This window comes from Myotis nattereri (assembly GCF_964212035.1).
Source record: "Myotis nattereri genome assembly, chromosome: 10".
Taxonomy (NCBI): domain Eukaryota; kingdom Metazoa; phylum Chordata; class Mammalia; order Chiroptera; family Vespertilionidae; genus Myotis; species Myotis nattereri.
Window position 1 is genome coordinate 58,682,297 of NC_138085.1, and position 66,234 is coordinate 58,748,530.

The window sequence follows — 66,234 nt, forward strand, 5'->3', positions numbered from 1 at the left end:
GAATTTTGTTAAGTCTCACAATAGGAGTAGCCTGATGGATGAAAGTAGTAGCTCATGCATATCTCTGAAGGTCACGAAATATAAACCTGATGTAAAATCTCTGTCATCAGTGATGCAGCAGCAAAAGTCCCACTGATAATATCAAACGGAGTCATAAAGTTTACTGTTGGACTATCAGTGTACATGTATACATTAAAAAATAAATGTATTTTTCATCATCATATACTGTGTTTTTGTCGCTCGAATGAATTTTATTATTTCTTCAAGGTTCTTCACATATGTACACCTTAAGAGATATCAAGTAGCCGTAACATGTTCTCAAAAAATTAGGGTTGGCACGCAGAAGAATTTTGAGTCAGAGATTTTGCTGGCTTTGGCACGCACTCACAAAAAGGTTGCCCACCCCTGACATAGGCTATGTCTAAACTTTATAATAAAAGAAGGTTACTAATGCATGATTTTGCTTTTTCACGGTCATACTTAATTCTAAGAATTTCCTGGGTTAAAAACTCTAACTCACTAAAGGAACAATGATTTTACCATTCCATGCAAACTGGGATGGCTTTCTTGCTAGGCTGAGGTTACCCCTAGACCACATTTGGGGCTGGAACATGAGATCTGGAGCTTTAGACTCCTAAGGAGATTTTTCTCATGACAATAGGGACAATTTGAGCCCAATTATACAGTAGCTTTGCTTAAACTGCGATTCCCAGTTCACACCCTCCTAACAGGGTGGTCTCAGCTTGTGGGCCCTGGATTACACCTTCCCTAATTACCAAGTTTGGTTTGAGCCCCCACCCCTATTTCTTCCTCAATTCCGCCGAAACTCCTATAATGCTATTTTGAATTCTTTTCATGCTCTTCCAAACTGGCAGGGCTACACCTCTCGAATATATTTAAATTCAGTTGGATTCTGAACATCCCTCCTGTCTTTGTCTGGCTTCACTGAGGCCATTTCAAAGACAGACAGCATGCACAAAGATGACCCTTGCTGCATCATTCATAATAATAGTGTAAGAATTGGAAACAAATGAAACGCCCAGTAAAGACACTTGACTCTCAGGTCACACTCAGGGCGAGGCAGCAGGGAGGACGCATGCCAGTCGCTCTTCCAGGCTGGGAGACCTCAAGCCAAATGCAGCACTTGGCATCTATCCCCCACATAGCTCCTTAAGCCAGTGCCAGATGCACGATGCAAAGTCTACCAGCTGCCCGAGAGGGGTGAACAGCGGCGGCCTGCGGCTGTTCATTGCACACCTGCTCCCAGGTACACAAAAGCTCAGGACATAGGTGATGAACTTAACATCACCTCTGTGCCCAGAGCCTGAGATGCAGAAACCCAGCAACTAGAACAGGCCTGCAACCTGTCTCCCACCCGGGGAAAGGCCAGATAAACTCATGTACACTGAGGTTTGGAGGTGGCTCAGGGATATCTACATAGAAGGGCTTGAAGAGCCATCTGGTTGAAGAGGAAGCTGGTGGACTTGGGCGGAGCTGTGTTAGTGTTTTTATTTGTAAATGGAGATTATAACTCACCACCCTCACAGCTACCAGTAGGCACTTAGACCAGGAGCATAGAGAGGGCAGTGCCTTACTCTACCAAAAAGACCCGCTGCCCTCTCGTTGGTGGGGTTCAGGTGACAGTTATTGGACTTGATGTGGGAGGCCCTTTGAGAGCAGAAAATCATGCTCAAATCCCTCATAACAAGATATGTTCTCTGGCTTAGTGAGTGAATAGGTTGGCAAGAATGGCTGGGGATTGCTTTCCAGGTAGGAAAGCTGAAAGAGGGGCTCACACCTGGGCGGGCAGTGCTCTCCAGAAGATCCAAGGCTGTCACCTGCTCCTCCTGGTGTCGAGTCGGCAGAGGACCGCAGCACTCATTTAATCCAGTATCATCTAGCCAGCCCCAGACTTAATCAGCCTTCGCACCTATGGCTGACACTTTTCGCATGGACGTTCAGGAATCAAAAGAGAGTAGGAGGAAAATTCAAGCAGCTTCTTGCAGCTTCACACTCAGAGAAAATCCCAGTCCAGGCAGTACAACCTTGGAGAGGGTGCAAGCCCAACCCCCGCAGAGCCTGCATATGGGAAGCTACACATGCTCAAATGCTGATGGCTTGACCTGCAGAAGGCTGAGCAGGGTCTGCGGCTGGGGCGATAGAGTCAGCCCAAGCCCTGTCTACTGATCTTTAAGGAAAGATGAGATTTGGGCAGTTGAGTGTAGGGACAAGGCAGGACAGGCACACATGAGCAAAGGCTTAGAGGTGGGAGCATGCCGGGGCCAGTGAGAACACTGGTCTAGCTAGAACAGAGTATTTGGGGCACATGGGGAAGGACCAGATGTTGAGCTTCCTTGACTACCAGGCCAAGAAGTTTGGACCTTACCCTGAGGGACCTTACCAAGTCACAGATGGTTCTTGAGCAGAAGATCAATTTCATGCACATAAGAAGTATAAGGATAAAACTAGCCCACTCCATGCAGAAATTATTTTCAGTTGAGAGTCTAGAGGCAAGGAGGCCAGCCTGGCATCTATGGCTTTGACCCAGCATGAGCTGATGGGGCCTGGGTGAGGGGAACTAATTCATCTTAGAAACATCCGGTGGAAGAATCCCCAGAAGTTCTTCTGGGCTCCAGACTCGCTCTGACACCACTACTTCTTGGCTTTTGGCATCAACGGCACTGATCTGGCTATTCCTCATCTGTGGGTGTTTTCCTGGAAAAACTTAGAGTCGTCTCCAAGAAAATGACTCAGTGGACACATGCAGATCTGAGGTGACGAGCCCGTGTCAGGAAAGATGTGCACAAAGCTGACTGTGAGGAAGGCGCAGGCTTTCTGCAAGGCAGGCTCAGCCCTGCTTCTGGGGATCAGAGCACCAGGCTTGGGTTGGGTATGAAGCTCCAAGGAATTTAGGCTGATCTTGCAGTTCTGCAGGATGGCAGCCAGAAAGGCTCATCAATCCCCAAGCGGCAGCCCCAGAGTGCTCTCTGGCAAGGAAAATGGGCAGTTGCTGATATCACATGTTTATTCCTAGCAAGTGGCCCCAGAGGTGTTCTGCTCTATCAGTCAGCCAGAATAACTATTGCTACATACCTGGAGCTTACCTAGTTGGCGACCATCCCATGTTAAGATATGTGAGAGCACAGATACCCTGCAGAGACCTGCACATTGAAAACTACAAAACATGGTTGAGAGCAATCAAAGATCCAAACGAATGGAGGGATATACTGTGTTCATGGCTCATAGGACTCAGTGTTGTTAAGATGTCAATTCTCTCAAATCTTTCTATGGAGTCAATGAAATTCCAATCAAAATCCTGGGAGGTTCTTTTGTAGAAATAGACAAGCTAATTCTCAAATTTACATGGAATAACCAAAACAACTTTGAGAAAGTTGGAGGAAAGCTGCCTGACTTCAAGTTCACTATAAAGTTTATCTGGACAGGGTGGTATTGGCATAAAGATAGACAAATAGATCAATGGCACAGAATAGGAAGTCTGGAAATAAACCTAAATGTATAAGGACAAGCAATTTTTAACAAAAGTGCAAAGGTAATGCAGAGGAGAAAGAACAGTCTTTTCAACAAATGGCGCAAAAGAATGAACTTTACTCCATACCTCTCACCATATAAAACACACACCAACTAACTCAAAGTTGACCATACACTTAAATGTACATCAAAAACTAGAAACTTTGTAGGAGAAAATCTCGTGCCTTGGGTTAGGCAAAGTTTTCTCTAACACCAAAAACATGACGCAAAAAAGAAAGAAACAAAAGAATTAGATTTCATCAAAATAAAAATTTTCCTCTGTTTGAAAGACACATAAAAGAATGAAAAGATAAGCCACAGGTTGGGAGAAAATATTTATATATATCTGATAAAAGCCTTATATCTGGTATATAAAATGAACTTTCAAAACTCAATAGTAGGAAAACAAGCGACACATTTTCTTTAAAAATTGGCAAAAGATTTGAACAGCCCTGGCCGGTTTGGCTCAGTGGATAGAGCTTCGGCCTGTGGACTGAAGGGTCCTTGGTTCAGTTCTGCTCAAGGGCCCATACCCAGTTGAAGGCTCAATCCCCCGCCCTCTCCCTCCCTGTCACTCTCTGTAAAAATCATGGAAAAATATCCTCAGGTGAGGAATAAAAAAAAATTAAAAAAAAAAAAAAGATTTGAACTGACACTTCTCCAAAGAAGACACAGATGGCAAATAAACACACAAAAAGATGCTCAACATCACTAGCCTTTGAGAAATTCAAATTAAAACCACTATGAGCTATCATTACATCCCTACTAGAATGGGTAAAAGAGACTGACCATCCCAAGTGTTGGAAAGGATGTGAAGTGATTGGACCGCTCATACGCTGCTGGTGGGGGTGTAGGGAATGGTACAATCACTTTAGAAAACTGCTTGTTAGTTTCTGGTAAGTTAAACTATAAGATCCAGTCCACTCCTAGGTGTTTACTCTAGAGAAACCAAAGCATATGTCCATTCAAAGACTTGTGCGCTCACACACACACACACAAATATTCATATATTCATAGCAGCCTTATTTTGTGCACATATGTTCATAGCAGCCTTATTTATAATAGCTCCAAACTGGAAATACCCCAAATGTCCATCAACTGGGGATGGATAAACAAATTGTCATACATCCTTTCAATGGACAAGCCATATATATCCAGCAATAAAAAAGCATAAACTGTTAGTACAAGCAACAATATTAATTAACCTCAAAATAATTATGCTAAGTGAAAGAAGCCACACTAAAGAGCACACTGTTTCATTCTAGAAAATGTGTCTAATTTGTAGTTTGACCAGTGGTTGCCTGGGGATGGGTGGAGAGGAAGGGAAAGGAGGGAGGAAGTACAAAGGGGCACAGGGAAACTGGGAGATGACGCTCACTATCTGTGGTGATCATGTCATGGGCACATACACATGTTAGATGTCGTGACGTTGTACACTTTATATGTGTACAGATCGTTGTTTGTAAATTACACCTCGATATAACTTTTTGGGGGGAAACCTCCAAGTTCTCTATATTCCATTCAGAGTAATAGCCAAAGTCCTTACAGTGGCAAAGCTCCCACTGACCTCTGCTCCGTGCTGTTTCCCCGGCTTCCAGAACAGTGCTCGGAACAGAGAGAAAGCCAAATAAGTATTTCTTGAATGATTGCTTAGCAGGCCCTCGTTTAACTATGGACAACAATTGTTAAGAACATGGTGGGGTTCCCCAAACAACTGAACATAAAGTTGCCGCCTGACCCAGTAATTCCACACCTGGATATATTGCCAAGAAAAATAAAAACACATGTCCACGCACAAAAAGAATTGATCATAATAGCCAAAAGGTAGAGACAACCTAATTGTCCATCAAGTGACAAATTAAGCAAAATGTAGTGTATCTGGCAATGGAATATTATTTGGCCGTAGGAAGGAATGAAGCACTGACACATGCTACCACATAGATGAACCTTGAAAACTTATTGCAGGTGAAGGAAGCCAGGCAGAAAGACCACACATTATACAATTCCATTCACACAAAATGCCCATATTAGACAAATCTATAGAGAGAGTGCTTGCGGAGATGGGGGGTGGGGGTGGGTGGCAGGTAAAAGCTAAAAGGTACAATGTTTCTTTTTGGGGTGATAAAATGTTTTAAAATTGTGGTGATGGTTGCATGTATCTGTGAATATACTAAAAAACGTTGAATCATAAACTTAAATGGGTGAGTTGCATGGTTTGTAGATTATATGTCAATAAAGCTATTTAAAATCTAGAACATGGCCCTAGCTGGTTTGTCTCAGGGGCTAGAGCATTGGCCTGGGGACTGAAGGGTCCCGGGTTTGATTCCAGTCAAGGGCACATGTCCAGGTTGTGGGCTTGATCCCCAGCAAGGGGCGTTCAGGAGGCAGCCGATCAATGATTCTCTCTCATCACTGATGTTTCTCTCTCTCTCCCCCTCTCCCTTCCTCTCTGAAATCAGTAAATATATATTAAAACTAACTAAATAAATAAATATAGAACACGGTGGCGTGTCAGGGGAGGCACTCTTGTTCAGGGTTTGAGTGGAGAGTGCTAATCTCTGATTCCTGTCAGTTCACGGGCAGGGATAGAACCCTATCAAGTGCCCCCTGAGAATGCAGAGAAGGGGCTAAGGGCCCAGAGAGGGTGCTGGGCTTGCTTGGGCCCCTGGTGGTGAGCCCTGAATGGAGGAAGGGCTCTTCCTCTTGGGACAAGCAAGTGAAAGCAGTAACTGGCAGCCCTGCAGCCCACGGCTGGGCTCCAGACTGCCTTGAGCTCTGCTGAGTGACAGGACGTCCCCCCACTGCCTGGCAGAGACAATACCTTCTATTTATAACAAACACCTCTCCTCCCAGGAGAGCACTGTGTTTCCCCAACATTGATTCAATAAGCCAACTAAACGGAATCGAATTAAAATTCACAGCAGCCACTCACAACAAGCCTAGCGCTTTCCCCTGCCTCTCTGCTCCTCATGCACTGCGGTGCCACTCACAGCAAAATAAGTTAGTCTCCTACAGACCAGCCCCAATCGATCGAGGGGCCTCCACGCCCCCCTGCTCCAGGCCTGGGGAGGGGAGATGTGTGCCTCTTAGGGCCTTTCTGCCCTAGGAGAAACACAATGCCGAAGACAGGGGTCTTCAAGTGTTACACTCTCCTCTTCCCATAAACATTTAAACCATTAAACCCAAAGGTGAGAGCTGCTACTGATGGGATATCAGGAACAAAAGAGGCATAGACTGAGGGTGGCACAGACCCTTTCCTACGCCTTAATCATACCCCATAGGCAGTCACCTGCTTTGCCTCTGCAGAAGGGCAACACAGACTCCTGGTCGGCATGATCGGAGGGTCCTCCACTGGCCAGAGACCCCTGACTCTGTGGAGAGTGGGAAGGAAGGTTCTGATGGACTCTGCTCTCTCTTTCCCTTTGGAAAAACTGGCCCTCATCTGTCCATACCCCAGGCCCGAGGGACAGAGAGCAGTGAGGGGCCAGAGAGGAGGCTGCGCGGGTCTGACTGGGTTGATGAATGGATGTCCCCAGCCCCTCTCCCCTAACAAACACACACACGGAATTCCATCTTCTCTGGGTCTTTATCCTGCCCTGCACCTGGCAGAGTGTTTGGAGGCCAGAGGGATAAGGGTAATGATGGGACAGGGGTCTCCTGCACACCTGCCCATGCCTGACACTGACACACACAATCAATGAACCAATCAAAAGGGAGTCCTCTTTGTAGGCACTGTGTGCCTGCTGTGGCCCACCTTCTGTAGGGAAGGGCACCTCTGTGGGGAGATACAGACGGCTTTAGAGATGAGAGCCTGAGTGTCTCCAGGGCAGGGGAAGCCACATGGCACAAAACCCTCGGGGCCTGCCGTCCTAAAGAGCCTTTCTTTTTCTTCTGTTTTGTTGTGTGTGTTTTTCTAAACATATTTTTATTGATTTCAGAAAGGGAGACAGAGGTAGAAACATCATTGATGCAAGAGAATCATTGATCGGCCACCTTCTGCACGCCCCCTCCTGGGGATCAAGCCTGCAACCTGGGCATGTGCCCTGACTGGGAATCAAACTGTGACCTCCTGGCTCATAAGTCGAAGCTCAACCACTGAGCCACATCGCTGGGCCTAAAGAGCTTTTCAGATCAACCAAAGGACTTGTATGCATGCATATGAGCATAACCAATGGACACAAATGGGGGGTGGGGATGAGGGCATGTGCTGGGGGTGGGGGCGGCCAGGGTGAGGTCAATGGGGGAAAAAGGAGACTTATGTAATACTTTAAACAATAAAGAAGTTAAATTAAGAAAAAAAGAAAGAAAAAAAAAAAGAGCTTTTCTCACAGAGCTCAGGATCTTGGGGTGGGGAACTGCCTGGGGGTCGGGTAGTTGTCCCCCTGCCCCCATCCCAGCCCTCAGCCCCTGGCCAACATCAACAGTATGTAAAGGGCAGGAGTTCCAGTGCCCTTCTTCTGAGCATCTGAGGAAGTAAGGATGTGGGAATGGGGCTGGGGCAAGGAGAATGTGGGTACCAGGCCTTTGACTGGTTCCAAGCCAGGCAAGCATCCAACTTACTTGCTGAGTCTCTACAATGCTCTTTTTAAATAATTAGTGCTGACACCTCGCCCCCCCGCCCCCCCCCCCCCAAAATCAGGAACCAAGGAAGCCACTGTCTACTTACTTGAAAATTTAATTAACCATCACTGTCTAGCTCTTTGCCTAAGAAACAGGGCAGTTCTCTCTAGAGGACAAGGGAGGTGATTTGCAGTCTTTCTGTCATGGGGGAGGAGTCTGTCTAGCATGCTGGTGGAAAGGGCAGGAGGCAGATGAAGACTATGGTTGTATGGGGGCTGGGGTGGGAGTTGAACAGTGAAAACACTAGAAGGTACAGGCATTGAAGACATCACTGTGGCCATTTCAGCAGAGAACAACGAAGACAAGCCCCAGTTAGTGACGTTGCTTATGTTGACTCCAGTTGCAATGTCCTCAATGCCTGTACCTTCACTCTGCCCAGCCCACTAAGCTTCACTCCATTCCCCACCAGCTCCCAACCCTTACCCTGGCCCACTGGTCAGTTCACAAAGGTATGAAAATAGTCCATGCAGACTATCTCCTCTCTGAGGGAAAACACGCAACTGCACAACAGAAAACCTTTTACAATCACAAATTAACTTCCTGTGAGATCCTGTTCAATGCAGATTTTCCTCTGTGTGCTGTGTCCCCCACTGGGAATGTTTCAGCCAAAACTGCACGTTCCCATTGATTGCCTGTCCACTAACCACAGCCCCGTGGGCCCCATTTGTTGGATGGACTCGAGCCAAGCTACGTAGGTTCAAGTTCTAGCTCAGCCATTTGCTGGTTGTGTAACGTTGGACAAATTGCCTCACCTCTCTGTGCCTTAATTTCCTCATCTATAAAATCTGGGCAACAGGAATATCCACCTTTTTGGGTTGTTATAAGGACTAAATGCATTAATCTACATAAAGCATTTAGAATAGTGCCAGCAATATAGTATGTTCTAAGAGAATGTTAGCTTACACCAAATTATTCACATAATTTGTCTGCGATGCGGTTGAAATTCTCTTTTGTAATATGAGTGAGTGGGGATTTCCTTATTCATCCAGGGGAAATATTTACAGAACTTTTCATAGACTAACTGGTTCCCCAATCCATTTTTGCAAAGCACATCTTAAGTTTCTCAGCTGAGAATTCTCTCATTACAAGGATGTTTGTCACATCTTGGGGTGAAGGAGGTTGCTGCAATTTCCACATAACAGTGTGTCTCACAGGTCTCTTGGGGCTGAAGATGAGAGTTTGAGTCAGTTGTTTGAAGTGCAGTCAACATAAGCAACTCCATTAATTGGGGCTTGTCTTGTTATTCTCTGCTGAAATGGCCACAGTGATGTCTTCAATGGCTCTACCTTCTAGTGTTTCCTGATGTTTCCAGGGACGGGGCACTCTACTCAAGAGTAACAAGTATAATCCAAGTAACAAGAGTAATAAATACAACCCACACATTAAAAAAAAATGTCCAGCACATTCCCTCTCCCTCACCAGCAGAAATGATCAACAGCTCAGTCCCCTAGGCCACTCACCAGCCGGGCAGGGCACATTCCACCAAAAGGAAGCCCCTCTCCAGGAGGTTTTTATGATGAACCAATGAGCCCGTGTGCATGACAGGGTTTGAAAATTTATTTTAGTCATAGTCTAACTATAAACAAACCTAATGATGACTTTTATTTTTTAAAAATAGATGTATTTTTAATGATTTCAGAGAGGAAGGGAGAGGGAAAGAGAGAGAGAAATATTAATGATGAGAGAATCATTGATCGGCTGCCTCCTACACAACCCCCACTGGGGATTGAGCCCACAACCCAAGCATGTATCCTTGACCAGAATTGAACCCGAGACCCCTCAGTCCGCAGGCTGATGCTCTATCCACTGAGCCAAACCAGCTAGGACATGATGACTTTTTTTTACTGCTATCAGTTCAAATTTGGTCTTTAGCAAGGCAGATGATGGCTGTATTACAGATGACACACCAGGGCTAGATAGCTTCTCTCTGGCACTCACACACCCCACTCCTGGTCAGAGCCTGTACATCTTGGCCCTGCCCAGCTCCCCTATCTGCATTTTCACAGAACCATGCAGTTCTCCCTCATAGCTATTGTCACATGTTTGTTTTCCTTTTATACTTGTGTGATTTTTATTATTCCCCAAAGGCCCAAAGCTCTGTGAAGGCAGGAACAATTTGGTTCTTATAGCCAGCACCCAGCAGCATACCTGGCACGTGATTGGTGCCCCATAATACTTGTTGGGAAAAGAAATGAGCAAATGAGCCCCTTGAAATATAGTTTCTGTGCAGGGCAGGGAGAAGAGGAGAGAGTCACAGGAATCTTGGCATTTTCATGGGGCCTCCCCAGCCCCCACCTGGGCTTTACTCCTGATAAAATCTGCTCAGAAGAAATGTCAAGGGCAGCCACAGTTCCCCAGGTGAATCCAGCCAGTGCTTCGCTGGCCTTTTACTCTCAGGCTATAGTATATTATGCTTTTTACATATAACATAATGAGGACTCATATAATGAGAAAACACCTCCCAGATTGTAAACAACCTGCAAGAGGGCATTTATTCAGCACATTCCTCCCTGTTCAACAAGCAGGGAAGAGACTGGAACTTTATATATATATATATTCCAGTCTTTATATATATAATTGATTTTTACAGAGAGGAAGGGAGAGGGATAGAGAGTTAGAAACATGGATGAGATTTCTGCTCCTCACACTCCCTACTGGGTATGTGCCCGCAACCAAGGAACATGCTTTTGACCGGAATAAAACCTGGGACCCTTGAGTCCGCAGGCTGACGCTCTGTCCACTGAGCCAAACCGGTTAGGGCGAGACTGGAAGTTTCTGGCAAACTTTTCCAGAGCTGGTCCCTCCCTTTCCCTTTTTCGTTCTCACTTTTCTCTCACATCTCAATTGTTCTATTACAAGGCAGTGAGCTAAATGCTGAGCAGAAGGGTCTGGAAACTACCACTCCCTGGGGCTGCAGGCCGCCCTCCTCAGGGGCCCTAGAGCTGATGCAGATGCACACTCATGGCTGTAATCCTGGGAGAGCCAAAATCCCAGGTTCCGGGGCCTCCAGGAACCCCCCTGACAACAGGGGAGGAGAGTCTGGGATAAAAAAGATGTTTTCTTCAAACTCTGAAGAGGTGTCTCATTGAGTCAATCATAAGAAAGGTTTTAATGACATCCCCCCGTTGCCCCTGAGCTGAGCATCCAGGTTACTTGGTCATAATTATGATTCTGCAGCAAAGAAGGTGGTATTTATTGGTACATCTGGCTCAAGCAATAACCCATAGGTGGCATGAAGGAAGGGAGGGGGGAGGGAGGCTAGCCAAGGTCACATAGCAAGTGAGAGGTAAACCGGTCCCTGGACCTCGCTTTGCATTTCATTTACCTTCCTCACAGCACAGGAAAGTGGCCAAGTATTTTTTCAGACTCTAACCCTGTAAGGCCCATTTCAATTGATCCAAGGGCCCAAGCCCACAAATGCCATGGTGCAGGAGACTCACCTGAGAAGTCTGGTGAGCCTGCAAGTTCCCAGGCCCAGTGCCCAGATATTGGGTGGAGAAGGCCTAGGGCCACATGGAGGTAGAATACAGTCTACTTCAAGCCCAGCCAGTCCAGTGGGCATTTGGGTTGGTGAAAATTGCAAATGCAAGTGCAAAAGAAAGAAAAAAAAGATTGCAAATGCACTGAGGATGTGAGCAGCTCTGACTGCCTGGCTGAGGGGCCTAAGCTTCCTTATCGGAGATTCTGACGGCCCTCAATGCACTCCCGCCCTCCTTCCTGCCCCATCCTAAAATAAAGGCAATTCGAAATGAGTCAGGATCCTTAATAGCATATTGCCTGGCACCAAGTAAATGTTTAGAAATATTTGTTGCATAGATGAAATGAAGGAAGGAAGGAAGGAAAGAAAGAAGGAAGGAAGGAAGGAGGAAAGGGAAGGAGGGAGAGAGGGGGAAATCCAAGTGGGCTGACCACACTCTCATGTTTATCTGCAGAGAAGAATTTATCTCCACAAGGAACACCGTTTCCCCAGAACCCCATTTACCGATGTAACACCTGGAAGGGGTCCCGAAGAGTCTTCTCCCCACCCCATCCCTACACCTGTCTCTATTAATCCTATTTCTCTGGACACCACCCTCACTCCCCCCCCACCCTCTAATATCCCTACTGACCAAGGCTCATCTCTGGGCCACAGCAAGGGAAAGAGTTAACACATTTTCCTGTCAGTGCTTTAAGCTCAGTGTGATCTGTACTGTGACCCATCTTCAGCCCAGGGGTTTAATTGATGTCTAATGAACAAATCTCTTGTCTTTGCCTGTGTTTTGCAACCTGCAGACAAGTTAATAATACGAAGCATGGTTTGGTTATGAGAACAATTGCTTCCAAATACTGCCTGGTTTCCAGTGCCGCCTTCCATTCCTCTCCTCTTGGGCTTAGTCCTCTTCCTTAGAGTGGCCTCGCTGCAACAAATGCTCTCATCTCGAAAGTTCAGTTCAATATTCTTAGACCGCTGACTCACGGGAACAATGGGACATTAGCTGGGGCAACCCCAGAGCATTTTTCTCCTCGTGCCCTCCTTCTCTGCTTTGTTTTCGCTTTTATTTCTGATAACCTAGTGTTTTTGAATTAGAATAGTTGCTGACATTTTAGTTCTCTCAATTGCAAGAACGTGGAAGCCAATCAATGAGTCTTTCATCATTGATGTTTCTATCTCTCCCTTCCTCTCTGAAATCAATAAAAATATGTTTAAAAAATATATATATATTATATATATTAATCATATATATATAATATATATATTATATATTAATCAATATAATAATATATTATATATTAATCATATATATATATTAATCAACACTGAGAGATTTGAAGGGAGATATAGACAGTTTTACAATAATAATTGGAGACTTGCATACCCACTTTTAATAATGTGTAGAACATCTAGATAGAAGATAAGGAAATAGAGTTGTATTCAGTCCAAAGGAACCACCTCCTCTAAATGTCAAAAGGAGAGAGAAGGAGCAAGGCCACCCTGTTATAGGAACCGCCTCTGCACTGTTTGTGTCATCGCTTATCTACGGCTGTTCAGATGCACTTTTCCATGAAGGGCAACCTTAGGCACCAAGGCTGCTCTGCTCTCAGGTCATAAGTCTAGGGGTTCAGCTCTTGTTTTCAAATCCCACACAGTGCCAGGGAGATGGACCTATGGGCCACCCAGCATGAGTTACATCCTGTGCCACCAAAGCAGGTAGACACTTGTCTGAGCCTTGCTTCAAGTCAGATTCCTCTTCTTCAATAATTTCTTTCCAAGGGACCTTTCTTCCAGCTCTGGGGCTGAGTTAGACACTGCCCATATCTTTCCTCAGCTAAGTGCTCTGACCTCAAAAAAAACATATGCACCAATTTGAATTCAAGGAAGACAGATCAGACATCTTTTCCTTCTGTCCCAGAAGGCCCCAGGAAAAGCTGGTTCACTCCTCCTCAGCCACCAGCTCTCAGCTCTGTAAAACATGGTGTGAGGAAATTTTTGCCAAATCACAGAAGACATAAAAGGTCTTATGAAATCCTGATTTCAGGAGAATGGAAAAAGGAGGATTTCTGCATTTGCACAACTAAGAAGGCAACTCAAGTGACCCTTCACAGGATAGAAATAATCAACTTCTCCAGATAGATAGATAGATCTATCTATCTATCTACACACACACACACACACACACACACACACACACACACACACTAGAGGCCCAGTGCATGAAATTTGTGTACCGGAGGGGGATCCCTCAGCCCAGTCTGCACCCTCTTGCAACCTGGGACCCCTTGGGGGATGTCCGACTGCCGGTCCAACCGGCAGTTGGACATCCCTCTCTCAATCTGGGACGGCTGGTTCCTAACTGCTCACTTGCCTGCCTGCCTGATCACCCCTAACTGCCTCTGTCTTGGCCCCCACTGCTGAGGCTTTGTCGGGAAGGACGTCTGAAATGTCCAGTGTAATTAGCATATCATGCTTTTATTATTATATACATAATATATATGACATTTATATAAATTATTATATCTTGTTACACAACTAATTGCTAATGAGTAATGCAGACAATGAATATTAGTGAAGTTCTGACATATGGAAGATCAAAGAGTTTAGAAGCACTCAGGACATCTGCTACCTGGAATGCATAATTTTCCATCAAAATTTTACCAACACAGATTAATTTTTGAGAGAAAGTAGTTTCTGGAACCAAGTCCTTTAGTTTCATTATCAATGTTTTCTTTAGCACAATTAAATTGTTTCTATATTTCTATTTTTAAAAAATCATTTTTGGGGGGATAAATTATTTTCTATTTTCTTTTTTTCCCCAAAAAAGATTTGCTCACATTTGTATTTGTTTTTTTTTTAACAGCTTCCTTAACATATCATTCACAAACCATACAATTCATCCATTTAGCAATACAATTTGATGCTTTTTAACATATTCACAGAGCTGTGCGATCATCACCACAATCAATTTTAGAATATTTTTATCACCCTCAAAAGAAAACTCATAACTATTAGTAGTCACTCCCATTCCTCCTCAACTCTCCAGCCCTTAGCAATTAATAAGTTACTTCTGTTTTTATGGATTTTCTTATTCTTGACATCGCATACAAAGGAAATCATATAATATGTCATCTTTTGTGACTGGCTTATTTCACTTAGTATAATGCTTTCAAGAGTCACTCATGTTGTAGCATGTATCAGTAAGTACTTCATTCCTTTTTATTGCTGAATATTTTATTATATGATTATATCAGAGCAATTTTTAACTTTTTCATCTCATGGCACACATAAACTAATTACTAAAATTCTGTGGCACACCAAAAAATATATGACATTTTTTGCCCTGGCCAGTGTGGCTCAATTGTTTGAACATCATCCCATGTACTGAGAGGTTGCCCATTCAATTCCCTGTCAGGACACATGCCCAGGCTGTGGGCTAGATCCCCACTGGGGGGCATGCAGGAGGCAGCCAATTGATGTTTCTCTCTTGATCATGGATATTTCTCTCCCTTAAAAAAAAGTAAATAAAAAACATTAAAAATAAATAAATAAACATACACACATACAAACACACACATATATGTTATATTTTTTGCTGATCTGACCAAAAAAATAGGTATAATTTTGATTCATTCACACCAGATGGCGATTGTTGTGTTGGCTGTTTTAATTTTTTTATTTGACAGTCTAACAGAAAAAGAGGTCAGTGCCCCTGACTAATAGTTGCAAGTTTTAAAAATTCTTGTGGCACACTGGTTGAAAATCATTGTTATATCACATTGTACTTATCCATTCATCAATTGATGGACATATGGTTGTTTCCACTTTGGGGCAATCTACACTAATAAAAGAGAAAAATGGTAATTGGCGTACGACGCTACCCTTTTCATTGGCTAATCACGGCTATATGCAAATTAAGTGCCAACTAAGATGGCAGTTAACTGCCAACAAAGATGACGGTTAATTTGCATATGTAGGCACAATGCAGGGAGGCGAAAGGGAAAGCAAGAAGAAGCCCCCTGCCACTGACAGTGATCTGAAACCCAGGGGGGAGCTAAGAGCTGGGGGGCAGGGCAAAGGCGGCCCTGGGGCCGCCTTAGCCCTGCCCCCGAGCTATGATCAGAGAATCAGGCGCCTTTGCCGCCCTGGCCAGTGATAGCAGGAAGTAGGGGTGGAGCCAGCAATGGGAGCTGGGCACGGTCAAAGCTGGCAGTCCCAGGAGCTAGGGGTCCCTTGCCTGGGCCTAAAGCGAAGCCCACGATCGCGGGGCTGCTGCAGCTGCAGGTCCCGCTGCCCGGGCCAGACGCCTAGGCCAGAGGCGTTAGGCCTGGGCAGGGGCAGAGCGGGAGATTGCGGCGCTGCTGCCGCTGCGGGTCCCTGCTGCCCAGGTCGGATGCCTCGGCCAGAGGCGTTAGGCCTGGGCACGGGCAGAGCGGGAGATCGCGGGGAGCTGGGAGTCCCCTGCCCAGGCCTAATGTCTTGGCCAGAGGCGTTAGGCCTGGGCAGGGGCAGAGCCTGCAACCGCGGGGAGCTGGGAGTTCCCTGCCCAGGCCTAATGCCTCGGCCAGAGGCGTTAGGCCTGGGCAGGGGCGGAGCCTGCAACCGCGGGGAGCTGGGGGTCCCCTGCCCAGGCCTGACGCCTCTGCCAGAGGCCTCAGGCCTGGTCAAGGGGCTGATCTGGTGATTGGTGATGGGAGGGTGATGAGGGTCAACTCCTCTGGCCGAGGCATCAGGCCTGGGCGGGGGGCCCCCTGCCCAGGCCTGATGCCTGGGCCAGAGGCATCAGGCCTGGGTGGGGGGCGGAGCCGGGGATTGGGGGGATATGATGGTCCCCTTGCCCAGGCCTGAAGCCTGGGTCAGAGGCATCAGGCTTGGGCGGGGAGTGGAGCAAGCGATCAGAGGGAGATGGGGGTCCCCTGCCCAGGCATGATTCCTGGGCCAGAGGCCTCAGGCCTGGGCGGGGTCAGAGCCAGTGATCGGGGGGAGATGGGAGTCCCCTGTCCAAGCCTGACACCTCTGGCGGAGGCGTCAGGCCTTGGCAAGGGGCCGATCAGGCGATCGGAGGGTGATGGGGGTCTACGCCTCTGGCCGAGGCATCAGGCCTGGGCAAGGGGCAGAGCCAGCAATCGGAGGGGTCTGGGGGTCCCCTGCCCAGGCCTGACGCCTGGGCCAGAGGCATCAGGCCTGGGCTGGGGGCAGAACCAGTGATGGGGGGAAATGAGGGTCCCCTGCCCAGGGCTGACACCTCTGTCAGAGGCGTCAGGCCTGGGCAAGGGGCCAATCCTGCGATTGGAGGGTGATGGGGGTCAACGCCTGAGGGCTCCCAGTATGTGAGAGAGGGCCGGCTGGGCTGAGCCCCCCCCCCCCCTACACACACACACCCAGTGCACGAATTTCGTGCACCGGGCCCCTAGTCCTATATAATAAAAGCCTAATATGCTAAGTGTCCAACTGTTCGACTGGTTGCTATGACACACACCGATCATCAGGGGGCAGATGCTCTGACCTATAGTTTAGCTTGCTGCTGGGTTCCAGCCAATCAGGACTGGGCAAGATGGGCTGGACACAGCCTGGAGCCCTCGCATGGTCCCTCCCCAGCCCCGATCATGCACCCATGCGAGGGACCCCACCGGTGCACCAATCTGTGCACTGGGCCTCTAGTTATGAATAATGTTGCAATGAACATACATGTATAAATTTTTGTGTGATGTATATTTTGATTTATGTTGTGTATATATCTAGGAGTAAAATTGCCAGTTGAATGCATTTTACCTTACTGTTTTCCTGGTTAAGACTTCTGCCATTATATTTTCTTTTATGAGAGAGAGAGAGGGAGGCTATAATTTAGGTGTCTTGTCTGAAGTTATTTTTTCTTGGCGGGGGGGTGAGGGGCGGTATATGTTTATTAAAGCTGAAGACAATGAAACAAGGAAGGGCCTAGGAGAGAAGAAGCAACAGGAAAGAGAGACTAGGCAGGGCTGCTGTGGCTCTAGAAATGTTATGGGAAAGAAGTGAGTCAAGGTGGGGCTGCTGTTGGTTCACTGGAGAGTCAGAGAAAAGGGGGCCTTGGGACAGGTTCAGGGGGTTAGCCTGGAAAGAGCTGCCGCTGCCCATTGCTCCCGATTGCAAGTCTCAAGAGGTCCCTTAGAGTTTAGGAGATGTGTGCCTGTCGGGGAAGCAGAGGGGGAAGAGAAAGGCATGGGCATGCTCCCCGAGGGAGAACGCACATCTTGCCTAAAGTTCTCGAAGGCATGGCAGAATTAAATGGTCTTAGGGTTGCAGTGATGGTATCAAAGTGATTGGGTCAAGATATCCCACAAAGAAAAAGCTTACTGGCAAAAAGGTCTAGCCTAAGTTGAGCTGCATAATTGAAGAGGAGGAGAAAGAAGATGGCATTCTATCAAGGGCAATAAGAGAAGCAAATGGCCGGTGATTGGGCTGAGTATGGAGTACCTGGGGGATAAGTAAGAGGTAGAAGGTGAAGCTGGAATAATTTGTTGGGAATCACAACCTCAAGTGTTACAGGACTAAATTTTTTATAGCTTTGGGGGAGCCATTAGAGACTGTGGTCTAGGTCCATGGTCGGCAAACTGCGGCTCGTGAGCCACATGCGGCTCTTTGGCCCCTTGAGTGTGGCTCTTCCACAAAATACCACGTGTGGGCGTGCACGTACAGTGCGATTGAAACTTCGTGGCCCATGCACAGAAGTCAGTATTTTGTGGAAGAGCCACACTCAAGGGGCCAAAGAGCCGCATGTGGCTCGCGAGCCGCAGTTTGCTGACCACTGGTCTAGGGACATTAGTCACTTAATCAGATCAAATGGGCATAATCACAGCAAAGACTGGAAGGTGCAGGCAAGATGGACCTATGTGGGGAGAGGCCTGAGGTAGCAAGGCCCTATCCTTAGGAAGCTATAGTAGCAATGCAGGGCTGAAGCAAAGGCATTAGGATAGCCGGCTGGAATCCAGTGACTTAAATGTTGCTTCAGTGGGCAAAAGTGTCATTCATCATGGGGCTGGTTCCCCAAAGGACCTATGCGTATGTGCAGGGAACTCATCATTTTGCTATTATAAAAATTGATTAGGTCATTCAGAGTGGAAATTGATGCCAGAGGTTTGACGCTAATCAGGCTAGAATAACAAGCTGGGGAATGAGACAGGTCCCTGCCAACTGGGCAAGGAGCTGGTCTAGAGGCACAGAGCACTGCAGGGAAGCACTCTGTCCCTGCCCTGGGAGTCTGGGAGGTCTGACAGTGTCCTTCAGCCGCATCAGAGACTCCAGGGCTAGCTCCTAGAATGACATTTCTCAGGGCTTCTGTCAGAGGTTGGCCAGTCAAGTGGAATCTGGCCTCAGAGGCCCATGTCTGGGCCATCCTCCCTGCTGAAGGAGCTTGTAGAGATGGGGGTAGGCATGGATGGGGGAACTGGCTGGGATGATACCAGTGAGAGCCTAGGGGAGCCAAAGTCTTGGGGTGGGGGAGAGATAGATAAGATAGATAGATAGATAGATAGATAGATAGATAGATGATAGATAGATAGATAGACAGATAGAAGATTGAAGTACATTTTGCCAATAGTAACAATAGTCTGCTGCAGTGGAAATAACTTGTGCTTGTATAAGATGAGATGTTCTCCTCCTCACACAAAGGTTCCTCTGCCCCTTTCTAAGAAAAATCATTGCAAAACTAGCCACATGCCACCCGGTGCCAAGACGCCTGGTTCTGACTATAGTGATGGTGGAATCTCTCCCCATCGGTCCCCTCCCTGACACAGGAGCAGTTGGCTCCATCTACACACTGGACACACTTCTAGGATGATCCAAGACTCCAGTGTGTCCTGGTTTGAGAAAATCAGTGTTCCAAGTGAGAGGCCGTTCAGCTTTCAGACAGCTCCTCCTCCCTCTACCCCCGTGTCTGCACTTGGGGCATGGGGTCAGAGGGCCCAGTGAGTGGCGGGAGCACTGTGAGCACCCTGATCCTTAGGGGACTGACACTGTTGCCAGTCTGGCTCGACCTTAGCTTGAGTGTTTTTTAGGGTGGAGCCCAGACAGCCAGGTACTTGGAGTGGCAGGCCAGGCTTGCATTTTGCCGAAGTTCACCCACCTAGGGTATCTAAGCAGTCACCATTATCATCTTTTTGTTTTGTTTTTGTTAAGCCTCACCCAAGAATTTCCATTGATTTTTAGAGAGAGTGGAAGGGAGGGGGAGAGACAGACAGAGAGAGAAACATCAATGTGAGAGAGACACATCCATTAGTTGCCTTCCACATGAGCCCCAACCAGAGCCAGGGATTGAGCCTGCAACTGAGGTCCGTGACCTTGACCAGAATTGAACCCGGGGCCCTTCAGTCTGCGGAGAGCGCTGTCTCTGAGACAAACCAGCTAGGGCACCATTATTATCTTTTATCTTCTGGCATCTGTGTAGTCTCATCATCATCAGGGCCTCCCTCTCTTGTGGAAGGAGAACGGACAGAAAAGGGGTGTTCCTCACCACAGAACTTTGTGACCCAGCGTGCAACCCACCCGCAGAGAAGCTCTTGCAATAATACACAGAGCACCCTCGTTTCTCCAGTAGCCGCAGTGCATAGGGAGCGATGATGTCCCCCCCCCCCCCAAGAGCACATCCCTCACCTGTAGGCACAGGGTGAGGGGGGTGGGGGCAGTTAATGAGTTCTCTGTACACCTCCTCTAACACCCTGCCGCAGCCAGGTTCTTATCCAGGCTCCCGACCCCGGGCTGTTGGGTCCTGGGAGCTGGGGTGGGAGAGGAGGTCCAAGCAGCAGGGTGGGGCCTGGGCGCTTCCTCCTCCGTGGCACCTGGGTCCCCTGTTCGTGCTTGACTCCTACCCTGTCTCTATTCCTCAGCATCCCCGCCCTGTCAGCACGCTGCTTCAGTGACTGCACGTGCCCCCGACTGGGGGGAGATAAAAGGCAGAAAGGAAGAGAGAGCGTTTGGGGAACACAGCGCAGCAGGGTGACTGGCCTCTCCCGGCACCGTGGGTCGCCGCAGCCTTGGAGCCGCCGCCCCGCGGCTGCGGCGCCGATGCGCTGTCCGCGGTGCTGACGCCGGCGGCCCCGCTCGGTGGAGAGAGGGAGGAGATGCCCTCATTCCTTGGTCGCCCGACTCCTTCCCAAACGGGATCATTTCCCCTAAAGGGACCCTCCGAGACCTGACACTGCGGACGGATCCAGGAAGGAGAAGCGAGCGGGAGGAAACTTAAACTTCGGACTGGAGCCCGAGAGACGCGGTATGAGGAGACCCCCCCAGCCCCTGAGACCGCAGGGCATCATCAAATTGAGCAAAGTTTGGCAGCAGCTTGGAGATAAGGGAGGAATTCTGGAGACGAGGCGCCCTCGGAGGGGTGGTAGCAAGCACCGCAGTCGCGACACCTGCTTTGATGCCCCGCATTAGTGCCTCCAGAGCGACAGGGAGGCGGGAGGCATCGCAGCAGCGCAACTCCCCACCCCTTTCCTCTCTTCCTTACTCCCCCCACCCCCACCCAACACCCCGCCCCAGGCGCTGGTGACTCCGCCTCTCCGTGCCGGGCGGTTCTCTGGCTGGAGCTGGAAAGGGAGCGCTTCCCAGGACACAGCTCGGTGCTGAGGCTGAGAAGCCGACGCCGCTAGCTCAGGCCCGGGGGCGGGAGCTGGACTGTCCGCGCAGCCCGCGCCTGGGAGCTGCGGACCCGGGAACGCCTGATGGGACGCCCCCAGGGGTTCTGTTCGCACCCTGCTGCCAAGTCCCAGTCCTAGGCGCCCGGGCGCACAGCCCGCCCCGCCGCAGCCCGCGGCCTGACTGGAGGGGAGTATGCGGCCCCGGGCCCCGCGGCCACCGGCCACAGGGCGGCGGGGACCTAGCTGCAGAGTCCTGCGCCCGAGGGCGGCGGGCGAGGAACCGCGGGGGCCAGCGAGTCGTCGGGGCAAGAAGACGAGCGCCCCAGCCCGGGCTCCGGAAGGGCCGCGGGACCTGTGTGCGGCCTGAGCGCCGAGGGGGAGGCGGAGGCGCCCGCCGTCCAGGCTCTGGAGAGACCGTGAGGGGCTCCGCAGCAGCCCCGGACCCCCGGCCACCATCCTCACGTTTCTGCTCCCACGGGGGGGATGCCGCGGCCCGGGCCCCGAGCACCGCCCCGGCCCCGGGGCTGAGCTCCGGACCATGTCCTCCCGCAGCCCCCGGCCCCCGCCCCGCCGCTGCCGCCGCCGCCTGCCGCGTCCCTCCTGCTGCTGCTGCTGTTGCCGCCGCTCGCACCTCAACGAGGACACGGGGCGCTTCGTGCTGCTGGCGGCGCTCATCGGCCTCTACCTGGTGGCGGGCGCCACAGTCTTCTCGGCGCTGGAGAGCCCGGGCGAGGCGGAGGCGCGGGCGCGCTGGGGCGCCACCCTGCGCAACTTCAGCGCGGCGCACGGAGTGGCGGAGCCGGAGCTGCGCGCCTTCCTTCGGCACTACGAGGCCGCGCTGGCCGCCGGCGTCCGAGCCGACGCGCTGCGCCCGCGCTGGGACTTCCCCGGCGCTTTCTACTTCGTGGGCACCGTGGTATCCACCATAGGTGAGCAGCACGCCCGCACGCGTCCCCTCTCCGCGCCTTCCACCTGCTGCCCCTTCCCATGCTGGGCGGCTGAGTCCGCGTCCAGCAGCTACCCCGTCTCTCCGAATGCCCCATTGCCTACTTTCTTCTCGCCCTCTCTTCTTCGCCCGGGCCCCTCCTTCGGCCTCTTCTCTCTCTTAACTGGCTTCTGGTGCGGGAGGCCCCTCCCTGGAGCCTACCCAGCGAAGACTCTCCTGGCAGCGTGGCCGGATGGGGTGGAATCCTCACCCCGGCACTGGCAGACCCGGGGCGCCTGCGCTCCAGCACCTGCCAGCTCCATGCCTGAACCTCTGTGCGACTCGTTTTTCCTCTATAAAGGCCCTGTGAGCACCTGGGCCTTCTGCTTCCTTTCTATTTCTCACCGCCCCCCGCCCCTCCCGCCGCCTCAGTTTCTTCATATAAGTAATTCGGAAAGCCCCTTCTCTCCATTCAGCGATTTACTCTCCTCTTCTCTCTCCCTTTTTCCACGCGTTCTCCCCTCAGCATCCTCTAGCCCAGCGGTTCTCAACCTGTGGGTCGCCAACCTGTGGGTCGCGACCCCTTTGGGGGTCGCACGACCCTTTCACAGGGGTCGCCTAAGACCATCGGAAAACACATATATAATTACATATTGCTTTTGTGATTAATCACTGTGCTTTAATTGTGTTCAATTTGTAACAATGAAAATACATCCTGCATATCAGATATTTACATTGCGATTCATAACAGTAACAAAATTACAGTTATGAAGTAGCAACGAAAATAAATTTATGGTTGGGGGTCACCACAACATGAGGAACTGTATGAAAGGGTCGTGGCATTAGGAAGGTTGAGAACCACTGCTCTAGCCCTTTTATCCGAGCAATGCGACCTCTCTCCCCAGAATCTCTTTCCTAGATCCCCTTCCCACCTGCTTTTCCTGAGTCCACACTGCCCCCTCCTCACAGAAAAGCTGGGCGACTTGGAGGCCAGACTTCAGCTCCTCTTGTTCCCGGCCACCCTTGGTTTTCTCTCCCTCCTCTGCACGCCCTCCTCCCACCCCCAACTTTCCCTCCAATTTATCGACTTCTCGTCTTTGCTACCTTGACACTTTTTCCAGCCAATAGCAGCACCAAGGGGTAACTTGGGCAGGGTGTGGGGGTGGGGGGGTAGTATCTCTATACTTGCCATCATCCCTTCTCTCTCTCTTTTTTTACAAAAAATATTTTTATTGATTTCAGAGAGGGAGAGAGAGATAGAAACATCAATGATGAGAGAGAATCATTGATTGGCTGTCTCCTGCATGCCCCACACTGGGGATCAAGCCCGCAACCCTGGCATGTGCCCTGACCGGGAATCAAACTGAGACTTCCTGGTTCATAGGTTGATGCTCAACCACTGAGCCATGCTGGCCAAGCTCCTTCTTTCTTTTTGGTATAAACAGCTCATGGTTTCACCACCTCACAAAAAATGTTTTGTAAGTACTCCTTGAGGCCCCCTACTTTTCCCACTCCCCGCTCCTCTGAGCTTCTTCTGTAGAGATCTGGGAGCCACCACTGCTCCCCATTCCACCCCACCGTCTCTTCTCCTTTCACCCACTGTCCCCATTTCCCCCATCTCCCTGGCCCCTGGGTGTCACATGAAACAGACCTCCTTCCCAGTTACTGTACAGGGTGCAGAGTAAACACAAGCTTTCATTTTGGCAAAATTGTGTGTGTGTGTCCAATCCTGCTTGGAGTCCCAGAGTGGAAGAAGGCACTGGGCTGTTTGGACCTCTAGTAGTTTTGGAGGAGGGGGCTGGATTCACTGGGCTGAGACGTGAGGGATTTCATAGATACGCCTTCCATGGGTGGGTTCTGGTCTGGCTTGGTATGCCAGCCTAGGCTGGGGAGCACGGACTAACTGACCAGCGTAAGCCATCACTGATGGCTGCTGGGAGGCAGAAAGACGGCATCCATGCGCAGGATGTGAGCAGCTGGAGATGTCGCGCTCAGTGTGTATGTATCGTTTACTAAAGGGCTTCCTTTCCTTCAATGATTTTTCATGTGTCATGCTTGATCTGATTATTTTAAACTAAAAAAGGCAAATATGGCCCAATTCCAACGCACAAATTGGATAAAAATACCCTTTAAAAGCCATATCATGTTGTTATGGAGATTGAAGATATAAAATGACCCCCTCAAAAAAATCCCCTTTAAAGAGCTGCATCAAGTTGCTATAGCAACTAGAGTGTTTTTTTAAGTGCTTTAAAAGTACTGAGGATGCTTCGTCCTGAAGGATGACATCATGTGTTCATAGCTCATTATTGATTTGTGCTCCTCCTTTTGTAAACACACCTTTTGCTCTCCTCCACCTAGACACACACCTGTGCACATATTGGGAGGCCACAGCCTTTCTCTCCCAGTGACAAAGGAAAAGGTTAGCAGGATCCTCTTTCCCTATGGGCTGTGAGTTCATACAGACCGGGCCCCATTCCTGGGACCTGCTGTCTCGGCTTCTTTGATAAGCTCCCATCAATTTCTTCATTCACTGCCCAGCCATAGCTTCAAAAGCTTCTCTCAAGCTTTCTGCACAAAAAATCAAGTCAGTGTTTTGGCAAATTGTTCCAAGCCCCAGCCTTTAATCTACTGGCAGGAATGGCTGTTCTTTAGGCAAGTGGAAAAGAACTATGTTCTCTTTCTCGATTTGTGTCTTTTGGACGTAGGCAAGCAGTGTAGGAGGGCTACACAGAAGCATGTGGCTGTGCTACGAATGACCCAACATTGTTTCCCAAAATCTGCTACAGGAAAACATTCATCTCTGAGAGGAGCTGCACTCAGGGACCAGAACCTGCTTGTGGACAGCTCAGCACTGCATGAGCCCCTTGCAGGGATTGCCAAGATAGCAGCACGAGTAGCATGATCTGGGGCAGTGGTTCATATTGGTCAGATAGGTTCTGCTGAATCCCAAAGTAGCATGATTGTCATTTCAGCCTTCTCTTGCAAAATATACTTGGATGCGATTTAAGTAAAGACCTACTTATGTCACTTTCTTTTCTGCTCACATCGTTCCTTCCCCTTAAATGCCCTGAGTCTTCAGAGACAATGATTACTATTACTGGTGCTTTTATGGATTCAGCGGCTCTGGGAGCCAAAACTCAGTCCAAAATGGGCACAGGATCCTCTATCTGCTATCTTGCCCAGTGAAGAGAGAAATTAATATGCACTCAGTTTTATTTGATTAGTGACTATAACAGCATGAATGGTCCATGCAGCCGTGTGAACATTTTGAGTGTGTGTTGTGCAGACCCAGCTAAATGATTCATCTAGACCAGTGATGGCAAACTCATTTTCTTTGTTAAATAGCATTTAAATATATAAAATAAATATCAAAAATATAAGTCTTTGTTTTACTATGGTTGCAAATATCAAAAAATTTCTATATGTGACACGGCACCAAAGTTAAGTTAGGGTTTTTCAAAATGCTGACACGCCGAGCTCAAAAGGTTCGCCATCACTGATCTAGACTTTAGTATAGAAAAACCCTTCCTTCCTTCATTACATAAACATAATGTATTGTGTATGTTAGACCTGGTGCTATGTTTTGAATAATTAAAGCTTATTCTACCAGGCAAAGGTGAAAGCATATTCCAACATGGGCCATTAAATCGATGATTAGAACAAGGAGGGGACCTTTGGTCCAGTCCCATGTAGCCCAGAATGTGAGGGCACTTGTCTCAGATCACAGTTAATTGTGTGTTCAGCTGGGTCCAGAATCCAAGTTAAGTAGTGTTTGTTCTACCAATTTCATGCATATCATTGGGTTGCACATTCTTGTTTAAGACTGAAGTATTTAATAATGGATGTGTGGCCCTGGCCAGTGTGCTCCATGGTTAGAGTGTTGACCCTGGGCACTGAAGGGTCACAGGTTTGATTTCCGATCAAGGGCATGTACCTGGATTGCAGGTTCGAACCCCAGCCCCAGTTGGGGCATGTGCAGGAGGCAACCAATCTCTCACATCGATCTCTCTCTCTCTCTCTCTCTCTCTCTCTCTCTCTCCTCTCTCTCTCTCTCTCTCCTTGTCCCTCCCTCCCTTCACTTTCTCTAAAATCAATGGAGAAAATATCCTCAGGTGAGGATTAGCAACAACAATAAAAATAATGGATGTGTGGGTGTGGGTGTGCCCTTTCTCGAGCCATCAGGGCAGGGCTGGGCAGGAGGACGCTCTGTTGATCAGGCTGCCAACTAATTAAGTCCAGAGAAAACTTGAAGGAACAGGCTTATCTTAAAGGTCAGTCTGACTAGAAGCATCTGGCAGGTCTTAGACAGCTGGGAAGGCAAGATCCCACCGAAAAGGTCATCAGAGACTGGAATGCTAACAAGTGGGAAACATTCTAGTACACTCTGATCCAAGGACAGAAGCCACTTGCTCTCAGTGTGTGTGTGTGTGTGTGTGTGTGTGTGTTTGGGGGCAGAATTGGGCCTTCAGCTAGAGGGAGACATAGAGGAAAGGTTCAGGTGTGGCTGTATGTACCGAGGGTTAAATGGAACATCATGATGGGATAGAATGTTTGTCCTGACATTCGGCGTGAACAGGGTCCCATATCCAGAGCTAGGCAGTTTGCAACCGTGTAGACACAAACGTGTGTCCATACAACACAGACCCTGTGAGAAAATTTGCCTGTGATTGTTCAATAGTCGCTGAGGCTGTATAGCTCAATCTGAATAGAGGAAAATAAAACCAATTTTGTGGTCTAAATTACTCATATTGATTGCTTACACTGAACTGAAACCCTAGGTAATTATTATTTATCCCACTTATGCTACGCCACATATTCCGAAGGGGTTGAAATCAAGTTTGTTTTAATGTGAATGTATCCATTTATTCACCCCTCCATTTAACAAAGTAACTTGTCATAGATGCATGTGTGGCCATTGGCATGTCGTTAGCTGTGTGCCTTGTGACTACATGAACTCCTGAAGATAAAGATGGTGGCTTGTATCTTCTTAGTAGTAAGCAATATTCTTGGAGGCAGTGCTCTAGCTCAAAGATATTTAAACAATTCAAAGAGTATTAATCCATCACTTGACATCCTAAAGGATGTTTTATTGGTTTACTTTGAAAAGATTAAAAAGAAACTCCCCACTGGGGTTTTAATTATGCAACTGCTGTCAGATTTACACATAGGGAGGAACATATTTAAAAGTCTTTCTCAAATGGCAGCTTGATATAAACAGAAATCTTTTTACTTCTTTTTATTAGGATTTCTGGCAGCATATTTCAGCTATAAAGCTAAAACTATGGCTCTATAGACGAGATGGTATAGGTATGAGACTTGTCACTTTCAGCACTGCATAATTTAGCTTGCAGCTTTCAAAATTAGGCACACTTAATTATTCAATTGTGAGATTAGTAACAAGTCCTAACTTTTTTCCTCTTTTTTTAACATGGATTAAAAAAAATTTTTTTTGGCTTCAAAGGAAACATTATAAGACCGGAATATCATTACCACATTTGCATTAGACTTTCTTCTAACATGAATGTAATCCAGACAGAAGTGGTTCTGATACCAGGAATGAAATACATTGCCCAGAAGGAGAGCAACACCTTTCCTCCCTTATATTAATCTCATCAACTATTTTTTATTAAAAGACTAGAGGCCCGATGCACGAAATTTGTGTAAGAGTAGGCCTGCCTTCCCTCTAGCTGCTGGGAGGTGCCCGGGACCTGGGCTTCCCTTGCAGCCCCAGCTTCATCCAGAAGGTCGTCCGCAGATAGCAGGCCCGGATGGCAGCAGGGCAGGCAGGATGGCGCTGTCCCGCCCCACCGCCCCGGGTCACAAATAGCAGGCCCAGATGGCAGCGGGGCAGGTGGAATGGTGCTGTCCCACCCTGCCTGCAGTATGAAAATTAGCCACCATCTTTGTTGGCGGTTAATTTGCATATCGTGCTGATTAGCCCATGGGAGGTGTAGTGAAGGTACGGTCGATTACCATGTTTGTCTATTATTAGATAGGATGATGCTATGAGAACTTTTAAGGACACTTAGGGGAAAAGTGGTAGCGTTAGATTTGAAGCTCTAGATGGAGAGCAGGAAATGCATTCTCATTCATTGCTCCATCCTCAGCTCCCATGGACCCAGCCCATGGTAAACACTTGATAATTATTTATTCAAAGAATAAGACAGCAAGCCACTCGTGATTCAACTGCCCTAACCCAACTCTTCATCTTTGCAGGTTCCTCTGCAGTTCTTTGTCACACCTTTTGTGGAGAGAAGGAAGGGAACTAACTGATCTGTTCCAAGGTGTTATCATCAGTGTTTCCCTGTTTCCACATAGCCTTCACATACCAATGTTAGTGGGTGCGTGATATGTGTTCCATTTGGCTGATGTTCTATCATTTACTACCCCTGTTGCTGAGGGGCTGGGTGGTTCCCTGTTTGGGGCTATTTTTAGTAACGCCACAGTGATCATCTTTATGCAGATGGCCTTTTCTTTTTGCAGTATCTCCTTGGGCTGAATTTCCAGCAGTGAAATTGCTGAGTCAATGGAACTGCTTGGTCTCTCTCCCGAGCTGAGCCTATACCTTTACAAAGCCTAGCAGAGACTGGACAGTTATGCAGCTAAATGTTTCATGGGTTCTCCATTTTCTTTTTAAGTATGTTTTTTATTGATTTGAGAGAGAAAGGAAGGGAGAGGGATAGAGAGATAGAAACATCAGTGATGAGCTGAAACCGGTTTGGCTCAGTGGACAGAGCATCGGCCTGTGGACTGAAAGGTCCCAGGTTCGATTCCGGTCAAGGGCATGTACCTGGGTTGCGGGCATATCTCCAGTAGGAGATGTGCAGGAGGCAGCTGATCGATGTTTCTCTCTCATCGATGTTTCTAACTCTCTATCTCTCTCCCTTCCTCTCTGTAAAAAATTAATAAAATAAAAAAAAATTTAAATAAAAAAGAAACATCAGTGATGAGAGAGAAACATCAATCAGCTGCCTCCTGCATACCCACTACTGGGGACTGAGCCCACAACCTAGGTATGTGCCCTGACTGGGAGTCAAACCCACAATCGTTTGGTGTATAGAACAACACTCCAGTCAACTGAGCCACCCGGCCAGGGCCTTAGGTCTGTTCAAGGGTGAAGGTCAGTGCCCCCACCCCCCCAACAATTATAGTGGGACTCCTTGCCATAGTATGGCTGCCTCAGACTTAGAGGAGCTGGGACACAGAGCTGTGGTCACCCCCTGCCCAGGGTCTCCCTGAGACTTCTGGCCCTCCCTTTGCCTCTACCCAGCTCCAGTGACTTTCTCAGGATCCAGGGTTGGGACAGGGGCTGCCAGTCAGCAAACCGGAAGGGGTGGGTGGGTGGGCACTGAGGTGAGCACCCTGAACAATCTTGACCTCTGACCTCACCCGAGGCAGTGGCAGGATTTTTATGCAAGAAAGGTTGGGAAGGAGAGGGTCTTGAGACTATGAGGTCATAAGACTTTCCACGGGATGGAGAAAACCTTTGCACGGTACAGGGGAGGTGCTGGGAGAGAGGGGAGAGAGAACTGAAGTCCATTGGCCCACACCTCCAGCCAGCTCTTGGCTGCCACCCTTCCTTTCTGGCTCTGGCCCCAGACGTTCTATCCTAAACCCTGCCATTCCCTAGCCAGCCACCAGGTCTAGCTCTTCCTTAGGGGAATCTAGGCCTCCTCTGCCAGCCACCTGTGACTTTGGTGGAGGATGCTCTGGACCCTGTCTGTGAGTGTCACCTCCTCCCTGGGCTTGGGTTCCAGTCCCAACTCGGCCACTTACATGTGCTCCTGTCGAGCGGATGCACCTGTAACGTGGGTTTCCTCTGTAAAGTGAGGATAACAGTGTTTCCGGCCCCATGGGGTAACTTTAAGTATGAATGAGCTAATCTGTGCACAGTGCTTGGCAAGCCCTCGGTAAGCGTTAGCTGCTCAGAGCTGGGCTGGACCCGCTGGTGAACGCTGAGCTGCCTCGCTGCACAGGAGGGACCGGGGCACAGCTCATCCCCTGCGGCTCCCCAGCCACTGCACTCTGTGCCCAGCCCTCTGGGTCTCAGCCACCCCTGCAGTGTGGCATCTGCCTCATTCTGATCGGCCACTGTCTCTGGGGCATGTTGTGTCCTACTCTGTTACATAACTGGACTGGGAGGGTGCTTTGGAAAATGCATTTTCTTTGGTTCCTCAACTAGAATCTTTTAATAATTTCTCACATGTGTCTCTTTAATCTTTTTAAAGAACATATTTGGCAAATATTGAATGAGTGATGGAGTGGTGGGTTAAACCCCCAGTGCTTCTCTTGCCCCCCACTCCCAGAACAGCGCCCTGTCTTGGTTTCTGGGTGGGCTGGGGCCTCTTGGCTGTGCTTGGACATAGGGGGAGGTTGTGGAGCTGAGACCAGCAGAGAAGCCAGAGGTGGCTGGGGCCAGGCCCCGCCACACACCTCGGAGGTGGATCTGGTGTCAGGACTGCAGTGGAGGTTGTTGGAGGATGGCACTGCGGCAAGCAGCCACATTGTGGTGGGAGCCACGGTGCTGCTCCAGGCCCCCAGGCCCAGGCCTCACCCTGCATGCTTCGTTCTGGGCTAACACAGCTCCCCTGATGGGTGCAGAAAGCATTCCCAGTCACAGGTCTCTGGGGGTAGATCAGGTGCCAGCATCTTCCTGCTCCATACTCCACCATGCCAGTGGCAAGGCCTTTGTTTTAGGGTTCAGGAGGGGTGACCGAAGCATCAGTGACCTCACTGATCATCTCCCCACACGTGTGGGACCTGCTTGCCAGTTTACTGTACTGTGTTTTCACCCATGTTTACCAGGAACCTCCCCAAAACTAATGAGGATGCTATTATTCCATTTCACAGATGAAGAGAGAGACTCAGAGAGGTTAAGTGACTTGCCTGGGGTCACACAGCAAGTGAGTCGATGCCAGGATAGAGGATTCAGGATGCTCAGCATCCTTTCTGCTGCCCCTGAGCATTACCACAAAGGGAGCAGAATCACATCCCAGTCAGATCTGCTGGGAGAAAGGGCAGGGAACCCGAGGGTGTGAAACAAGGGCTCAAGCACAGCTTAGAAACTTGGATTTGGCTGTGCTGTGCCCCTTGCAGCCCCAGTGGCTAGACTGAACTGGAGGCTGCCTTCTTTCTATCCTTCACACCCTCACCTCTCCGTGAGGGAGGCCGCCAGGCAGAAGGAGAGGGAGGAAAGGCATGTGCTCTGTGCAGCGCCCTGGAGCTCTGGAGCCCGTGTTGGAGCGAGTTTTGGAGGCCCCTTGCACCAAGCTGCTGCCCAGAGAGGGGGCCCCGTGACTGGAGGGCTCTTAGCCTTGTATCTGGGATAGCAGCAGTGGGCAAGGAGAGGCAGAAACAGAAACCCAAATAAGCCAGGAAAGTCTGGGGACACGCCCGCTCAGACCCGGGCCTCCCAACAGCCAGCTGGTTTATGAGAGACTCTGCCCAAGGTCATGTCCTGGAGACACAACTGCCCGGATGTTAGGGGAATGCAGGACACCAAGCACCTGCCAGTGCACTACCCTCTCTAGTCACTTACCTGCTGGCCATCCCCCCTCACCCCCTGCTCCACTTCACCCCAACCCCTCCCAGGCACCACCTCAGTCCCCACCTAAACTCCTGGCATGTTAAGCCTCCAGGCCATTGCTCATGCTGTTCTCTCCACCTGGAATGCCCTTCCCCGTCTCTCCATCTTCTACTGAGTGAACTTGATCTTCAAGGCCCAGCTCAAATGGGGCCACTAGAATGAGACCATCTGTGAAGTCCCCCTTACTGCCCCCAGACTTAATGCTACGTGTTTGCTTCTGTGCCATTTTCCCTGGCCATTATATAAGCCTCTGTTCAGTGGGGTGAGATATGTCAAAAGCTGGCCCAGGACCCCGCACATAGTAAGTGTCAGAAATTCCTTTCCTTTCTTCCTCTTCCAGATCAGGAGCTATGTCTCAGCAGTGTTTATCACTGCCACGATTAATAACAGTAATAGCCATAATGGCAGCAGCTGTGCACTGAATGACTGCTTATGAAGAGGGCCCTGTGTCTGGAGATGCAGATCATGAAAGCAAAGAGGTAGTTTCTGTAAATCATGGGGCATAGTGCTTGGCACGAAGTGGTGATTGATCAACGTATGTTGAATGGATGGAATAAATAAATGAGTGTGACTGCTGGGGGGTGGGGGTGGGGGTGGGGGATGGAAAACCTCCCAGCTCCTTGCTCTCCCTCCAGGCCCCTGGAGCCAGAGGGGCTGGCTGTGCACCGGCCCCTCCGCTGGACCTGGTTTAATGATCTCTCAACGGCTGGCAGGTGCACAGCAGGCAGCCAGCTCATTCTGGCTGGGGCTCCCCTGGCGGACACTGCTGTCTCCGTGGCTCTCTGAGTCAGCTTGGTCTTTTTCCCACCCTGCCGGGCCCGGCAGGATCCTGGCAGTGAAACCAAAGCAGAGGATTCTGAGCCTCAGCCCCTATCACCCAGGAGTGCTGGGGAAAGTCCTGGAAAAGGCCAGGCTTCTGGTCCCAGCTCTCCCACCAACTCAGATTCCCCATCTGGGCCTGGCCTTGGCGGCAGCCCCCACCCCTAAAGAGCCTGCTGAGGTCTACCCCTTAGCCCAGTAGTTCCGCCTTGTCCCTCACTTGTCCATGGCCCACCCTTTAGAAAACAGATGTTGGCTCACAAATTGGACCAAAGTTTTATCAGTAACTAAACACAGTTCCACAAACCAGGAAAAACCACCACCTCCTCCCACACAACCCAGCACCATCACAATGCCTCCGAAAATACTCGGGGAGGCTTTTATTGGAACTGGGTGTCCCAGCTTTCTGGAAAGTTACAGTTAGAGATAAACACAAACCCTGAATCTCACTCTGTGTGACTTCTCCCTAGCCCTTTCCAAATGGCCACGCTCTCATTCCTGGCTGCCAAGTGTTCTGAATTCTGAGCTGCTAACACCAGGACCTGCCAGAAATGCTGCAGGGGCAGCCCAGGCCCAGAGGGAACGGAAAACACAAACTGCTGCCCATGCTGAGTTGGTTGGCATTTCCTATGGGGGCGGGGCGCATTTTGGAGACCATGCAGGTTTTGATTATTGGACTCTATTTTTAAATGAAGAGGGAGGAAGGAAAGCTGAGATGGCACATGAGCCCGCTCCGAGGGAGGCCTGGAAACCCGGGCAAGCAGGCAGGAAAGAGGACCCTCCTTTGTGGGCCCTGGAGTGGGACTGCGGAACCTGGCCCTCCCTCCCTGCATCTGGGAGCCTGGCTCTGCTCTTTTCTGACGTATCTCCCAGTGCCTGGCACATGGCTTGGCACAGCCAGGGGGCTCCAGGAATTTTTGTGGAATGAATGTTTGTCTCCCAGATTCCCAATTCTCCCTAGGCTCCAGTTTAAGAAAATCCCCATTTGCAAATGATTCACTTTGTAAAAAAAAGCTTCAATTTGCGAAAGAATTCACCCCAGGCTTCTGTAAGTAACCCAGCATCCCAGTGCATTCAAAGTGAGCTGCAACATGCAACGTGTGTCAGAAAGCCAGCAGCTGCCTGAAGTCCCCTGACTGGCATTGCCAGCCTCACACAAACCCCAAATCCCTAAGGCAGCACAGTCCCTAATGACAGGGGCTGGTGGTCAAATTAGTAAGCACTACCCCTAACCCAGTGGGCAATTTAGAATCGAGTATGACAGAAGCTCAAGTCGGTAGAGTGCCCTGTACTGGCTGGAGCTGGTAGGGCAGCTGGACTGTGTGCCTAATGTAAAGCGCCTTACAAAGCCCTTTGAATCACATTGTTCAGCCAGGCAGGTGGGTATTGTTCATATCTCCACTTTAAGAATAAATACAGCCCTGGCCGGGTAGCTCAGCTGGTTAGAGGATCGCCCTGACACACTGAAGTTGCAGGTTCGATCTCCAGTCAGGTCCATAAAAGAAGTCAAACAATGAATGCATGAATAAATGGAACAACACATCAAGGTTTCTCTCCCTGCCTCTCTCTAAAATTAATCAATAAATAATTGTTTAAAATTAAAATAAATACATCTGCATCATGGAGACAAATTGCCATGTGATGTAGGGGTTGGAAAGAGGTGCTGAGGGCCTGGTCCTGGGTTTGAATTTCAGCTCTGTCATTGATGAGCGGGATTGCCAGGTATGTCTGCTGCTCATTCTGAAGAAGTCGGGCTCCTTGCCTTCCCCTCCACCGCTCTCCAGCCTCCCAAGCATGGCCCACCCAAGACCCCAAGCTCACATTCCTTGACCATCTCATCCACAATGTGATTCTTGGTGCCACTCCAGGAGGTACTTGGTTCTACCTATGCCCTTGCTATGACCAGTAACTGCACTGCCTTCAAAGTCTTTGACTCCAAACGCCTCTCCTTCTGACCGCCCACCTCTCATCCCTCCAGCTCTCCAATGTAGAAGCCTTGGGCCACAAGACCTGCCTTTTCCTACTGCTGTTTCCAGCATCTCTGGGTCCTTACTTCTTTTCCAACCCAGCAGAGATTTACTGTATTTCCTCTGCAAGGACCCTTACCTTCCTGTGCGATACCTCTCTCCCCACTCTGCCACCATCAGAATGCCAGCTTTCCACCGTTTCCTCCCCTGCACTCAAGCTACTGAATGTGGCTGTAGAAAAACCACGCAAAGATGCTGACTGGTCCGAATTTAAATCAGTGACCGCTCCAGCTGTCAGGCCCGCCTTTTACATTTCTTACGGTGTGTCCCCTCTTCCCACTTCCAGCCTCCCATACCCCTCATTCTCTAATCATACTTCACTGAGAAAATAAAGGTAATCAGACAGGGACTCTTATCTTCACCCCCCCAAATCCACTCATCATGTGGAGTGGTTTCTCTCATGATGGCAGATGAATTATCCACTCTCAAATGCCTGCTGCACTGGGTCGCATCCCCTCTAACTTTCTCAAGGACTTTGTTCTTGTCATTGCCCACTCCCATTCGTTGTTAATTTGCTCTCCATTAGTATGCAAACATACTGTATTTTCTTTCTTCTTCATGGCGCCTTCTCTTGACCTCTGCATCATCCTCCACTACCTCTCCATTTCTCTGCTCTCTTTTACAGAAAATCTTCTCATAGGAGTAGTCAACTTCTCCCTTCCTCCCCTCCCTTCTCTCCTGGATCCGCGTCAATCAAGAGCCAACCCCACCTTTCCACTGAGCCTGCTCCTGTAAGGCCCCTAATGGCCTCCTTCCTGCAAATTCAGGGGTGACTTCCTGATCTTACCTTCCCAGCAGCTCAGTAACATTGGATACAACTGACCATTCCTCCTTCTTAAAATCCACTTTCCTCTTGGCTTCTGGGACGTCACACTCTGCTTTATCCTCCCCAGCTGGTGGCCTCAGTATCCCTTGCTGGATCCCCTCCTCTGTGTGACCTCATTGTGAAGGGCCCCATGTTTATTCCTCAGACTCTTTCCTTGGGTAGGAGAGGGAAAACTTTTTTCTCTACCCTCTTAGGTTCTGTTTCTGGGGTCCTGCAAATTAAATTGACAAAAGCCAGAGTAACAGGAAAAGGGCTTATTATGTATGTATATTGGAAGGATGGGCCTTTATAGAAAAGAATTGAATACCCAAAGAAGCAATTAGGCCAGGGGCTTATACACCAGCTTAACGAAGAGCAATAAATTGTGCAGAAGTTATAAGACAAAGGAAAAGGGGGTTGGGCTTTTAGGAGTGGTGAATTGTGGAAGATAGATATATAGGGAAGCTAACGGAAGATAAAGGTTATTTTAGTAACATTTGTTTCGCAGACTTAATCTCATGCAGTTTCAGGTGATAGGAGTGTCTCTGGTGATTAAGAGTTTCTGGTACAGTTGAAGGGAGGGGGACATCTTCACAAAGGGAAATGTATGCCCTACATTTAGGCTGATAGGGGAAGAGTAGGGGCAGATAGGGGAAGAGTGCCTGGTGTTTCTCCACTGCCTTCAGTTCAAAATAATCCTTATGCCAAAGCTGTATATATTAGGTGTATACAGCTGATCCCTTCACCCCCTGACTCTGATCCCTTCACCCCGTGACTTTAAATCCATCTGTCTGCTGATGACTTCCAGGTGAAAAAACTCCGATCCTCCACCACACTAAGCCTCAAGACCACAGGTCCAACTGCCTCCTTGACATCTTCATGTAGATGTCTAATACCTGTCAAAACTTAAAAGATCAGAATAGAACTCTTGACTCTATCCTATCACAGTCTTCCTCACCTCAATAAATAGCACTTGAGGAACTGCCTTGATACCTCTTCCTCCCTAATCTCCCATATCCACCATCAAATTCTCTCAGTTCAATCTTCAAAATACATTCTAATTCCATCCACTTGTGCCCATGCCTATGGCAACTGGTCTACTCCAGCCACCACCATCGTCTGTTGCTGGGGCAACTGGGTCAGTCTCTTAATCAACCCCCAGCTTCCTCTCTGCGTCTTGATGACCTCTTCTCCATACAGCAGCCTAAACGATCTTTCAAGGTGTCAATCAGATCAAGTCCTTCCTTAACTTGAAACCCTTCCATGACTTCCCATTGCAGGAAATCTGGCTCCTCACCACAGCCTCACTGGCACTGCTCTGTTTCGCTCAGCTCACTTCAGCTAAACTGGACTTATTAGACCCCAGGGCGTTTGTACTTGCTGTTCTTACTCCTTGGAGCACGGCTCCCTGACTCTTAGACTGACTTCTTAACTGCATTCAAGCTTCAATGTCTATGGCTAAAATGCCACATCTTGAGGAGCCTTCCCTGACCACCATGACTATAGCAATGTCCCCCACTCACCTCCAGCCACTGTCCATCTCACTTACATGAACCATCTAGCTCATGTATTTGTTTATTTGTTTGTTGTCTGATTGGCCACTTCCTGCTCTACCAAAGCAGGGTTCTTGTCTCTCTCAGTCACTGTTATATTCCCACGGCCTAGCCCAGCACCTGATGTTTACTGAACAAATGAATGAACTTCCAAAGCTTCCATTTTAACACCTATAAAGTGGGAATAATAAGAGTGCCTATCTCACATGGTCGTTGGGAGAATTATGAGACAATGAATGTAGGTGCTTAGTCTGGCCCTGGCATTTCATAAGCACTCTAAAGCTTTTTTTATTATTATTATTAATTAGTAATTTGGCCCAGGCCACAAAGTGAATGGCAAAGCTGGACCCTGAACTAAAGACACATAAAACTGCTTTGGTAGGTTTCGGTCAGATCAGAGGGCCTTGGAAGCCAGACAGAAACGTTTGGACTTGGCCATTAGGAGCAATAAGCTTAGCTATTATATGTTCTTGAGCAGAAGTGTAATGTGATGATGAGTGCTTTAGAAGAGCATTCTGGCTGATTAGTCACTATTTAGTTACACCATTAAATTAGGCATCTAGTTAGTCTAAATTGTTGGTCTCTAGACTGCCTGGAAACATCCAGATAATTGTGAAATCCCTTGTTTTGGCTGTTCACCTCGAACATTTAAATCAGCCCACTACCAGCTGTCCCTCCACTTTGTGGGGAGCTTACGTGTCTCTCTGGGTAGAAATCCTTGAGGAGTGTGTACTTAGTTTGTATATTCAGCTCTGAACTGCAGTGTGATTCCAAACTCATTCAAAAGGATTGCCAGTGTGTATTATTTCTTCATGAGCTCTAAGTGGCTCAAGAGCTATGATATTTATCATTGTGTTTTATAGCTACTGGCATACACACTTTGAACAAAGAGCAGAATTTGGCATGTTAGCAGCTATATATAACTCTGACAATAACGTCTGCCTCACAGGGTCATGGGGAGGACCCTCATATAATAGGCGGAGGGTCAGTAAATGTTTGTTCATTTGTTTATATGGGAACTCAGGATGTTGAATGTTTATAATGAAGAGTGATTGGGCAGAGGGGGCAAGGGATAGGGGCCAGAGATTTCTTCCCCCTGGCTTGCATAGTTCCTGACAAAAAGTCTATGATTTTTGTCTTTGTATATAAGTAATGTGCCCCTTTTTCCCCCTCTGGAGAGAGAGAGTGAGAGCGAGAAACATCAATTTGTTGTTCTACTCATTCATGCATTCTTTGGTGGATTCTTGTATGTGCCCTGACCAGGAATCAAACCCACAACCTTAGTGTATTGGGATGATGCTTTAATCAACTGAGCTACCCAGTCAAGGCTTTCTCTGGTTGCTTTTAAGATTTTCTTTTCATCCTTGATTTTCAGCAATTTGATTTCAATGTTCTTTGGTATTTTCTTTGTGTTTATCCTACTATGGAATTACTGAACTTCCTGGATCTGTGTTTATAAATGTTACCATTTTTTTTCATATATCTTTATTGTTACACCACCATCTATTTTTGGACTTTAATTACACATATGTTAGACCACCTGATATTATCTCACAGGTAACTGATGCTCTTAGCTTGCTTTCTTTCTTTCTTTCTTTCTTTCTTTCTTTCTTTCTTTCTTTTTCTCTTTTTCAGACTTTTTTTTCCCTCACTGTGCTTTAGTTTGGATAATTGTTATTGCTATGTCTTCAAATTCAGTCTTTTTTTTCTGCAGTGTCTAAGCTACAGCTAATCTTATCCAGTGACATTTTAATTTCAGATATTGTATTTTTTTTAATCTCTACAAGTTCCACTTAGTTCTTTTTCATTTTGTTCATTTCTTTCCTCATTTTCTTTATCTTTTCCTTTATATCCTTGAGCATATTTAACATATTTTTAACAGCTGTTTAAATGTCTTTGCTGTTAATTTCCTGATCGCTAGCATTTCTGGGTCTGTTTCCATTGACCAGTTTTTTTTCCTTTTGTTTGTAGATTACACCTTCTTGCTTCTTTGCTTGTTTGATAATTTATTAGAGACACTGTAAATTTTACATTGTTGGTTCTTGATTATGTTGTACTCCATCAAAAAGCGTTGGACTTTGTCCTGGCAGAAACTTAGGTTCCTTATACTAGTAGGTAAGTTTGACATTTTCCAGGCTTGGTTTTAAGCTTTTTATAGGCTGGTCTAAAGGAGCCTTTCTCTGGAACTATTTAGCCACACTATTCAGGCATAACCTTTCTGGGGTCTCTACTATTCAGTGTATTTATTGAAACCTTGGCACCCTGGCAGGTTGAAACTCGGGTGGTTTCTGGATCTGTGAAAGCTCTGGGAATTGTTTGGCTGACAACTCTAGCAATTGTTCTTTCCTGGAAGTTGTTTTTTTCCTTGGTCTTGAGGAGCTTCACCCTATACCCGCACAGACTGTTATTCAGCCAAAGATTCAAGAGAACCCCTGACGCAAATTTCAGGAGCTCTTTCTCTTGATGGTTCCTTCCTCTCTGGTTACTGCCTTTGCTACAGCTGCCTTGTCCTCCTTTAACTTAAATCTGTCTCCTCAACTCAGTGAAACTGCCCCACTCTGGGTACTTCTCCCTCCATTGCTACCTGAAAATTGCCTCTAGGCATAAAACCAGGGCAATCAAAGGTCTCACATTGTTTGTTTCCCTTCTCTCACGTATCATAATCCTAAACTACTAGTTTTCCAGTATCTGAAAATAATTGTTTAGTAGATTTTATCCGATTTCCTAGTTGTTTATGGTAGGAGGGAAGTCTAGATCCAGCTATAGCCTCATGGCCTGAAGCAAAAGTAAGTGGTTAGATTCTGGATATGTTTTGAAAGTAGATTGGTAGGATTTGCTAATGGATCAGATACAGGATATGAGGGGAAAAAAGACTAAAAGGACTCTAAGACTTTTTACATTAGCCACTAGAAGGATGGATTTGCCATTTACTGAGATGAGGAAGACTGTAGTAGAATCAAGGAGGAGAGTGGCTGGGGGAGAGAGATGAGAATCAAGAACTTAGTTTTGAAAATATAATTTTGACATGTTATCCAACTTAGACTTCAAGTTAGATGTCTGTTGGATAGTTAGATATGCAAGTCTAGAACTCAAGGGAGAGGCTGAGATACATATTTGGAACTTATTAGCCTACTAGAGGCCCTGTGCATGAAATTAGTGCGGGGGGGGGGGGCACCCTCAATCTAGCCTGCGCCCTCTCACAGTCCGGGAGCCCTCAGGAGATGTCCAACTGATGGCTTAGGCCCACTCCCCATGGCAAACGGGCCTAAGCCGTCAGTCACACATCCTTAGCACTTCTTCAGAGGCAGCAGTGAGCTTGGCTTCTGGCTGAGTGGCACTCCCCCTGTGGGAGCACACTGACGCTCCTACATTGAGTGTCTGCCCCCTGGTGGTCAGTGCGTGTCATAATGACCGGTCGTTTCGCCATCCCGTCAATTTGCATATAAACATTTTATTATATAGGATAAACCACTGGTTATTAACCCTGGCTGCAGTGGTACTACAATCACTTAAGAAACTTAGAGAGAGAAAAAAATCAATGTTCAGACTTGACCCAAAGCCTATTCAATCAGAACCTCTGGGGAATCAGACCTAGGAATTGATATTTTTTAAAGTTCTTCAGATTATTCTAATGTGCAGGCAGAGGTGAGAACCACGCCTAAGTGTTATTTAAAGCCCTGCCAAAGGTCAGCTAAGACAGTGGTTCTCAGCCCTGGCTGCATATTAAAATTACTGGGAGAGTTTTAAAAAGTCTTAATGCCCAGGCCGTTCTCCCCTCCCCCCACCCTCCAACAATCCAATTGCATCATACTCTCTGGTGGTGGGGCTTAGAAACTAGTGTTTTGTTAAACTCTTCAGATAACTCCAATGTACAGCCAGACTGAACCCCTGATTCCAGGGAGTAGTCAGGGGACCCAGAAGAGAAGAGATCTGAAGACTGAACCTTAGTGTCTGAAAGATGAAGGAGTGGCTAAGCTAGAAGGAGAACCAGGAGAGAGAGGGGTGGCAAGCTTCCCCCAGATGTCTGAACTGTGGCTGTCCATTCCCATTTAAGAATTAAAAATAGAAGATCAGTGTGCATAGGTGGGGCTGTGGACTCGTGTTTCTCTGTAGGTCAGTGGGTGTTTCCCAGGGTTCTTCATCTCCTTCCCTTCCTCAGCTGTCACCTTCCCTGAGCTGCATCCTCCCTCATCACTCACCACTCATTCCCCGGCTGTCCACCTCCCACAAATCATGTTGAAATTCCTTATCCACTGGAAACCTCCCTCCCCATTCTCAGTGTTGTTGCTGGTTTACACATTTATATCCCTTTAGCGTCATTTTCATAGGGCCTTAGGGGGAGAGCAGATAAATTCAGGTGATTAGATGATTATCTTGAGCCAGAAATCTACCAACCTTTTAAAATGTGAGGATCACTTTAAATGCTAGAAATGTTTTTACAGAATCCATATGATGGAAGTCACATATACTACTTTTGGTATCCATTAATAGGAAAAATGCATATTGATAGAAAGTCTTCTGAATTAACTCACTACCACTTTTAAATGCATTAATGGTTTTACATTTACATATATTTGGAAACTAATAGCACAAGAATGTAGGAGAAAGTTATTAGGGCTGAGAACAATGCTCAGTGAACAAATAGATTCAGACACCTTTGCAATCATTGCAGAGTTGTAGGAGTCCACATTATCATGGCCCCATAGCTCTAGGCCCTGGGAAGCCATTAGAAGTTTTAGAATGGGGGAGGGGATGTTCTGGGGACACTTGAGTTCATATACATAATTGATTTCAGAGAGGAAGGGAGAGGGAGAGAGAGATAGAAACATCAATGATGCAAGAGAATCATTGATTGGCTGCCTCCTGCACGCCCCCTACTGGAGATCAAGCCCACAACCCAGGCATCTGCCCTTGATCAGATTCAAACCTGGGACCCTTCAGTCTGCAGGCCAACACTCTATCCACTGAGCCAAACTGGCCAGGATGGCACTTAAGTTCTTGCTTCCTTTACAGCTTCTCCCTGTCCCTAGTGGTCTCTTTCTCTGGGAGATGAATGTGGGGTGGGTTCCTCTTCAAGAGAGCATGTAGATAAGCCAGCTGGCCTCCTGAGCAAATTACTTACCCAAAGAAAGCAAAGGAATTTTCATGAAATCGAGGCATTTTTATTCTACCACCTTCCCTTCCTCCCATCTTCCTTATCCCCTATCTTTAGGAATTCTGTTCCTTGTTCTCTCACAGGTCAAGTGCTCAACATGTCCCAGCCCTGTGTGAAGCACTGTACACACTTTATCTCATTTACTCCTCACCATCCTGTGGAAGTAGGTACAATTCATATCCTTACTTTACATATGAGGTAACTGAGGCAAAGAGAAGTTAAAGGGCTTTCTCAGATGGACGAGCTAGTGAGCGTGCCACCCCCCACGGCATAGTTGGCGCTGTCTGAATGAGAAATTTAGAGACATAAAAGGTTCCAAATGACTGAATTGGAGAAGGACACTGAGCTATATCCAGGCCTCCCACGGGTCCATCCTCTGGCAGCAGCCTGCCCGGTCTCCTCCAGGATTCTACAAACTGGACCCAGACCCTCCACGACCGAGTGTGGCCAGCACTCCCCTTTGCTGCACCCTCATCTCGAGTCAAACAGAACCTGGTACCGTGCATCTCTGAGTCTTCACTACAGCAGTACCTCCCTCCGCCCAGAATGCCCTCTCCTGTCCTCCCTCAGCCCAAGTCCAGGTAGCAGTCAAGGGCCACTTCCCCTGCAGAGCCCACCCTGACAGTTCAGGCTTCACTGACCCCCCTTCCTCGTTCGGTTCTGCCTTTGATGATCTGACCACACCTGTGTGACTTCCCTCCCCACCAGCCTGTTAGACCCGGCCCTAACAAATAATGACAAAAGGAATCGTCTTTAATTCATTAAAATATTATCTACTTATTATAGAACGCCTGAAAAGAAAGAAGCACAAAGAAGTAAAAGAAAAAACTCCCCCATATTTCCACCAGTAAAGTAGAACTACTACGGAGAGTTTGCCTTCGAGTCTTTTTTTTCTGGACAAAATTTGGGATCTTTCTTTTCCTATGTATTTTTTTTAAAATATATTCTATTGATTTTTTACAGAGAGGAAGGGAGAGGGATAGAGAGTTAGAAACATCGATGAGAGAGAAACATCGATCAGCTGCCTCCTGCACACACCCTACTGGGGATGTGCCCCAACCAAGGTACATGCCCTTGATCGGAATCGAACCTGGGACCCTTTAGTCCGCAGGCTGACGCTCTATCCACTGAGCCAAACCGGTTAGGGCTCTTTTCCTATATTGACATGTGACGTACACGTAAGCTTTCCCAAGCATCCCTGTGTTTGGAAGCACAGTAGCCTGGGAGATGTGCTGTAGTTTGTCAGGAGGACGACTGCATCCCCCTCAGCCTTAGCCCAGGGACCTCCAAGGAGAGGCCTGGTGAAGACCGTGTGAGTGAGTCATTGGTTGTCTGGGGGGTGGAACGAAGGTGGGTTATGTTTGGTGCGTGATACGTGTTAGGTCCAGGGGGGCCATTCAGGAAGCTGGAAAATTACAGAGCGCTCATGCTGGGCCCATGTCTGCCAACAAATGGCGTTTAAAATGTATCTCATGAAATTCTAACTTTTGCAATCTATGAGCTGCGCAGGCAGAAAAGCACACAGAACTGATGTGTTCAGTGAGAACACTGGGACAATGGCACTGGCCATCTCGAGGGCCTGGGAAGGTGGGGCTGGAAAGAGAAAGGAGAGTCCCTGGCACTCGGAGCTGACAGGTGGAGGCCCGCACAGAGGCGCCAGGGCTCCCCGGGTTACGAGGCTGAGGCACAGGCTGAGACTACCCTAGGAACTGGTACCGTGAGAACTCCTTTGGCCTAGCTGATCCCTGAGACATCATGTGAGTGTTAAGGGGAGTTGGGTGGGGATGGGGCAGTACAGGGAAGGCCTGACATGTCTGTGAGCCTGTCAGGGTGAAGAGCAGTCTTTGCTTTCGTCTGAAAGGGAAAGGCAGTCCAAAGGAGAGGCGAAATTAGTGGTGGTGTTTCTAGAATGTTGCTTGGCCTTTCATTGCCACCCAGAGCTGAGGGAAGGCAGGCCCCAGGGACCCGGCACCACATCTGGGGGTCCCCTGCTCCCAAGGGCATCTTCCTGCCTTCGTGGTGGAAAGAACCCCCGCACCCCTCCCATCATCAGCAGAAGCCGCTCTGAGAATCGAAGCTGGGTGGATGGTGCTTCACTCATTGGCAGAGAGATGGGAAATAAAGACTTTAAAGATGTTACACACCCTTCTACGGACCTCTAGAATCTCACAGCCGCAGGGAGGAGCAGGAGGGAGGACCCACCCCAGCCCAGCTTGCAGGCCCAGCTCCCAGGAGACCAGTCCATGGGCAGCATCCACAGCCTCATGACCACTCTGATCGCCCATGTCCTTTTTTCCCAAAGAGCCAACAGAACCCACACCTGGGGGAACATACCCCATTGCCTTTTGGGGTGTCTGTCCAGCCACGGGGCAGGAGCACGTAGCAGGACAGCTGAGCTTCTGAAAGGCTTCCACTCTGAGAGCCCTGGACAGTGGTGTCAGAGATCAGAGACCTGCAGAGGGAGGGTCAGCTACTGTGAGGCCACCACCCAAATTCTGACACACACACACACACACACACCCTACTTTCTTGCCTTGGACCATGCCATTCAGAGGCTCAGACTGTGCATCTGAAAACTAAAGATAATAGCACCTGCCTCCTAGATAATTGGGAGGAAATAAACTGTGTGTGAAAATTACCTTTAAAGCCATAAATCCCATAGAAGCCTAGTAAGGAAAGCAGCACAGGGTAGCGATCAGAGCTAAAAGCAGTTGTCATCTGTGCTTGTTGTGGGGGTTGCTCTCTGCTGCGGTGGTGGCTGCGACAGGGCCTGCGACACAGTGCCCAGGCAGCTCTTCCCCGCAGTTACATCGACACACCTGATCAAGGAAGTTAAAGTCCCCGCCTCAAGTAATGCCTTTAATGACATCACATCCACATTTCAGGGTGCAGACTGACCCGAGCATTCACCCGCCCAGGGGTATGAAGTGTTTCCACTCGCCAGCGCTGAAAACCAGCGAGCTTCCCTGTCTTTTCTGCTGGTCACTGTGGCTAGCACTGCTCCCCCCACACCTGAGTGCTTTGCAGGCAGCAGGAGCCTGGGCGCCGCCCCCTGACGCTGCTGCTCTCAGCTTACACGCTGTCCCTGCTGAGGCCCTCAAGAGTCGCTGTGCAGCAGTGATTTCTCTGATAAAACGAGAATGTGTGCAATGAGGCCAGGGTCCAGCTGAAACCTCCCGTAGGCTTCTGAAAGCTCCGTCTGGCTGCAAGACTCCAGAACAAGCCCTGAGTGGCTGGCCCCACCCCCAGAAGACCCTCCCCTCAGACCTCCCAGGAAGAGGAGCAGGAAGGAAGGACAGTGGCAGAGGCACCTTACAGTTATAAAGGTCTGAGTCTATAGTAGTCCCCTTATCGCGTGGGATAAGTTCCAAGATCCAGGGTATGCCTGAAACAGCAGAAAGTACCAACCATATGTACTCTATGATTTTTCCCATACATACATACATATTTTTTCAGTTAAAGAAGCACTTTACAGCTTCTCTTTGGCAGGTCTGAATTGCCAGCATCACTACTCTTGTACTTCAGGGCCATTATTAAGTAAAATAAGGGTTATTTGAACCCAAGCACCTCGATACCATGACAGTCCATCTGGTAACCCAGAGGGCTATAAAGTGGGCAGGTAGCGTACACAGCCTGGATATGCTGGACAAAGGGATGATTCACATCCTGGGCCGGACAGAATAGGATGGTATGACATTTCATCATGCTACTCAGAAGTACATGCAATTTAAAACTTATCTATTATTTCTGGAATTTTCCACTTCATATTTTCAGACTGTGGTTGGCTGTGGGTAACTGAAACCACTGGAAGCAAAACCATGGACAAGGGGAGACTACTGTGATTTTATTTAAAAAAACACCCAACACCACTTATTCTGTTTATTGAGCACCTACTAAATACCCAGGATTGTGTTGGATCTGAGTGAGACTAGAATTGTGACTCGTGGACAAAAGCACTGCTCCTGGGGCCGTGCACATCCTGGAGAGCTTGTGAAAAGCAGCCAGCTCTGGGCAGTCCCCTGTGCTAAGAAGACTAGACTCCAGCCCTGGAGCCCAAGCCCCCTGTGGGGGTGAGGAGAGCTGGCATCAGAGACACCTGAGGGGAGGGCACCTGAAGACCAGGGGCCTGAGCAGGGCCTGAGCGTGTGCGCCTGGCTGGAGGAGCCCAGCAGGTCTGGCGGAAGCAGCTGGTTCCTTGGCTGCCCCCATCTTGCCTGGGAGGTTATTTCTCTGTATATAAATAGTCCCCTGCAGTTAGCAGGATAAATATAAACACAGCCTCCTGATCACAGCTCAGAAACCAAGCTTTGCATCTGAGCTTCCTGCTGCCACCGCTGCTGTAAAACACAGGATGCGCAAGGGGCAGCATGCAGGCCTCTGCAGCCGAGCACGGGCGCATCAATTCCCTCGGCCGCCACGAAGGAGTGCACAGCCCGGGGGCTTCTGGCTCACAATTCTGGAGGCCAGAAGTCCCAGCTCAAGGTGCAGCAGGATTGGGGTGTTTAGGCCTCTCTTCTTGACGTGTAGGTGGGCTGTCTTCTCTCTGTGTCTTCACATGGTCTTCCCTCTGTGCGTGTCTGTGTCCTACTCTCCTTATAAGGACACCAGGCATAGGCAGGGCCTACTTGCACGACCTCATTTTACCTCAGTCACCTCCTTGCAAACCCTATCAGCTACAGCCACATTCCAAGCTACTGCAGGGTTAGGGCTTCAACTTAGGCATTTGGGGGAACAAGAGGCCATGGAGGCCATCCCTCTGCCTTCAGACTGACACATGTCAGAACCTTCCTGGGCAAAGGAGGGCCAGTCTGCATTTTAAAGGCCACCCTGGAGAAAGAGATTCCATATATTTGGTGGGATTACGCTAACTTGAAGATTTCTGGAAATTGCTGTTGCTTATTACATGTGACTAAAAGCCAGCTTACTTCCACAAAGGATGTGAACAGATTTAAGTGATAAAACTAGAATAAGCCAAACTGTATGCTCAAAGAGGCCAGGGTGGTGACCTAGTCCAGTGCTTGCACGTAGCAGGTATTCAACAGACGTTGTGAACAGGAGAAAGAAGGGGGAGGGACGAATTACGGAGGCCAAAAAATAATCGAAAATTGATGAGAAATGTACCAGCTGCCGGGACACAGTCCGATAGCAGTTGCTCACAATACCTTGGCTCTGAGTGTCCACGGAGCCGGCAAACCCTGGCACTCAGTGTGTGGGAGCCAGGGCACAAGTGCGCCTAGAAAACCAACACTTCAGATCCTGAACTCAAGAAGAAATGAATCTAGTGCATCTTTAAATAAGGGACATGGGAAATGATTTTTTTCCTTTGGTTTTGCAAAAGACACAGACATCATCTTCAAATGGGTGCTTCTACCATTCCTCCCCAAAGGCAGGAGGTGAAACATTCAATCACAGTGAAAGCATTTCAGTCGCAGTGGAGAGCAAGGATAATAGGGTCCATCATTGCTATTTCCTGATGACCGGACTTAATATAGAGATAGCATCCTTACTGCTGAGGGTCTCCGGGCTCTCGTTCATGGCCTTTAATGGGGAGAGCCAGTGTCTGGCACGTAAATATTTGTTGTGTGAAGACATCCCTGGGACACCTTATCCATATGATCCTGACTCTATATCCCAATCCAGAACCCACAGACCCTCTCCCACCACCTCCACCTGCTTGGCTAAGGCATCTTTATTATTCCGCCAGTGGCACCTCCTCTGGGAAGCCCTCTCAGACCTTTTCTCTTGTGTCTTGGCTTCCTGTGATGTCTCCTATGCTGTCGTTTTCATAGGGTGTCATTCTCTTGAGAACAGGGACCTTGCCGTATTCATTTTTATTTATAAATTTAAAAAAAAATAACAATGCTTGTTGGGGGAGAAGTTTTGGTTTTAAAAGTAGTAACTGCCCCATTTGCACCACAGGAAGTGTGAAATATTTATAACAACATACAGAAGATAATTAAAATAAGAATCACCTATATTTCCACAACCTAGAGGCATGCTCCACCTATGAATTAAATACCTGTGTGTTCACACACATGCACAGTTAGAGCCAAATAAAGTAGAAGATTGGAAGGAGTTTCTTTAAAAAGCAATAATGAGTGGCATCCAATAAAAGGCTGTGCTGGAATGCTGAGCGCAGAACGATTTTGAGAAGTTGAAAGCAGCCCCGGAGAGCAGGGCACACGCCTGGCACTCACAGCGGGGCTGGGGTGATCAGATGTGGCACGTCACCCCTCCAGCGCACGGCACGCCTGCACAGACAGTGCTGCTTTATGACCATGACCGAGTGAGATGGAAACAAGGCCACTCACCCATAACCATCTCTGAACAAAGACCAAAGAAGAACATTTTCCAAACCACACACAAAAATGACCCAGCACCCCTATCTGGTTAAGGTGAGTGACTCCTGTTTCCTCTCCAATCACAGCTTTGGCTTTGTCACCTCCTATCCGTTATTCCCACCTCCTAGGTAAGAAATACCAAGAGACCCAATCCCAGAAATATCCCTGCTCCCTGCAGCACCCAATCCACAGCACAGCCTTGCTTCCCTGAGCCCTCCCCAGAGTGGCCTAACTCAAGCCCAAATTCTGACTAAGTCCTTTCTGCTGCCCGCTGGCTGAGATGCCCCGCAGCTCCCCGTGGTGCCCCGGCTCCCTTGTCGTAGTGAGTCCATACACTCAATTTTTTGTTTTGTTTTGTTAATCTTCACCCGAGGATATTTTTCCATTGATTTTTAGAGAGAGTAGAAGGGAGGGGAGGAGGAGGGAGAAAGGGAGAGAGGGGGAGAGAGAGAGAGAGGAAGAGAGAGAGAGAGAGAGAGAGAGAGAGAGAGAGAGAGAGCGCAATGCGAGAGACACACTGATTGGTTTTGAGTCTGCAACCGAGGTATGTGCCCTTGACTGGAATCAAACCTGAGGCCCTTCAGTCCATGGGCCAATGCTCTATCCACTGAGCCAAACTGGCTAGGGCAGTACACCCAATTTTATTCAACTTCAGGTGTGTTCATGTGGCTGTGGGGCATGGACAAAATCACACATCACCGTGTTCCTTTCCCAGCCCTTTCCTGGCACATTGCAGGCCTCAAGAATACGTTAGGTGAATTCATTAAAACTAAGATGAAACAAGTTTCTGGTACAGTGCCTGCTGGTGACCACTAGACAAACTGCCACTTCTGTCAGGAATTTAGCAGCTGTCCCCTGGGCGTCTGCATTAGAGAGACTGAGAGGATATCTGAGACCTGGGCTGTGTGACAGCACAGAAAAACGCCAAGGCTTAAATGGTGCCCTGGGTCAGTAGTCACTGGTACCGGGCCACCGCGAGCAGCACATGACTAAGTGAACGTGCTGCTAGGGGATGCGTGGATGCAGAGAGAAGGGAAAGGATGTCAAGCTGTCGCAGACCTTGAAAGGCGGGAATGGCAGGTGCACAGGCGTGGAGGAGACCATTCGTGGTACACGTCTGCTGGACACGGGGCTGTGAAGGCTGGGGCTCTGCCTGTCCTGCTCCCCCCGTCGCCACAGTGCCTGACACAGAGCAGGCTTTCAGTTAGTGCCTCCCCTGTCTTCCCTGGCCCTGAATTTAGTCTCTACCACAGTTCTGGGCTGAGGCTAGGGCTCTGCTCTTTTTGTGAGGGGCGGGGGGGGTGGTGGGGGGGTGCGGGGGGGGGGAGGTGATCTCACTTCTGAGTCACAGAGAGACAGGGACAGATCTGAGGGAGGAGGGGACAGGGCAAGGCTGGGCTGTCAGTGAGTCACCCTCCTGCCAGCTCCAGCTCCCAGGGCCTGACAGCTGCTCCCGGGAGGTCACTCAGGAGGAGCCGCCCCGGAGGCAGGAGTGGTTACCCAGCTTTTAATAACTCATTTTGCTGAATGATGTGTGGGGAGGAGAGAAAGCCTTAATCACACAGATGAAGTGCAGAGTCTCGGGGCTGGATCAAGTCACCCCTTTGGCGAGGAAAGCAGTGCCAAGGCCCAAAGGCAATTCTCAGGATCACTTGCCCATTGTTCACCATTTACCCAAACTTTTCTGATGTAAAAATTCACCCACCTGCAGCCTGTGGGCTTCAGTCTCCTCCTAGATCCCTGCCCTCTCAGCCACCCCCACCTGCCCTCCTGCCCTCCTCAAACAGAGAACATCCTGCCAAAGGCCCCACCGAACAAGCCAGAAGCAAACAGGAAAATGGGGAGGCCCCGCTTCCTCCATGGCCTTGCTGGCCGCTGCCTCTTCGGCCTGAGTCATGGAGCATCCAGTACCAGCCCAGCCCCGCACCGGCTCTGAGCAAAGGGAACCGCACAGGCGGCCCTCAGGGAGCTGTCTGTCCATCTCGTGTGCAACTTAGACCAATCCACAAACACTAACAAACAGAGCAGCCCCGCCGCAACTTTCCCACCAGAGTGCCATTTGCCAGCACCCCGCCTGCTGCCACACTGTTTGGGGACCGGAGAAGGTGGTGCCTCCCCCTAGCGGGGCCTCTGCCCCAGCTCAGGGCAAACCCGGAGGGGATGTTGTCCCTCACCTGGAACCACTGAGGAAACTCACCTGGAACCTCCTGAGGCGAAGGGAGGTGAAAGGGCAGCAAGTCAATGATAGAGTCTGTCTTGGGGGAGTCTTTCCTTGTCGTCCAAAATTCCTAGTCAAGGCCTGTCTATACCTCGCTCGCATCAGGTAAAATCGTGATGCACTTCAGCTGTGATGCACAGGCCACGCCTCACACGTGGAGCTTCCTGGTTGAGCTTGCTGTGTTTTACGCACTTTTCATGGCCCAGGCACCGTGGGAAGCATGGGGAAACCAACTCCTCCTTTACTCCTCACAGCAGCCTCCCGAGGTAGACGGTCATCAGGCCACTTTCAGAGGGAGAAGTAGCATGTTCCCATGGAGGCGCCAGAGGGTGAGGCCACAGCCCCTGCTCCCAGCCTCCTCTGCTCGCACCTCTCCAAGAAAGGGGGTGCCGGTGCCCTTCCCAAGCGGCAGGAACGGCGACTTGCTGAGCTTGGCTTCTGCAGCTGGAGGTTTCAGTGCTTGTCCGTTTCTAGATGCCGGGCTGAGGAGCTGGAGACTCTCCTGGAGGTGAAGCTCAAGTTCAGCCCCAGTACAAAGTGGGGGGCAGTCCCTCCACCTTGTCCTTCTCCTTCTTGCACAGGCTCACCCACTCCATCAGCAAGAATTACTGCACATTGTCTGTGGGGCAGGCACCGAGCTGCCCGTGGGGACCAGCCAAGCCGACCCCCCACACAGCAGCCCTGTGCACTCTCCCAGTGGGGCGCGCCTTTCTCAAACCATCACCCACCCCTCAGGCCTGAATACAAGTACCTTCTCCTCTCTGTCTTTCCCAATCACTGTACGAAGAGGCTGGTCTGGGTGCACCTGGGCCTTGGGGATAGTTTTGTTTCCCAGGTGATTCTATTGTGCAGCCAGAGTAAAAACTGCCGTGCCAGCCAGAAGCAACCTGCTTCTTTTTCTCCCCAGCTCTTGTGCGTTTGGCTTTTCCCTCATCACGTCACAAGCTCCTTCCTCTGCTTTCAAAGCTGGGCTCTGCCACTTGCTTGTTCTATGATCTGGGTAAATTATTTAACCTCAGTTTCTTTACCTATTAAATGACTGTGTTTGTTAATCTCACAATTGGGGGTGATAATCATTCTCAGTGTCATTCATCAAATCTAAGACACTATTGATTACAAATGTACCACTACTACATACCATTAAGAAATTTAAATGCTGTCAAATAAACTCTCAGGCCATCGATGGTAAGATCCATTCCGATTTCAGGGATGTGAAAATTCAAGGGGAAAAGCTGTGACTTAGAATGAGTGAGTGCCTCGGAGTTGTTGTGAGGATGAAATGCATTGATACACATGAAGTCTTGGCAAAGTGCCTGGAAATAGTGAGGGCTCAACACCATCAGCCACTATTACCCCCCTCCACATTTTCACTCCTCACTGAATGCTTTAATGACTCTTCCCAGCCATTCTTCCAGCCCCTCTTCTCCCCAAGGGTTCTGGATTTATCCAAGCCGGTTGTCCTCCCTAGGAAAGTGACTTGGATAAGGATGACATGGACAGCCCTGAGGGTCCTAGGGAAGCCTCTCAGGTCCAGCCCTCCTCCATGGAGCATGGCCAGAAGCCTCCCTTTTTCTCGAGAGTCAGTGTCTGAGCTCCAGCCACAGAGCAGCCTGACAGCAGCCCCACCCTCCACCCTCCTCCCCACAGCCCACCCACACGCCCTCTGTTCCCTGTTTGGAGACGGAGGGGCACTGGAAGGCCTGGCTGCTGACCTGGCCTTGGGTGTGAGCTTCAGGCTGCTTGATTATTAAAATGAGGCTGTTAATCCCTCCTCTGGGCAGTCAGGAAAGATCAACAAAGCATCATGATGTACACTTTAAATAGCTTACCATTTTATGTCAACGATCTATAACAATAAAAGCATAATATGCAAATCAACCAAACAGCCAAACAGCTGAACGACCATCCAGACGTCCTTGTAGACGACCTTCCAGACGAAGCCAGGGCTGCAAGGGCCGAGGCAGCCAGGCCTGCAAAGGCCTACTCTTGTAGGAATTTCGTGCATAGGTCCTCTGGTATCTCAATAAATCTAAAATTAAGAACAGAAATATCAATCAAAGTATTTGAAATTGGGCAGATTCCAATCAGAAGGGGCACTGGGGATACCTTATAACATTGTTTTTTAAAGGAAGTGCTTTAGCCCATTTGCATCAGAATCATCAGGGCACATTTGTTAGATGCAAATTCCTGGGTCCCTCTCCTGACCTCCTAAATAAACCTCTGGAGTGGGACCTGCCTTGAAATCTGCATGGTGGGGGAGGGGAGAGGAGGGGGTTAATCCTCACCTGAGGATATTTTTCCATTGGTTTTTAGGGAGAGTAGAAGAGAAAGGGAAAGAAGAAAAACATTGATGTGAGAGAAACACATTGATTGGTTGCCTCCTGCATAAGCCCTGACCAGGGCCCAGGCCCTGGGGGAGCCTGCAACCAAGGTACCTGCCTTTGACTGGAATCGAACCCGGGACCCTTTGGTCCACAGGCTGACGCTCTATCCAAACCGGCTAGGGCAGAATCTGCTTTTTAATCATGCATTCCAGTTGCTTGGAACAGCCCTGGTTTTTACATGCGGTTCTGGGGTAATTATTAGTAGTGTCTTTTTACTCTCAAAAGTACCCTGGATTGGACTGTCAATTATATTTCTCCTCCTCAGAGCTGATACTACAGAACGAACAGGACAAGGTGCCTGAGGTGGTAAGCCAAGACTTCCCGTCTTCTAGCACAGTGGGAAGGGCTCCAGGGTCAGCTCAGCCACTTACAAACTATAACATGGGCAAGTACCCTCAACTCCCTTGGCCCATGTCCTGGCCTACATTGTTGGGTTGATGATGCTTCCCTCACAGGGTGGCTGGAGGGATTTGATTTGTTCAGCATCTGGCAAAGAGACTCCACCTCGAGCCACCGAAACAGATCAGAACTGGCCTCCCCATCTCAATTCCAGATTCCTTGAGCTGAACTCTGGAGGCCCTGTCACTAGGGCCCCATTTGCGAAGGCGGCACCAGACAGGCTGTGCAAATGCGCTTCACAGCTTTTGTCAAAGTAGCACAATAAAGCCCCCAAGTGTCTGCTCTTTGCAAAGTGGGATGGCAGATCAATTGTGGCATAAACAAAATAGCAGGCTTGGTGCAAACCGGGGACAGATTACGCCTCTGCAGGGTGTGCTTGGGGAAGGAGGGGTTCTCGGGGTGGCTGGGTTTGTTTTTTCTCTGCCTGAAGCTTCAAGGCCCCTCTCCAGAGCCAGCCTGGCTCCCACAGATTGTCAGAGCTGGGGGGACCACTCCTCCACTCTGGGAAGCGGCAGCCCAGGCAGAGACCCCACTGGCCTCAGCAGGAAGCCTGACTCCAGGGCCTCAGCTTCCCCAGAGCTCAGACCTCAGGAATTGGGCCAGTGAGAGGGACATTTGCTTTGGGTGCCCTCTGTGTTGTCAGAGAACCTTGTGACCTGCCTGTCCACTTCTGGGCAGACAGTGCCACAATCACAGCCAATCAAGCATTTGAGATCATTTTAGGCCTGCAGTCACGACCATGAGGAGACCCCAGGACAAATTCTGGCCCAGGTTCTCTGTAGGGGCAGCAGGGAAAAGTTGTGCCCTGGCTCAGGGATGAGCTGCTGGCAGCAGAGGGATGAGCATCTGTACAAAACCTCTAAGAAGGCAACCCAGAGACTCTGTGAGGGTAGGGACTGCATCTGTCTGGTTTTCCACCATATCCCTGAGCCTAGTATGAGGCCTGCCAAACTATGTCACCAGTACATGTCTGCTGAGGAATGAACGAATGGGTGGTGGTTGATCTTCCAGCTGCATATCTGGTGGTGCTGCCTTGTAGAGGCCCTACCTTGGTAGAGAAGGAGAACTGGGGGGCTGAGAAACAGGTCTCATTCTGGTTCCATCATTCAGGGACATCCAGGAGGACAGATGCTCATGCAGTACTGGTTGATGTGATAATCAAGCTGGCTACTTAAGTGACTAATGAGCGGGAAGCATATAGAGTGGATGTGCTGGAAAAAGGGAGGATTCACGTCCTAGACAGGATGCCATGAAATTGCACCACATTACTCAGAACAGCGGATAATTTAAAACTTATGGATTTTTTATTTGTGGAATTTTCCATTTAATATTTTCAGACCATGGTTGACCATGGGTAACTGAAACCATTGAAAGCAAACCTGCACATAAGAAGTAAATCAGGTGATTTTTTTTTTCTAATGAACTTAAGAACTTGAATTTGGCTTTAAAGAGGAGCAAAATTCCTCTATCAAATTCCTGGTTACATTGCTAATTTGGTTTTTCATTCTCTTGTGGCTAAATTCTAAATCTAGGGATATAATCCATCTTCCTCAACGTGAGGATCATGATCAAAGATTTCTCCTAACTTGAGTCATTAGGCATAAGATCAAGACCACAGTCAGGCAAGTGGGCATTTCCTCCAGGGAATCTAGAGAATGATTAACACACAGGCTTAAGGAATTACTCTGAAAAAATATTTTCTCAGACGCTTTTAAGGAAATAGTCAGCCCAGGGAGACAAAACTCTACACACACACCCCACACACACACTTCCTGGGGCTGGCCCCACCCCACTAGCAGCACAGGTAGCCCTCCTGACACTGGGTATGAATTAACTTCTGACCTCTGCTGCAGAGGTGTTGACAGGTGCCATAGTGCTACTCAGACAGATGATTCATTTTCAGCTCAGACTCCAAGCAGCAGCAACTCTTCCTACAAAGAGATGAAACCCCCTCCTGTAACCAGAGTCAGGCAACCATGCGTCCCACCAAGAGACTACAGCCAGCAGCAGGCTGAGAGCTCAGGTTGCAGGCGCAGAGCTGCCACTCTGTGCTGCCCTGCACGGCATGAGCAGAGCCTTCTGCAGAGATCAATTGATAAAGAATCTCCTTTACAGACTGTGCTTTGAATAAGTGGGTAAGTTAAGAATTATAAGAGTTCAAAGCAAATAAGCAGCTGCCCAGGCACAGAACAGAACTGCCAAGACAAAAGCGACCCCAGACACACACAGCACAGGCCGGCATTGGACCCAAACCTTTCCCTTGGCGAGGTGAGCAAGGATGACGTGGTCCTTGGGCGAGAAGAAGCCGATGCTCAATGGCAGCCATGTTTACTCTCTGACTATTGTGGCCTCCTCCTCAAAGAATCCTTTGTCAGTTTCATAAACCCCTTTTCCGAGACCATCAAATATAGCTACCAGGACTGAACACCCTCTACCTGGTCCCCAGGAATCCCGTATAAAATGAAGCCTTTATGGCATTCTATCCTAACAAGGCCCAGGTGTGCCACTGTTACATTAAAAAAACCGATTGGAGGGGTGGAAGAGCAGGTGACACTTGCTTTGCGGCATCTCAGTGGTTTGCATCTGTGCAGTGGTTTCTGTTGTGTCCTGATGGGTCCTTCCTAGTGACCACCTTGCCTCACCCATTTTGGTTTATAGATCCCCAACAGGAGGGGCCATGTCTCCTCTCACAGTTTATGGACTGCCAAGATCAGGAACAATGTCTCGTGCCACTAAGGGAGAGAAATGTCTGAATACTGATTCCCCTCCACCTGAGTGATACCACTCCAGACAGGAGCCATGTCATCGCCTGCACACACACAGCGCCCACCCCCTAGGGCCTCCTGCCCAGCCGGGACCGCCCTGACCCTTGCTCTGTCTCCACAGGTTTCGGCATGACCACCCCCGCCACGGTGGGTGGGAAGGCCTTCCTCATCGCCTATGGGCTGTTTGGCTGCGCTGGGACCATCCTGTTCTTCAACCTCTTCCTGGAGCGCATCATCTCGCTGCTGGCCTTCATCATGCGCGCCTGCCGGGAGCACCAGCTGCGCCGCAGCGGCTTGCTGCCCGCCACCTTCGGCCGCGGCTCTGCGCTCTCGGAGGCCGACTGCTTGGCGGGCTGGAAGCCCTCGGTGTACCACGTGCTGCTGATTCTGGGCCTGTTCGCCGTGCTGCTGTCCTGCTGCGCCTCGGCCATGTACACCAGCGTGGAGGGCTGGGACTACGTGGACTCGCTCTACTTCTGCTTCGTCACCTTCAGCACCATCGGCTTCGGGGACCTGGTGAGCAGCCAGCACGCCGCCTACCGGAACCAGGGGCTGTACCGCCTGGGGAACTTCCTCTTCATCCTGCTCGGCGTGTGCTGCATCTACTCGCTCTTCAATGTCATCTCCATCCTCATCAAGCAGGTGCTCAACTGGATGCTGCGCAAGCTGAGCTGCCGCTGCTGCGCGCGCTGCTGCCCGGCGCCGGGCGCGCCCCTGGCCCGGCGCAACGCCATCACCCCGGGCTCCAGGCTGCGCCGCCGCCTGACTGCGCTCGGCGTCGACCCCGGGACCTGCGACAGCGACGCCGAGGGCCGCCGCCTATCGGGCGAGCTCATCTCCATGCGCGACCTCACCGCCTCCAACAAGGTATCGCTGGCGCTGCTGCAGAAGCAGCTGTCGGAGACGGCCAACGGCTACCCGCGCAGCGTGTGCGTCAACACGCGCCAGAACGGCTTCTCGGGCGGCGTGGGCGCGCTGGGCATCATGAACAACCGCCTGGCCGAGACCAGCGCCTCCAGGTAGACCGCCCGCCCGCCCTCCCGCCCGTCCGCCCGTCTGCGCGCCTCGCCGCGTGCGCCAGGGACCCCCTCCAGGCTGGGGTGCCACCAGGCGTGGCTTGCTTTCCTTCTCTCAGACGCTGGCGCTTTCTTAATCTTTATCCAATAAAATGAAACCAAAAAAAAATTTTTTTTAAAAGAAATACTATTTGGACGGGCCTGATGTTATCAGGGGCAGGTTTTTGGATAACCTGTTTTCCTTGTGGGTCCCCTCTTGGAGAACCGTGGCCCCAGCAGATTCTCCTTCAGGGAGAGAAAAAGTGGCACCCAGACCCTCACGTGATGCATACCGCAGCCAGGAGAGTGCCAGTCCTGGGTTGTGCAGACTGGCATTCAACCCGGTCCCCATGCGCATAAGCAGCCAGCAACCCCAAAACATATGGTGCAACTTTACATGGCTCAGAGTTACCTCCGCAGCATTTAGAATCCTGGCCCACCCCAGCAGCTTCCTTCTGGTCGTTAGAAGTGATATAGTCACAGTTTTGACAGATGGGGGTGGGGAGAGCCATCTGTTACCTCCTGGCGTGTATATATAGCACAGCCGCTACACACAAGTGGTGTAGTATTACGCAATGAGATGAAACACGCACCAACTCGGGGACTGTGGCGTTTCCGAGATTTGGAAATGGCAATGGTAAGGGGCTTGCTTAGCTGGCCTTTCTCAGCCTGTATTTCTCTTAGCACAGTACCCAGGGCAGCTACTTGTAATGAAGGAAATCAGGGTGGCCTGCGGGAGGGGAGCTCTGGGCTGCAGGAGCCCCGCTCTGCGTCAGCTGCCTGATCTCAGAGGCTCCAGGCTATCTCTGAACCCCACAACCCTCCTTTCTCTCCCCAGCACCACCCACCAGGTCGCTGCTCGTCATTAACTAGGAATGTGCGTCTTTTCAGACAAGGTTCTGCTTTGTTAGTGTGGGTTCTTTTTCCTTCTTAACTCGATCAGTTCAACGTTTTTCTCTTTTAGAGAGAGCCTGAGGGTGCAGAGCACAGCCCCAGCCCACCCTCCTTCTCTGAATAGGGCTCTGCCAGCTGCACCCTAGGGGCACCAGGAACCCAACGCAGCCATTTTACACATGTCAGAGAATTGGGCTTCAGAGCCCATAATGTTTTGGGGGCACATCCCATTCTAAACCCTTTTTGGCCCCCACAGATAATCAAGTGAATGTGTTTCCTCCACAGAGTATGTACTGGAGGTGGAGGAAGCCGGGAGGGAGGCAGCTGGAGAACAGGAAGATGGAATCAATTTTAGGATCCCAGTTTTGCTCTGGATGATCCTCAAGCTGAGGGACAGGTTCTCCCAGACGCCCCCTCTGCCACCCGGGGGTCACTGACCTGGAGGAGGGCCAGATCCCCCCCCCCTTTATTGAAAGGAAGGGGGTCTTGGACTATGAAGGAACAAAACTTTCAGCTCCTTTTTCTCATCTGGAAAGATAATGATCCCAAGGACAAATGCCAGAGTCTAGTCAGACATGGTATGACCCAACAGCATATATATATGCAGCTTCTGACAGGAAGTCTTAGAAAGCACCAGACGCCTCACACCACCGTCCGCCCGAGAGGCACTGAAAGCTGCGAAACCTCCCTCCCTGGCAGCAAGGAAAGCATATGTGTCTGGAACATACACACACACACACACATGCATGCACACACACTATTAAGAGTCACACTTGAATGTCAGCCTCCCCTTTTCCCTTCTAGTTCATGGCAGAAGGGGAAAAAAATGACTCTCCAGCTACTTTGGGTAATTTCTAATTTGGGCTGAAATAGGTTTTTAAACACAAGCCCTAAACGGGGATGAAGCCAAGGAGGCAGAGTGGCCGGGAGAGAGGCCAGTGTTGCTAAATCCTGAAGGGTGGGCTTCCGGAGAGCCGTGCTTCCAGGATCCCTGTGACTGTCAGGCAACCTCCTGAGCATCCCCCTACCCTGCTACCCACCCCCTCTACACCCGCCGGAGTCTGAGTGACGGCTGTGGGCACACTGAAGGGACTGCACACCAGGCACACGTTCTCTAGGGCAGGGCCCTCTCACAGGGCCTAGAAATAAAGTGTCAGATTCATCCCTTTAAAAGAAGGAAAGATTAAAAGGCATCCAATTAGACGTGTCACCTAGGCAACGAGAAATAACTTGGGGATCAGAGCCATCCAGAGGGGGAAGTAGAGTTCGCCATGATAGAGGCATCTAGATCGTGAGGTCTTAATAGCTGGCAAATCGCAGCCAACCTAGAGGGAGTGAGCCCCGGGGACAGCAGGAAGGCCTAAGACCCAGCTGGCAAGGCTCTTTGAGGCAGACGGGCCAAAGAGGTGTCCAGGTGGTCCCAGTGACCACACGCATGACTGCGCAGGATCCCATCCCCACAGAAGGGAACAGGACCCGCCTCCAGAAAAGAACAACTCAGAAGCCCCTTTGGCAGTCTTCTCTGTCAGCAGTGCTTCCTGAAGTCTGCCCTAAGATGCGCATGCCTCTGCCTTCTGTGTTCACTTCTTTTCCTACTTTGCCTTTGAAAGGAGGCCATTGTGGGAGCTTGGGCAAGCTTCTGAAGGAACCGTAGGTGTGAGGGGGCCGGGAGTAACCCTTCCCTCTAAGCCACCTCCAGAGGAACACCAGTCCGCCAACATCCAGGGCAGCTCAGGATCCAGCGGCACGTGTGTGTTTTTGCCCATGTTCTTCTGGCCCCTCCCCCATCTCAGTACATCACTGTGGGTCACCTCAGGCCAAAAGGCTCCCCAGATGCCAGGAAATGCTTCCTGGGAAAAGCCGGGCTCCCAAGTTCAGGGGGATTACTGGAGCTTAGACCACACCCAAAGGGGCTGTTTGACACCCTGCTTAGGGTGGGCACTGAGAACCAGAGTCCTTGCCACGCAGGAGTGGGGCCTCCCCATCATTCTAGGAACAGTGGCACTGACAGGGACCCCCTTCTTTGGTGCAGGTTCTTCAGAACCTCAGGGTAAGAGAGCGCTCCGTTTTCATAGATGCTGTGGCCTCTCCCACCATGTGGGGTCTCCAGTTTGACCCACAGCTGTCTGCTCACTGCAGTCTACAACTCCCCCAGGCACCAGGAGTCACTGCCTAACCTTAGGCCCACACTCAACCCCTCCAATGCTGGGATGCTGGGGCTGAGGGGCAAAGATGGCATGAGCTCTTAAGGTGCCCTTGCCACCCTCTGTGGCTACTCAGAGGGTCTTGGCGAATAGCCGGGTCTTCTGACCCCAGACGGCTCACCCATGGGGCCCTTGCTTGCTAATCAGGCTGGGAGGTCAGGCCCCTATGTCCTCTGACTGAAGCCAGAGCCTCCTGGCCTGGAAAAGGAGGCAGACATCTCGAGCAGCCTCAGGCCCTCAGCTTGTGGACAATGCCTGACAGTCCTGAGCACTTGCCCAGGAGCCTCACACATCACAGTAACACACACACACACACACACACACACACACACACACACACACACACCAGCCTTACAAAGAGCGGCTAGCTAGCTCCATTCCCCCAAGGAAAAATCCTATTCTGTGTCACTTTAAGAAGAAAGATTTCCCATTTTTAACTCCCCGGAGATCTAGAGCCTGGAAAATTCTTCTCTGCCTGGGGGAGTTCCACGCACACATTGCATGAATGTGTATTTTACACAGAAGCCAGCGCCCAAACCCAAGTCAAGCCCTGGCAAATAGCTGCTGAATTCACCCAGGCTCCTGCATTCCTCAGTCAGGCCTCCTGGCAGGGGCCCTCTTCCTGTGTGCTGTGGGGTGAGGGGGACTGAGTTCTCATGGCCAAAGGAGCCCCGAGGTTCTGGGGAACCGAGGCTGAGGGCAGCCCACAGAGAGCTGTGGGCCAGGTGGTTTCATCTTACTGTAACTTTTTACATTCTTTTTAAAAAGCACAATTCCACATGCACACTGTCTGGAAAGCACATCCGGACAGATTGCTTAGGGCACTGCTGAGTCCAGAAGAGGCTGCCGGGGCCTCTTTGTTGCAGTGGTTATATAACACGCTCGCTCCATTCCCTGGGTGGGGAGGGCTGGAGAGCTGCTGGACCCAGCGTGGACTCGTGGACTCGGGCCTGGACTCTTGCCCCTGGAGCAGCTTGGCACACACCTTCAGGCTCGCGCAGCATCTCGCCCGCCCAGCCGGCCTCATTATGCATTGAGGAGCTATGAGATTTCTGCACTAACCTGACCCAAGCCCTCTTCCCCTTTCTTCTAGCCTCTTTCCCTCCCCCTCCTCCTTAGGGAAGCTCCCCTGGCTTTACAAATTATTTTCTATGCTTCATGTTCTCTCAAGAGGGGTGGGTAGAGCATGCGGGGCAGGCCTGCAGGGTTTCTTAAACAATACATTTATTTTTCTGAGCAGCACTCCAAGAGAGGGCTTGAAGGGTATCTGAATTACCAATGAATAAAATGTAGCCTGCCACCCCTTGAGCTGTTTGCTTTCTGTCTGTCAGAGCCACCTGCCTCTCTCTCCCTACTCACACCTCCTCTCTGGGCCCCCAGGGGACTTCTGTTTGGAGGGTTGGGCTTGGGTGGCAGCTCCCAGAGGGGTTGGTGGGGGCAACAAGGAACCTTGCAGGCAGTTTGGGCAGATGGCCAGTATCTGATAGCCAGGGCCAGAAAGAAAGCAGGGGTGCCCAGGAAACGAGCTGGGGGAGTTGGAGGATGTGGCCCTGGTTTCCAGCTCTGGCTGTGCACTGGTCTTTCCAAAGGCAGCTTTAAAGATACTGATGCCCAGGCTCCTCCCACCCCCTCCACCCCCTGACCCCCGAGATTCTGATTTCAATGGTGTGAGGAGGAGCACAGGCAGGCACTGGAATTTGGGGGAAGCTGCCATGGTGATTCCAATGGTCAACCAAGGTCTTGAACCTACACTTTCACACAGAGCACTCACTGGTGTGGAAAGAGCACTCATGTAGGAGTTCAGAGGTCTGATTTCTAGTCCTGTGCCTGGCAGTCACTGTGCTTGCTCAGATCTGCAGTGCCCCCCACCTCCCAGGAGCCTTATGAAAAGTAAATGAGTGGCTGGAAACTCTGAAAAGTATGAAGTGCTCCATAAATGCGGTGTCACCATTGTTAGAGGAATTTCATAACACTAAGGGACCAGGCAGCCCCTATCACCTCTGCAGGGGAGCCTTTCTGCAGGGCCCGCTGGGAAGAAGGCTGCCCACAATGCCTTTGCAAACCTGTCCTTATCGGCACCACTTTAACCACCATCAGAGGAGTGCCAAATAGTGCACACTCACCGGCTCTCCTTCCTCCACAGCCCCCTCCCCAGGCCATCCTTTTCCTTCAGGTTGCCTTGGAGATGAGAAGTAATTGGCAGGTTACACAAGTCCTGACCCTACCCACCTCAGTCTGCAAAATCACTCTCTAGTCTCCTCCAACCCAAAACGTTTCATTCAACTGCAGTAACATCCACCCTGGTCTTTTGGTCTTGTCAGTGCTGGTCAAAGGTACTTAATTGATTTCATGACCTGCCTATGAATCACCCCCGCAGTTGGTAAAACATGGGCCTACAGTCCTTCTGGAAAGAAACCTTCCCATTTCCCTGCTTCCAGCTAAGACCCTGCTTCCAGCCAGCTGTGGCAGCAGAGGGGTCTGGGCTCAGGTCCCCCATCAGCCCTCCTCTCCCTTTGGGACTCCTGCCCCCGCTGTGTAATCAGCTCAGGCAGGTGTTTCGGCTGCAGGAAGTGGTGCTTGTTATGCCCAGATTTCAAGATCCCCAGGGAAACCACACCAGGGAACCAGCCAGTCCGATGCAAAAGCAGAGGGTCCTTTATTGAGCTAGCTAACTTGACTCCGCCTCCTGGCCTACGCAGCAACCGGAAGCAGAGTGCCCCCACCGTGGGAAAAACAGGGTTTTAATAGGGGGTGGAGTGAGGGGAGGGGAGCTGACTGTGGACCCTGCCGATTGGCCAGGCGCTAGTCGGGTCTTCTTACACAGAATGTGGTCATCTCTATGGCCCGCACATCCCTTGATTGTCATTGGTTAAAGAAATCCCGGGCGTGGCCAGCAGGGGCCTGGGCTTCCGGGAAGAAGGTACTCTCCTGAGCACATGGCGGCTGCCCCAACATGGAGGGTACGGGCCAAGATGGAGGGCATAGCCCTCGCCCTTTCAGTGCTTACCTGCCTTTCAAGTCCTAAGGCCCGTGATTTGTGATTCCTATGGCAGTTTAGATCCCCAGCCAGCATCCCTGGATGGACCACCAATCCACTCCCTTCCACAGTCAGTTAGCTTTCTGTGAAAACATCTTTTCCTAATGAGAAGATAAGAAAAAAGAACTTCCGTTTACCCAGTCAGGCCCTTGGACAAGAGATTTGCATATTCATCTCATTATCCCATATCAATCCTAGGAACTTGGTACTTTTCTCCCATTTTGTCCTCGGTCAGAGAGATTAAGGATTTGTCTAATTGGGGGCCAGGCACCCCGTGCTAGAGGCTGGAGAGACAGGGTGAGAAGACAGCACAGTGTCCCTGAACTGCAGACTCATGAGAGGCCGACAGGGCACCGAGTATGGCAGGAGGCGCACCCAGGGACAGGCAGGCCGGTCAGGGTGGTCAGGGAAGGCTCTCCGAGGCAGGCTGTCCAAGCTGCGCCTGAGAGGCAGCCCCAGTGAGCCTGCTGGTGGGGCAGAAAGTGTCAGGCAGAAGGAGTGGATGCGAGACAGAGACGGGAACCATGTGGGAAGCACAGGCTTGGAGTCCGCACAGTGCTCCCTTGACTATAAGAATTGGAGTCTGGGCAAAGAAATTACACTCCTGGCCCCTTCTACTCCATTCCGAGGGAAATGCTCACAGGAGGGGTTGATGGAATTTCTAAAGGCTTAACCATAGGCGACCAGTGCTCTGCAATGAGAGGTCGTGTCTGCTCACTTCTGCTCACTGCTCACTTCTGCTCACTTTCGGGGCTTTGAGCAGATCTCTTCCCCTCACCAAGGCTCCTCCCCCATGTCAGCAAAACGGGGGGGGGGGGGGGGGATGGGGGGGAGGGGGGAAAGCTGGCCTTTGACTCTCATTCTGAGGCTCAGGAGGGAGAGGAAGAGAAATAATAGTGTTCCATGGGATTCCTATGAAAAACCACCTTTAGCAAATATCTGCCAAGCACCTGACCCAGCGTGCACAATTTGTGCCGGTTCTTTCTCCATACACTGAGCTGAGCAGGACCGCCATCTGGATGCAGGATGGAAGGACATGCGTCCCGCTGAGGACTGGCCAGCTTCCTGCGGAAAGCTGCGGCTTCAGCACACATGCCCAACCCTGTGCAAGGCCTTGTGAGCTGCAGGTCTCTACTGTCTTTGGTCTCCGCTTCCTCTAAAACAAAAAGTCCGGACTCTACAGCTATGCTATTCAATGAAGCAGCCACTGACCACACACAGCTATTTCATTTTAAGTGAATTTAAATTAAATGTAAAGTTTAGCTCTTCAGTTGCACTAACCACACTTCAAGTGCTCAGGCAATTAACACCTGAGTTTATGGACCTCTTTAACCCACACCCCATCCTCTCTGCTCCTCCACCTAAAATTGCTCCGGATCAGGTTCGTGAAGTCCATCTTTCCATACCCAGGTCACAGTACTCGTCTGCCATGTGGGGCCTCTGCCTCCAGGAAGACGGGGGAGGCCACTGTGCAAAGGGAAGCAGAGGCAGGCCTAGCTGCCGGCCTGAGCCCGGCTGTGGCCACTGAGGCTTGGCACTTGCAGTTCCTCCTCCACATCTGGGAGCCTCCTCAGCTTTCTTCCTACCAGTGTGAGCCAGTAATCTCCACCTTTGCCTAAGGGGCAAGTTAGGTTACCTTGAAACTGAAAAAATTTGGGCCAACACTGTTTCTTTACCCCCTCTCACCCCCACATACACACCCAAAAAAAACCCTCCTTCCTTGCTCCTTGAGGTCTGAAATGCCTTTTACAGCAATAGCACTGTTTATGGGAAAGTTCAGTCATGGAATGTAGACCTCCCTGGGAGAGATACAGTGACATATTCACACTGAAGTGTAAATGACTAACAGTGGAGCCGTGTCTGATGGAGCAGGAGGGAAGGGCCTTGGCTTGGCAAAGGGAGAGGGGAATCATACTACTCAGATAAAGGCCACAGAGAAGGCCAGTTGAGGCATCGTGGATCAATTTTGCTGACTTCTGGCTTCAGAGAACTGAAGCTGAATGTAAGCTCTTCCCTCAAATAACACATTTCCAGTTACCCCCGATACATTTCTAACAAATGCTTACTATTTGTTGAATTAATATTTATGTGACAAGGTCTTTGCCCCCACCCCCAGCTTCTAATACTGTTAACCAAATACCCAACATGCGCACGAGTCCGTCAGTCTGTCTGCCTCTCATGTTCCAACTTCCTTGCTTCTCTTTGGAGCACCCAGAGCAAGAGAGCGGGAGGGAGATTTCTACTGGCCGAGAGCCTGAGAGAGAGCATCTCATTTCAGAACCTTGGAGCATTTGCCCCTCTCAGCTCGCCTATCCTCACCCTCCCTAATAAGGGATTTCCATTTCCATTGGTTAAAAATCAAAGTAATAAAAAGGGAGAAATTATTATTTTGGCAATTTTATTCATCCTAAACAAGTCAACAAGAACGTTGCAGAAGCACTGGAGGCAGAATCAAGCTTTGGGGCCCAGAGACGTCTTAGGGTGCAGCTTTGTCTGAATGTGGCAGTCCCCCTCAACCTCTTACCCTGAAGGCATCAACACCCGCGCACCCCCCTCCCCGCCGCCACCGCCCCCCCCCCCCGCCCCCGCAGCCTCATGTGAGCAAACAACACTCCCCCACCCCCATCCCCACCCCCCAAGCCATCTGGCTACAGGAGGAGCAAGCCAAGCATCACTGGCCTTTAATTCCCTGCTTGGGCTCACCCACCAGGTTCTGCTGCTTAGAGCCACACAGGAAAGCAGCCGGTGGACAAGGCCAGATTCTAGCCTGGGTTGGCCACTCTCTCCTGGAAGGGGGATGCTGGCACAGGCCACCCTCAGCCTTTGTCTGTCACAG

At 49.8% G+C, this 66,234-nt stretch overlaps 1 protein-coding gene across 1 annotated transcript; it reads left to right on the forward strand.

Moving 5' to 3' along the window:
- The first annotated feature begins 21,634 nt into the window (after window positions 1–21,634).
- KCNK12 (potassium two pore domain channel subfamily K member 12) lies at window positions 21,635–57,384 on the forward strand. Its single transcript, XM_081101480.1, has 2 exons — window positions 21,635–22,160; window positions 56,330–57,384. The coding sequence occupies exons 1-2, from the start codon at window positions 21,770–21,772 to the stop codon at window positions 57,229–57,231; spliced, it is 1,293 nt and encodes a 430-aa protein (XP_080957606.1). The 5' UTR covers window positions 21,635–21,769; the 3' UTR covers window positions 57,232–57,384.
- Window positions 57,385–66,234: the final 8,850 nt, after the last annotated feature.

Coding starts and splice junctions, on each gene's coding strand:
- KCNK12 (XM_081101480.1), top strand. CDS start 21,770: ATGTCCTCCCGCAGCCCCCGGCCCCCGCCCCGCCGCTGCCGCCGCCGC. Junction 22,161..56,329: donor CACCGTGGTATCCACCATAG/GTGAGCAGCACG, acceptor CTGTCTCCACAG/GTTTCGGCATGACCACCCCC.